Source organism: Ambystoma mexicanum, chromosome 9 (assembly GCF_040938575.1).
Source record: "Ambystoma mexicanum isolate Mex_15411 chromosome 9, UKY_AmexF1_1, whole genome shotgun sequence".
Lineage (NCBI taxonomy): Eukaryota > Metazoa > Chordata > Amphibia > Caudata > Ambystomatidae > Ambystoma > Ambystoma mexicanum.
Window position 1 is genome coordinate 1,520,279,386 of NC_090931.1, and position 72,089 is coordinate 1,520,351,474.

General features: G+C 44.9%; 1 protein-coding gene across 1 annotated transcript; it reads right to left on the reverse strand.

The window, feature by feature from the left end:
• Positions 1-27,269: 27,269 nt before the first annotated feature.
• Positions 27,270-53,123, reverse strand: LOC138489404 (zinc finger protein 22-like). Its single transcript, XM_069617129.1, has 2 exons — positions 52,817-53,123; positions 27,270-30,667 (listed from the first exon to the last, which is right to left on the reverse strand). Exons 1-2 carry the CDS (start codon positions 52,838-52,840, stop codon positions 30,287-30,289), a joined length of 405 nt encoding a protein of 134 aa, XP_069473230.1. The 5' UTR covers positions 52,841-53,123; the 3' UTR covers positions 27,270-30,286.
• Positions 53,124-72,089: the final 18,966 nt, after the last annotated feature.

The window sequence follows — 72,089 nt, forward strand, 5'->3', positions numbered from 1 at the left end:
TTCTAAGAGAGACTGTGAAACCCAGGAAAATTGATTTATCAAAAAAAGATGAAATCGACAAAGAGAGAAAGAGCGGAAAAGAGAGCAACCTAGAGTCAAAAAAAAGCTTGGAAATAATAGAAAATTAACCTAAAATAGATGAGTGTATTAAGGGGAGAAACACAACATTGGCAGAAGATTCGCTAAGAAGAAGTAATGGCCAAAGAAAAGAAATCACTCAAGTAGAAAACAGAGAATCTACGAAAGAAATACAAAGTATAACCATTGATCCCCAAACAGCACATATATTAGAAAGGGTCATTTCCAATCAAACCAAGGAGCTGTTTGCAATATTCGACCAAGAAAATGAAAAAAGGAGAATGGGAAAGAGGAGAAACGGAAAACCTTGGAAAAACAAAAAAAAAGACAAAAAATCAGGCAAAACAGAAAGTGACGACTAATGGTGGAACAAGAAATGTTATAAGAAATGTAAAGCCATTTGAAGATCCACTCACGAATAAGACACAAAAAAACGGTTTAGAAGCGAAAAAGCCGAATGAAGATCTGGCACAAATACCACAAAAAGAGAAACTGACCTTTCTAGCCATCCAACCGGAGCTAGAGTCTGAACAGACAGATGTGGAGCAAGGAGATGAAGCTGCACTCCTGCTATTATCAGTCTATGATGATGAAAGCGAACAAGAACAGGAAATTGATCATGAAAGTGAAGAGATTGCGTTGGAATTGCAAGTAACTGTAAATAAAATAACTCAAAAAATTAAAAAACGACGGCTTTCTAACATTGGAAGAAAAAAGACGGGCAATTGAAAAACATAATAAACAATCAAATTCAAAAAAGAATTATTTAAAACAATGATCGACCAATCAAAAAAATAAAGTTCCATACAGAAAAAAAAACAAAATAAGAATCAAGAGGAACTGCGACAAAGGCAACAAGAAGGAGCACAGAAAGAACAAAAAATGTTGAAACGGTCTGAATCCACAAACAAAAAAAACAACAGTTCATAAATTAATACTGGAAAGAGTCATTAAGACCAAAGATGGCCTAATTCTAAATCGGGCAAACCTCATGAGACTCTTACACAGTGTAGCACAACTACGGGTAATTGATCCAAGAGATATAAAGATCGTAGCCTTTCCAAAAGAAGAGGAAACAGATAATATCTGTATCCACTTAACTTCTAAGTCAGCAATGCAGCTAATATTAGCTGCGACGGATGAATTGAGATGCCTGGGATTTGACCTATCACAGCACCGAGGCAAATCCATGGATCAAATGCAAAGAGAAAAGGGACCAAATACACAGAAGTCCTTTAAAACATCCAGGGTAGAGTACAAGGAAGATGATGAGATAAACAGCAAGCCTATTCGATTCTCGCTGACGGTCCTAAAAGGCCCCAAAGCGTTACGCATGAAGATAGAGGGCCAAATGTCCAAATTCAACAGTGGAAGCGACAGAAATAACGAGCAAATGGTGACCAAGATCTCGATCATGAAAAATCATGGTCATGGCTTGCAGAAACACTAGGAGTACGGGATCAGTCCTAGACCGGAAGCCAGGGAGAAAAGTGTGGACTCTGCATGTCCTCATGGAAGACTCGAGGATTTAAACACCTGTTTCAAAACATCAACGCAGAGGTGATCAATGCGGATATTATATGTCTACAGGAATGTTGGTTAATGGAGGCGCCGGTTCTAGATGGCTTCACGAGTTACTTAAACAAAGGCCACAAAGGACAAAAAGGGAGACCGTCGGCGGGTCTATTGACCCTAATCAAAAATGATTGGAGGGGAACAATTGTGAGTGTGCTAACACCGTCGCCACTAATACAAATAATTATACTCCAAGATGATCCCCAAGAAACGGAAATCAACAAAACCCGAAGAATCTTTAACTTATATTGGAATATTAAAGCTAAAGACGGGGAAACATTTCTGGACCTAGTGACAACAAACATTGACCAATTAAGAGCAAAATACTCTATGCCGCAGATGATATTATGCGGGGACCTAAATATAGATTGTTGCACTAAGGTAGGAAGAGATGATATGCCACAACATAAGAAACAACAAATGAACAGAGCTAAAAGTTGGTTGACAGTGATGAGATCTAGAGATCTACATATGGTAAATGGAGCTGTTACAGGCGATTTGGAAGGAGCCAAAACATGGGCTTCTCACAATGCCACAGCAACGCTAGATTATTATTTTGTGGATATGGAAACATTTAGGACAATTGTGTCACTAAAGATAGTGCCATCAGTAAAGAGCGACCACAGCATCCTACTTCTTAAATGCAGAGAACTGAATATGAAAAAACAAGGACCCAATAATGCAACAAAATGGGCTCACCAAGTCACCACTAATAAAGGATTGAATCGGCTCAAACTGACGGTGCATAAATCATCAGCCAAATTGGAAAGCGAGATAATTAAATGGCAGCTGACTTCGAACAATCAAGTAAATTACGAAAGCTGCCTGGCAGCCTTCAGAGTATCAGGCCAACAGACGGTCTTAAATAAAGTGACAAGACTGCACAATTACAATGAAGAGCTGGCCAAAAGAAAATGAAAACTTGCAAAAGAACTAAGGACAATTAGGCGGCTGAAATCACCAGACGCAGTAAATCAGAGAAAAGAATTGAAAAGAAATTACCAACATTGGGTAAAATCACATCGGGCAATCCTTTACCAGAAGGACTCGGAATATATGCTTATGGCACTTATGGCACTGAATAACAAAAATTCAAAGTTCTTCTGGTCAATAAAAAACAAGAAAACAAATCCACAAGGAGTGGAACAAATAAATCGTATACATGAAGCACAGTGGCTGGAGCACTTTAATATGATATATGGACAGACAAAAAATGAAACAGAAGAGGTTGAAAGAGAAAGGAAAAGAGCATTGTGGAAGATCCACTTTGAAAAACAAGAAATCTTGGACCTGATTAATAAGGCGAGTACATCCAGAGCCCCGGGCCCTGATGGCCTAACAAAATCAATGTTAAAGCAAACACCTAAATTGTGGGCCGAAATGTGCTTCTCATTATTCATGAGAATGAATAACACCATGCAGGTCCCAGACTCCTGGAAAAGGGCGATAACAATTCCAATTTTCAAGAGAGGCGACAGAACGAACCCAGAAAATGATCGCCCTATTTCACTGTTGGATGTCCTGGGCAAACTCTATGCAGGTATATTACTAAGGAGACTTAAAGAGTGGTTAAAAGAGACCAGAAATTTTGACTGCAGACAAGCAGGTTTCGTCGAGAAAGTAGATTGTGGATTGAACTTGTTAATAATAAATCTACTAAAACTAAAGACCGTGAGCAGAAACGATAAGCTCTATCTAGCGTGTATAGATATGGCAGCAGCATTCGATCGAGTTGATGGAAACATCCTATGGTCTAAAATGCAGGACAAGGGATGTCCATCAGATCTGATAGCAGCCATAAAAGCACTGTATACGGGAACGAGTATGCAGGTGCGTTTAGACCAAAGTGGCACCCTTACAGAATCATTGAACATGCTTAAAGGTTTGAAACAAGGGTGTCCCTTAGCAGCTACACTATACAATTTTTACATACTAGATATGAGAGACAACTTGGAGCCAGCAAGATCATGTTCACCAAGATTAGCAGGAAATACCATCGGACACTTGCTCTATGCGGATGACCTAATCCTGCTGGACCTGACGGCAATAGGTCTACAGAAAAAACTCGACGAACTAGAAAAATATGTTAATGTCAACAAACAAAAAATCAATGCTGAAAAATCTGAAATCCTGGGCATGAAAAAACCACAAACAAAGATAAAAAACCTTTCAAATGGTGCCTTGGAAACATCGCAATCCAAACTACGGAAAGCACCAAATACCTGGGAGCAATAATCAGATTGGGGTTATAAACCCTGGATAGAGCATCTCCAAGGAGAAATGTACCAATTGATTGCCCAAGCTCTTCTAATGAAGAGGAACTACTGTAAATTTACAGTAAAACCATTGGAGGAATTCTATAAGGCCAAAGTAACGCCATCAATAACGTATGCGGGAGAAACTGGTCTAAGAATTCCATGGGTAACCTGGGACCGGCTTGAGGCAAGATTCTGGCGGAGAACCTTGAATTTACCGAATTCGTTGCCAATAAGTACAATCAGGCATGAGCTGGGTCTTTTCTCGCTACAGGTCCATGTGACATGGAAAGCCTTATCAACGTTCGGGAAAATAGAACGTTCTGATTGCCCACCGCAATACAACATTTTGAAGACGGAGATGGGGAAAACAACCTGCTGGCCTTTAGAAGAATGGCGTAACAAATGTCAGGAAATCCTGCTTAATATAGGGACCACCAAAAATAACCTCTGTGAAAACCCAAAGAGAGTTAAAAATCTGTTATTCTCAGTGGACTGGTCAAAGACGGAAGCGACCAGTGCATCATCTCAAAGCCACAATCCGGCAAATAAATTAATAAATTGTCCTGGAATCCTGCCAACGTACCTGAATAAAAATGTCAATCCGCGTCACATAGATCTGATCTTGCGCTTTAAATTGAACATTGTACGCACAAAGGAAGTCCTGGTAAGATACGGGATGATCAAGGATAACATCTGTTGCCTATGCCAGAGAGAAGTTGAAACCCTGTGTCTCAACTAGAACTACTAGTTGAAAGAACACAGTTACTTCATGAAGTGTTAGAACCAGACAGTGGCCTAGATGCCAAAGCTTGGTGGGAAGCTCTCCACAATAACCCAAATCAGAGGATATCCCGAAGAATGGGCACCTTTTTGGAACAAATGTTAAAAAAATTGGAAGCCTCCTAGAGACACATCAAAAGAAATGTGAACTATGATATAACAGCCAGGCTAAAGAACCAAAAAGGAAGGGAATAACCATTGGAGGAAGTTGGCCTGGCTGTTAATGGTTGTGTTTTTATAGCAAAGGTTAGTATGTTTTATACACTGTAGGCTAAATAAAAAAAAAACTGACTTCCCTGGTGTGAGGAAATTCAGTCCTCAGCCAGGAAGGTGTCTGCTCCAGCCGCACTGCCCATTCACCAGACCAGACACTGAATCACCTACAACTTGGAGCCATCAGACCGTGTACAGTGCTGGATAACAGGTACGAAGGAGCAGTGAGGGGCGTCATTTAGCAAGTATACAAGGCTATAAGTGGTCTTGCTTCTTAGTACCTATTTCATTGCCTCTCTGTTTAATCACCATCTCGTTCCCCCCACCTCTCCTCTGAACTTGAGCTCACTGTCCCATACCCTCCTTGTGCCTCCTCTCATTTCCGTTCTTTCTGCCTATTCGTCCCTCCACTGGAATCCACTGCCCTGTACAATCAAAGCCAGCCCAATTGCGGATCTCAGCTTAAACCTCAATTTCTTGCTAAACAGGGAGCTCCCCCTGGCCTCCCCCATCCTCTCTCCCTGACCCCCACACCACTCCCTCCAGTGATGCTTAATGTAATTTTGTATATTTATTTAGGTTAATTAATGTTTCTGTTGAAAGTCACCTGTTTTGTAAATATGTCTTTTTTTATATTGTTTCCTCCCTGGTGTATGCCGCACACTCTTTTTGTCCACTCTTAAATTGGCTCAGTAATTGTTCTCCTCTTTGTGCCATTGTCAGGTACCTTTCACTGTAATGCCTGCACCATCCATAAATGTGTTAAGTCATTTCTGATGGAAATTTACATCTATGTTCTTCAAATAAATACAAATACGATGAAGATTGCCACAAGAGGTCGAATGGCCTGAAGGTCAGGTTGCAGAGTTTGATATCTATCCACCGACGGGAGACGGGAAACTGCTGCAACAGGAGCTGGCAACGTTGAGCCATTCCCCCTCAATGCGAGCAGAATCCTCCATGTGGCTAGCCTGGAAGGTATTGGAGGAGCAGAGTTTGGAGGAGGTGGTCGACCCGAGCCTGGTGGTGACAGCATGGAGAAATGCCATTTCTTGGATGTGAATGCACAATCTTCCTCTCTACCCACAGACGTGTGCTAGGCTATGGAGTCAGATGGTCCAATACCCAAACCAAACCTAAAATCAAATGGCCATGGAAGTAATCCGTTTGCAACCGAATACATGTGACACCCAGGGAGATACACCATGTCAAAATGCATGTGATGATAGACGTGTACTACGGCATCAATGCAGTTGTGCCCTCATGCTAGCCGGTGATGCCTTTATCAGGACAGCTTATGGCCACAGGGGTAACAGACACCCCCTGTGGCCACATGCAGTGCATAACCTTCCACCACAATGAAACCCACAGTGAAAGCACTCTAGCCAATATCTAACAAGATCCATGTAAGTGACACACGAGCCATGAATCTGCCATTGAGTTGCACCACAAAGGACAGGCCAATCAATCATGCCTCCATGCTCTGCTGCAAACATGCCTGGCTCATGAAAACATACTCCTGCCCGGATAGTACAGTAGCATGCTGACTTCTCAGAGCTAACCGCAAGATGTACCTGTCAACTATAATCCAGTGATGCCAAACTCCCTTGTGACAACTGTGAGACAACTGAAGATATTCTGACTCCTGAGCTCCTTGGATTCTCTATGCGGGTGGCCAGGTAAAAGCCATCCCTATTGGACAACCACCCTCGGGGTGAAGAGCGAGGGAGGATCACCTGGGTGGAGGGTCCTTGGAAACTAGGAGTGGGGTGCCCTTGGGCGAGATATGGTATCCCCCTTTTCCTATTGCCAGCCAACCCAATCTTTCCCCAAATTTCATAGGCTGTTATAAACCAGTTCCCCTCATTTTCCCATCATTGACATTTGACAGTACTGGGACGAAGAAGAGGCGACTAAGAACAATGAAGAACAGGCTCTTTTACCACTCTGGTACTGGGATGAAGAAAATTCCTGCTAAGAGCTGTCAGGGTCAGGTATGTCCCATTAATTGTGGTCAGGCAGGGCTCATTGACTGCTCACACCTACAGTCTGTCAATGGGCAGCAGGTGTATAAAAGGAGCTCAAAGAGACATCAGGGGGTGAGACAGGAAAAGGAGCAAGGAGATTGAGACAAGCGGCAGAGAACAATCCAGGAACGAGACGCTGGGCACCGTGGAGGAAACGGGTCTATGGAACCATGGTGGAGGAGCTGGGACTCCGTAGAGCAGAGGGAGCAAAGAGAGGGAAACTGTGAGGAAAGGCTATCCCTTGACCGTTGCTTATTCCACTGTGTGGAGAGGCCCACACGGGAGTGCCTGAGGAGCAGATGGAGGAAACCAGGCCTTGAAAATCAGAGACTGTGTGCTCCTGGCTGCAACAAGACCTGTCAGAGTGACCAATGATTTTCTGGTTACTGGGAAACCCAATGCACCAATGAATCAACTTCATTGTCAAGAGAGTTTTTGTAGTGGAGTGGTCGGGTGGCTCTCATGAGCACGTTTTCAAAAGTCTCTTGTCTTTCACAACTTCAATCAATGAACTAGCAGGATTACTTTGTATCAGAGTGGTTTACGTGCAGTATAAAACACGTTTTTGAACGTCTCTGGATATTGGGTAATCCACTTAAAAAAAAACAAACTAACTTTAAATACTTAACACAGAACGAAAAAATATCAGACAATTAAAGAAGCATTTAAAGCGGAACGAACAACACATCTTGAACAATAGACAATGTAAAACTAAGTTACAAGTAAAAAATCATCATTATTGAATACCGAACTAAACTAAAGCTTTGCGAACAGCCAGAATCAATACCCTATTGAAGCCAGAGAGGGAACGGGAACCTAAATTTAAGATAACCATTAGCCGTTAAGTTTCACAGTGAATTTAACTCTAACGAACAAGCAATTTACCACATGAAGTCTTTCAAATTGAACTTAACTGAAGAATACACAAAAAGACCCAAAAGTAAAATTTATATGGGAACTTTAAACTTAAACCACAGCCAGCAATATTATTTTCAACATTTATGAAAGCTACAAGCTGCCAAAATGAATCTTTGAAAATTTGAAACAACACAACTGTGAGAGTTAAAGGAAACCAAACAGCTTTCCTTTTGAACTGTGTTGTTTAACCAAATTACCGAGACCTTTGCTGAAGGGAAGACAGAGTCTCAAGGTTCCCTTTATGTTTTGTGTCTTGGAACCTGGAGAAGGGAACCCTTGAAATCCGAGACATTTGCTTAAGGGAAGACGGAGCCTCAAGGTTCCCTTTATCTTTTGTGTCTTGGAACCTGGATAAGGGAACCCTTGAGATCCGAGACATTTGCTGAATGGAAAATGGAGTCTCCAGGTTCCCTTTATCTTTTGTGTCTTGGAACCTGGGGAAGGGAACCCTTGAGATCCGAGACATTTGCTGAAGGGAAGACAGAGTCTCAAGGGTCCCTTTATGTTTTGTGTCTTGGAACCTGGAGAAGGGAACCCTTGAGATCTGAGACATTTGCTGAAGGGAAGACGGAGTCTCAAGGTTTCCTTTGGCCCTCATTACGACCTCGGCGGTAGCCATGCCGCTATTGGCGGCATGGCTGCCGCCAAAATCGCGTCTGGGTCCGCAGAATGAGGAATTACCGGGCCATTCTGAGTTCGGAAGGCCCGGTAATTCCTCCCTCCAAGAACCCGGACCCGGTCCTTCCCCATTCCCATTTCAGCCCCCATAGGGCTGAATGGGAATGGGAGAGGGAGCAAACAACGGACCATTACGAGTTGGCCTGTTGTTTGCTCCCTCTTCCCCTCACGGGACCCGGTAAGCACGCCTGGTTTGACCAGGCGTTACTTTCCAGGTCCCGCGAGGGGACCTCGTAATGAGGCGGTACGGGGTTAACGGCGCCGGCACCTTTTACGGCGCCGTTAACCCCGTACTGCCAGGGTCGTAATGGGGCCCTTTATGTTTTGTGTCTTGGAACCTGGAGAAGGGAACCCTTGAGATCTGAGACATTTGCTGAAGGGAAGACGGAGTCTCAAGGTTCCCTTTATGTTTTGTGTCTTGGAACCTGGGGAAGGGAACCCTTGAGATCTGAGACATTTGCTGAAGGAAAGACAGAGTCTCAAGGGTCCCTTTATGTTTTGTGTCTTGGAACCTGGAGAAGGGAACCCTTGAGATCCGAGACATTTGCTGAAGGGAAGATGGAGTCCCAAGGTTCCCTTTATGTTTTGTGTCTTGGAACCTGGGGAAGGGAACCCTTGAGCTCCGAGACCTTTGCTGAAGGGAAGATGGATTCTCAAGGTTCCCTTTATGTTTTGTGTCTTGGAACTTGGGGAAGGGAATCTAAGTATTGGTTAAAATCATATCTTCTTGAATTCAAGGAAGGTAACTTTAAAGACTTTTTTTTTTAGGAACTGCTTTACACTTGGGGAAGGGAACCATGAGCCTTGGTTAGAACTATATTTTCTTGAATCCAAAGAAGGTGATTTGAAGACGTTTTGTGGAAGTGCTTTACACTTGGGAAGGGGGGCTGAAAGGAAGCTTAGAGCTGGAAGAAGCTCAGACTCTTGTATTGAACTCTGTTTTCATTTGGTTACTGACACCCCTACACATTGTACAGAATTAGCATTGAGGGCAAGTATAGGTTTCGGACTCAGACAGATGCCTAAATTGAACTCTTTGACTCAGACTTTCATTAGTTTTATTTCGGTAGGGCAAGTTAGGCCATTCTTCATCATGACATTTAAGTTAATAAACCATTTGTTTTGAACCTGGAATCTGTTGTCTGTGTCTTCCTTCATGATGACTTCACACACCTACCAAGGCATGTGCACATCAAAGGGCACACGTACCAATGTTTGAATAGTGTTCCAGCTGCACGTCAACCCGCCCCTTTCTAATCAGCCTTTGGTACCCATCCTCCAGAATACATAAGAGTCATGCTCAAAACATGCCAGTCCTCATGGTGGCTGACTGCACGCCATTCATCCCTAACCAGGTCATCACACTATACAGACAGAGGAAGCAGGGCCTAGCATGAGTGGTCACCAGAGCCTGTCACTGCTACCACCAAGAGGCGTTCAGACCAACCACCACCAGGCCTATTGCTACCACTCCTGCTCCCTGTATTCAGGGTCACTGCTGGAAGACTCTGTTGAGGATGAACTCCCAGGTAGGTTGAAGGGCTACTAGGAGTCCGCAGACCCAGACTCGTGGAAGGCACAACTCCTTCCTTTCCCAAAAGTAACGCAGGCCCAGACAGACCGCAAGTTCAAGCTGTGGTTTATTACAGCCAAAAGCAACAGGGATCAGTACAAGGATAGGCAATAATCCTGGAACGTCTCAGTGTGCTCGGGCTCGCAGGCCAGTTTTGATAGAGTATTGTGTCATGAGTATGTCACAACCAGGGCGCCCTTTGGGATTGGGTATTGAGTGGTAGTCCCCTTATAGCAGACCCTGTATGTGTTTGTTCACTGGTCCTCCAATGTCAGATGTCAGGTCTGGCACGTCCCAATATTGCTGTTACTAAACAATGTTTCAGTGTGAGGGTCCGATCATTGGTTCTTGCCCTTTGCTACCCACCCCTGGGGCCTTGAACTGCGATTGCCTAGAGCTGATGTTCCCCAGGCCTGGGATCTGAATGATTCTCATTTCGTGCTGTACCTCTTCAAGGTAATAAGAACAACTGTTTGTCTGCATTGTAACATGTGTGCACCACCAAAGCCTAGGCGACTGCCCTTTCATATTATGCAAATCTTGTCTCTTGCTGTAACGACTTTGTTGCAAGCTTCTGTCTGGAGGCGTGAGACCATTCCCCTTTCCCAGTGCTGGTTTCAATTCATCATTCACGCTGCCAAGTCACGTGTTCAGAGACTGTGTTTTGGGCTTCTGGAGCTCTGAATTACGCCAATTTATGCAGATTTATTCATCTTTATTGCAGCTGGTGTTACTGCCGTTCAGGGAATTGAACGTCACTCGCATCTTGGTGGCCTTGACAGTTGGCCCTGTCCCACATGGTTGCTCTTTTGTTCAGTCTGAATTCACCTTAGCTCAGCTCTTCCAAAGACAGTTGTGGCCTACTGTAATTTTCCTAAGCCATAGCATGGCTTCTACGTGTTTCGACTTATTCTATAGTTCGCCATACGTTAGTGGTACATTGGTTCTGTCAGGTCCCACAGCTGCTCCTGCAGCTGCATAGGTTAGTTTGCATGTAAGCATCTGCAAGCTTGTTAGGTAAGATTTCCACAGAGCTGGTAAATCTTCCTTTCCTGGTTCAACTCCAGAACTTTTTTGATTTTCTAGTGGGATATTTTTCATTAATACCTCAGTGAGTGGGAACCTTTTTCCACACTCACCTAATCTTTAACTCTTTTTATGGTTGTCATTTTTAAGACTCTCCATAGTGTCTTTTTAAAGTTATCATGTCTAACAACTTATTGGCAATAAGTGCCTGTTCTTGCTGGGTTGCCCTAGGGGCTCCCCATTTAACTTTCTTGTGCTAACCTTGAGTGAACTACAGTTCCCAAGGGTATAAAGGATCTTTGGATCCCTTTTACATTTGATTCTGTGAAACCGGCACACCCCACCTTATGTGGAGTGCTGGGGAGATACAATGTATCCCCTTTCACATTTAAACTGCAACAATTCTGTTATAGTGACAAGCTTACCTTTAATGGCTGGTGGCAGTGATACCTTTTACTAATTTGGTGCACCTTTACCACGGCTGTAATCACAGCTGCAGCAAAGGCACCTAAGGGTGCTCATTTTACCAAAATGGCCCCTGTCTTCTTTTTCTGACATTTTAGTGTTTCTTGTCATTTCTTGTTCCTTCCCCTGACATCCAGGGTAGGAAATTCCTTTGTTTGTGTTTTGTCTTTGGCGGGAGTCCCCTGGACACCCCGCCCAGGCTCTAGTCAAGTTGTAAGCACAGGAAGTGGGGGAGGAGCCAAAACTTCCCCCTCCTTTGTCTTAGGCCTTCCTTCAACTGGGCCAAATCCCAGTGGGGGGCTATCTGTCCTGATTGGACAGCCAGACACCCCTTTCTTGTAAAATGCAGGGAGAGAATGCAGAGGTTGTGTTGCAGTTCCTGATAAATACAGGAAACCTGGAAGCTGAAGTCATGTCGACCACTGGAACAGAAAACCGAAGAGGATGACGAAGGAAAAGCGGCGGGAATGATTTCCAGCGACCGGAGAGCCTGCTGTGTAACCCGAGCCTGCTGAAGCCCTTCCTTCTGATCGACCTGGGGTCTCTGGAAACGACGACCTGAACCCAGAGCCTAGTGAGACCCACTAGACTCGAGACGACCTGCATTTTGAGCCATCCCACGGGTTTCTGCGACCTTGCGTTCTTGCAATACCCCAATACCCTGGGACCTCCAGCCACTGTGCAGTGCACAGTCTTCTGAATTCTGAATCTTGCTGAAACTTCGTGGACATCCTGGTGTATCTTCAGAGACACGAATCAAGTGCAAAAAGTCCCCTCACAAGAGTGCTGGACCTTTTAAACGACGAGAATTCAACTGCGATTTTCTGTCTTCTTCTGTGCTCCTTGAAAAGGCGCCAAACCCTCAGAACTGCATTCAGCCACAAGAGAAATCTTGCCTAGAGCCTTCGTCATCGATCCCTGCTGCAAAGTCCCTTCTGAGGTCTTGTGTTCAGTCTCCAGGACAAGGAATCCAGTGACTGGGTATTTGGCTGCAGTCCCTGAGGTTCTCCTGCTGCAATCTCTTCTTCATTGCTGAGGTACTGTGTTGGCTTGGGTATATACTTACCTTAAGCCTGTTGGGATTTCTGTGTAGTCCTGGGGTGTTTTCTGTGATTGGGAGGTCCCTCATCCAGTGCACCCAGTCCCACTGCTAGAATCCTGCTGGGGTGTCTTCTGTGAAGCCCCTGGACCCTCTTCTAACCCTAGAAGTAAAATACTCACCTGTTTGCCCAGTTTTCCTGAGGAACTCTGACTTTTGCTACTGAAGAACTTATTCTAACACTGCCTGTTGGTCACTGGTCCTAGTGACCCCCCTTCTGCTACTGAGAACACTCATGCTCTAAGGGAAAGACTTTGAAGGGATTGGGACTTCTGTCTAGAAAAGAAATCAAGTGTTTTTACTTACTTGTAAAGAGTTGGTGGGTAACTGTAATTCTAAGAGTGACCAGTTACCAAAGTTCTTACTGATCTTGAATGTGTGAAGCACTATTCTTAAAAGTATGGTTAACATCTTTTCTTCCGTAGACACTGTTTTACCAGTCTAAAAGAAAGTAGAGGTAAAGGTATTTTATTCTCCTGGGATTAGGTTGTGCCTCTTTACAAAAGTAATGTGTTGGTTTCACCAGATTATTCCTGTAGGGTAATTGTATGAGTGTCCTCCAACTGTTGGTATCACCAGGTTAGACCTGTTAGGATAACTGTATGAGTGTCCCCCAACTGGGTCTTGCTTCCCCTGACTTGCTGCTAGCCTGTCCTTAATAAGTCTACATTAGGTTGTTGCCTACCTAGAATAACTATTCAGTAAAGTGTGACATTGGGTTTTACTTTCGCCTTCATTGTGAAGTTAAAGTAAGTGGGTTTTACTTACCTTGTGTTAGCTGTGTGCCATCCAAAACAAGTTACCAGAGTTATTGCTTACCTCAATGTGGGGTTCCCTGATTTCCAAAGCATCTGTAATTGTATATTACATCCATAGGTTTTTACTACACCTAGAATAAGTGTTTCACTATTCACCAAAAAGGTATATTGTCCAGTTGACTGTTTATGTGATTTGTTCCAAGAGTCACTGTACAACTGGAAGGGCCTACTGTCCTTGCATTACCAAAAGTAATCTAAAAGTAACCATTGGTCTTTTACTCCCAAAGAATAGGCTTGACCTATACTAAATGTGTATAACAAGGTTTTGAATTCCCTAGAACTACTGTTAGGTGTTCCAAATAAGGTCTATACTTGGGTCTGTGTACTTTCAAGTATAGTGTGGTGTTTTATATTGTGATTTCATATAATGTGTTAGTACTTACTTAACCCCTAGATTTATCTGGGCCTACCTGTATTTAAATAAATCCTTTAGTTTTACAATACATAGTGTTTCAGTGTTTCTTTGGATCAATTGTATGACAATTCCATTTGTACCTTATCTACTGCCCTCCTAAGATAAGCCTGGCTGCTCTGTCTGCGCTACCCCGAACTCAGATGGTACAGCCTTATACTAAGAGAGGAGTCTTGTACTGCCTCAGTAGAATGGTTTTGCAAGGCCCTTCACTGGACTTCAGAAAAACTGTCCTAACACTGTTGGCATGCGCTGGGATAAAGGTGGATTGCATTACATTGATTATTGATATACTTTGTGTCCAAAGGAAACCATCCAGTAGGTTTGGTTTAGCCAAGGTAAAGTGTACTTATTGTATTTAACACAAGAACCAACACCATGGCCTGCTTTAGGCCGGAGGACTCCTCTTATGCTGCAATAGAACATTTGGTCATAATGTGTATAGAGAAGGGCCTCAATTGTGAAGGAAGTAAGCTTGAATTATTACAAAGGTTATGGGACCATATGCATGGTTCCAGTGAACCTGTGTCCACTTCTTACAATATTGCTGGGAGTGAGGATGATGAGGGTTCAGACAGCTGTCCAAACTCCTCAGAGGAGGAATATGAGGGTTCTGATGAGGAGGATGTTAGTTCACCCCCCTCTCCTTCTCTTGCCTCTACCTTACTGCCTACCATGTGCTCTGAGATATCTAATGAACTGGATATAAGAAAATTCCTGTGGAAAAACAATTTTGAAATGTGGGAATATGGGAAAGAGTATAACAGGTCTGTAGAAGACAGTTTTCTGCACCCCTCTTCTTTTTCCAGGTCTTCTGTGTCTACAGCTTCCAGGTTCCCAGAATTGGTGAGTCAGTATGATATGAAGTATTACATTGTTGTATGGCTGAACACTTTTGACCTCACTTGTAAAAGGTTTGGTCTGTGTGAGAGTGATAGAATACCCTGGGTTCCTTTTAGACTTCCAAAGAGAGACTACCAAGTGCTCTTGGATTTACATGTAGTAGAAATAGGTAACTGGGATAGGGTAAAAACAGCTCTCATAGATAGATATAAGAAAACATCTTCTACATATCTACACTCCTTAAGGGACTCTGAGAATAGATGTAGGTCAGAAAGTGCTGTCTCCTCATCCCTTAAGAAATCTGCCAATACTGAATATAGCAGAAAAGCTGTGGTCTTAGACTCAGCTGAGCCCCCTTGTAAAAAGGCTGTGGCTCTTAAACTTGAAGTAAGAGAGGTCCCCTTAGGAGACCCCTCCTTAGAGATAAAAGGCATTAACTGCCACTCTGAAGGGCACTTGGGTGTAGCACCCATAGATTCAAATAGGGACAAAGCCCCTAGGCCCACAAAGCTAGAGGTCACTCCTGTGACCCCACCTTTAGCTGCTGCTAAGGTGATAGAGCCTCTTGAAAAACCACATGTAGTGGAAGTGGTTCAACTAGTTCCCAGAAACCTAAAAACGTCTGTCCTAGTGCCAATATGGTGTAATACCATTAACCAGGTCACTGTTGTGACCCCACCTTCAGTTAACACTGAGGGGAAAGAACCTCTTGAAAACCCACCTAGAGTGGAAGTGGTTCGCCCTGTGGATAGAAACTTATATATTCCTGTCCAATCTATAACACTGTGTAAAAACTTTGTTGAACCTGACAAGAACCTTAGTGTTCATGTCACACACCCTGTGTGGTGTATGTCCTTTAGAATAAAAGCCCCTTCAGTTAAACCTGTAGTGGCTGAACCAGTTGAAAACCCACTTACAGTGGAAATGGTTCCTAAAACTCTAAACATGGATACACCTGAAAACCCACTTACAGTGGAGGTGATCCAGATGGATGTACAAAGCTTAGGTGTTTTTAACAACCCTAAGAGGGCAATGAGCTTCCTTGACCCCAAGGTAGGAATTGAGATTTCTCCTTTAGTTCAGAGTGCCCAGAATGTAACTTCTAGGCCTGAAAAACTAAAAACAAAAAGAGTTATAAGAAACCTAAGAATAGCTTTCTTACTAGGCCTTCTAATAAAAAGCCTGTGACTCCAACTACTCCTACAGGAGAGATGGATAGGTGTTCTGACAAGGCCAGGGTCTCTGTCTCAAGAGACCACTCTAAACCGGTGGGATCCTCTATAGACAATCCTACTGTAAGTCCTAATGTTAGCAGGGCAACCTCTAACAAAGGCAAATCAAAATCTAGAATATTAGGGAAATGGGAGCACAAACCATGCTCTACCATTTCAGTTCCAATTCTAATGTCTTTGGCCCACACTGGTTCTGAGGAAGGGGTGGATAGACAAGATGGAAACCTAACTAGGCCTTTGAGGACTGGTAAACCTCAAAGCTGGTGGAAATCCAGAAAAGATATGTCTAAGGCTAAACCCCTTGACATTGTGGGCTCTTCTACTGAAGACCCCCTTGTAAATCCTAGTGTTAGAAGGGAAAGCCCTAACCAAGGTAAAAACAGATCTAAGACGAAGTGGAAGGATGTACAATGCTTTGCTACAACCCCTCCAACTAGGACACCTGAGACCCAACCTGCTCACGTGAGAGCGGTGGTGAGGAATCATGGAGACCCATCTAGGTCTAAGGGATTTCTTTATAAGAACCCTTTTAAAAAGCCTATTGTAGGTTCAGAGGTTGTCACAACTTCTGAGGGACTGTTTAATAAGATCCCCTATACCTTAGACAAGAGTAAAGTGCCCAACACTACTTGTAGGTCATATAGTTTGCAAATGATAACTAATATAAGAAAAGGTACTACAGCAAGGGTTACAAAAAGATTGCTAGTTGACTCAGCAAACAGTTTAACCGACTTGAAACAAGAGATCCATCCAGGTGAGGATTAGCTTCTCATGTTCCTTATTCTGGGGGGGACGAGTGTTAGGTAAGATTTCCACAGAGCTGGTAAATCTTCCTTTCCTGGTTCAACTCCAGAACTTTTTGATTTTCTAGTGGGATATTTTTCATTAATACCTCAGTGAGTGGGAACCTTTTTCCACACTCACCTATTCTTTAACTCTTTTTATGGGTGTCATTTTTAAGACTCTCCATAGTGTCTTTTTAAAGTTATCATGTCTAACAACTTATTGGCAATAAGTGCCTGTTGTTGCTGGGTTGCCCTAGGGGCTCCCCATTTAACTTTCTTGTGCTAACCTTGAGTGAACTACAGTTCCCAAGGGGAGAAAGGATCTTTGGATCCCTTTTACATTTGATTCTGTGAAACCAGCACACCCCACCTTATGTGGAGTGCTGGGGAAATACAATGTATCCCCTTTCACATTTAAACTGTAACAATTCTGTTACAGTGACAAGCTTACCTTTAATGGCTGGTGGCAGTGATACCTTTTACTAATTTGGTGCACCTTTACCGCGGGCTGTAATCCTAGCTGCAGTAAAGGCACCTAAGGGTGCTCATTTTAACAAAATGGCCCCTGTCTTCTTTTTCTGCCATTTTAGTGTTTCGTGTCGTTTCTTGTTCCTTCCCCTGACATACAGGGTGGGAAATTTCTTTGTTTGAGTTTTATCTTTGGCGGGAGTCCCCTGGACACCCCGCCCAGGCTCCAGTCAAGTTGTAAGCACAGGAAGTGGGGGAGGAGTCCAAAACTTCCCCCTCCTTTGTCTTAGGCCTTCCTTCAACTGGGCCAAATCCCAGTGGGGTGCTGGCTGTCCTGATTGGACAGCCAGACGCCCCTTTCTTGTAAAATGCAGGGAGAGAATGCAGGGGTTGTGTTGCAGTTCCTGATAAATACTGGAAACCTGGAAGCTGAAGTCATGTCGACCACTGGAACAGAAAACCGAAGAGGATGATGAAGGAAAAGCAGTTGGAATGATTTCCAGCGACCGGAGAGCCTGCTGTGTAATCCGAGCCTGCTGCAGCCCTTCCTTCCGATCGACCTGGGGTCTCCAAAAACGACGACCCGAACCCAGAGCCTGGTGAGACCCACTAGAATCGAGGCGACCTGCATTTTGAGCCATCCCACGGGTTGCTGCGACCGATTATTCTTGCAATACCCCAATACCCTGGGACCTCCAGCCACTGTGCGGTGCACTGTCTTCCAAATTCCAAATCTGGCTGAAACTTTGTGGGAATCCTGGTGTTTCTTCAGAGACACGAATCTAGTCCAAAAAGTCCCCTCACAAGAGTGCTGGACCTTTTAAACAATGAGAATTCAACTGCGAATTTCTGTCTTCTTCTCTGCTCTTTGAAAAGGCGCCAAACCCGCAGAACCGCATTCAGCCACAAGAGAAATCTTGCCTAGAGCCTTCGTCATCAATCCCTGCTGCAAAGTCCCTTCTGAGGTCTTGTGTTCAGTCTCCAGGACAAGGAATCCAGTGACCGGGTATGTGGCTGCAGTCCCTGAAGTTCTCCTGCTGCAATCTCTTCTTCATTGCTGAGGTACTGTGTTGGATTGGGCATATACTTACCTTAAGCCTGTTGGGATTTCTGTGTAGTCCCGGGGTGTTTTCTGTGATTGGGTTGTCCCTCATCCAGTGCACCCAGTCCCACTGCTAGAATCCTGCTGGGGTGTCTTCTGTGAAGCCCCTGGATCCTCTTCTAACCCTAGAAGTAAAGTACTCACCTGTTTGCCCAGTTTTCCTAAGGAACTCTGACTTTTGCTACTGAAGAACTTATTCTAACACTGCCTGTTGGTCACTAGTCCTAGTGATCCCCCTTCTGCTACTGAGAACACTCATGCTCTAAGGGAAAGACTTTGAAGGGATTAGGACTTCTGCCTAGAAAAGAAATCAAGTGTTTTTACTTACTTGTAAAGAGTTGGTGGGTAACTGTAATTCTAAGAGTGACCAGTTACCAAAGTTCTTACTGATCTTGAATGTGTGATGCACTATTCTTAAAAGTATTGTTAACATCTTTTCTTCCGTAGACACTGTTTTACCAGTCTAAAAGAAAGTAGAGATAAAGGTATTTTACTCTCCTGTGATTAGGTTGTGCCTCTTTACAAAGGTAATGTGTTGGTTTCACCAGATTATTCCTGTAGGGTAATTGTATGAGTGTCCTCCAACTGTTGGTATCACCAGGTTAGTCCTGTTAGAATAACCGTATGAGTGTCCCCCAACTGGGTCTAGCTTCCCCTGACTTGCTGCTAGCCTGTCCTTAATAAGTCTACATTAGGTTGTTGCCTACCTAGAATAACTATTCAGTAAAGTGTGACATTGGGTTTTACTTTCGCCTTCATTGTGAAGTTAAAGTAAGTGGATTTTACTTACCTTGTGTTAGCTGTGTGCCATCCAAAACAAGTTACCAGAGTTATTGCTTACCTCAATCTGGGGTTCCCTGATTTCCAAAGCATCTGTAATTGTATATTACATCCATAGGTTTTTACTACACCTAGAATAAGTGTTTCTCTATTCACCAAAAAGGTATATTGTCCAGTTGACTGTTTATGTGATTTGTTCCAAGAGTCACTGTACAACTGGAAGGGCCTACTGTCCTTGCATTACCAAAAGTTATCTAAAAGTAACCATTGGTCTTTTACTCCCAAAGAACAGGCTTGACCTATACTAAATGTGTATAACAAGGTTTTGACTTCCCTAGAACTACTGTTAGGTGTTCCAAATAAGGTATATACTTGGGTCTGTGTACTTTCAAGTATAGTGTGGTGTTTTATATTGTGATTTCATATAATGTGTTAGTACTTACTTAACCCCTAGATTTATCTGGGCCTACCTGTATTTAAATAAATCCTTTATTTTTACAATATATAGTGTTTCAGTGTTTCTTTGGATCAATTGTATGACAATTTCATTTGTACTGTATCTACTGCTCTCTCTCCCTCCTAAGATAAGCCTCGCTGCTCTGTCTACGCTACCCCGAGCTCATGTAGGACAGCCTTATACTAAGAGTGGAGTCTTGTACTGCCTCAGTAGAATGGTTTTGCTAGGCCCTTAACTGGACTTCAGAAAAACTGTCCTAACAAAGCTTTCTCGGGATCTCTTGCTTCTTGCGCTTTCTGCGTTGCTGCGGTTCAGCTAATGACAAAATAATAAAAGCGAAGACAGCATGTATATGTATCTGTCCTCTATCTTATAGTACTGTTCTGCGTATGTTGTTCTTGTATTTGGGTACGTGTTTTGTCTCCTGATGTGCCGATTGCACGTGTGCTTCATGTCTAATGCTGCTATGTCTTGGTGTCTCTAACAACTTCATGCATGGCTTCCTGGCGCTTTAGTTGGGGCTGTCAATTGTGGGCTCCTGGGTAGTGGTTGCACTGCTCCTGGTGTAACGCTCACCTGATTCCCGTAGAGGCGCCGGTCTTGACTGGGCGTATACCGTATCTTCAAAGGTGATGTGTAACACACGGCTGGCTCTTTGGGCTGGACCTCTGTGCACTGTATGTCTGACTCGAAGGGTAAGATGTCTGCAGATAGAAAATATGGGATTAAGGAACTGGGTTATTGAATGTCTCTCTCTTCTTCCCTTTCTCTTCTCCTGTAGAACCCCAAAGGTTAACGCTCTCACCTTAGGTAAGTGAACGCCGTGCTCTCCCTCTGCCTCGGGGCAGGGTGCTGTAACCAGTTTCTTCACTGGATAAGGGGAGCAGGCCTCTTGACTTCAGAGGGCTGCTGTCCGTCGTTTACTGCACGAACGGTAAGTTTCGAGTAATTCTAATGTCTTTAAAGTCTTTAGTAATGATGTTTCTTGTTTTGCAGGGTTCCGGCGATGGCGGATGACGGGCTGAAGTGAGTTGAAGATGGAGCCTGTGTGATGAATAGAAGCGCATGGAAGCACGTAAGTAAGCGCTTGTTGCCTGCTTCACGATGCGCTCTAACTGTCTTTTTATTTTGCAGGTACAAGTTCGGAGCGGCTGCAGGGTGCCGGAATACCCCCTGGGTTAGATGTGGAAAGGAGTAATGGCACGTGAGTATTAAAGTTCCCCAATGTCTTTAAACGCACCTTGTTTTGTCTGTCAGATGCGGGATGCAGCGCCGAAGGCCTCCGGAGCGTGCAAAGAGTTGGTAAGCTTTTGTCTTTCAGATGCCGGAATGCAGTGTGAAGACCTCCGGAGCGCACGAAGAGTAGGTAAGCCTTTGTCTTTCAGATGCCGGAATGCAGCGCGAGGCGTTGGTGACAGCCGATGGACCAGGTAAGTGAAGAGCTGTCACTGAAGACCGTAATGCTAACCTGTTTTTTCTTGTCTTTATAGGTGTTGCTGAAGACTGGATTCAGGATGGTAAGCCTTTTTCCTTAGGCCCAGGATCAGATGCAGAAGACACGATGAGCGTTCTGCTGCAGAGGATGCAGAATAACGCAAAGCAAGATTCATCCATCGGGTGTGGTTTAAATAGCCTCCTGTAGTGCTTAGGTATCTCCTTCCACAGCCACGCCTAGGTAAGAAAAGAGTTCCTGCTTTCCAGAAGAGTTCCAGTGTTCTGAATCTAGGGAGTGGTTCCTGCCCCACCCAACAGGAAAAGTAGTTCCAAACAGAAGAGGATCAGAGGCTCCACTGGCAGGCAAGTAAGCAGCATGGTCTGCTGCAGGTAAGTCCACCCAAGCATTATGAGCCCGGCGCTTCCAGCGCTGGGACTGGGCATATTTATGAGCCTGGTGCCACTGGCGCCAGCACTGGGTCCAAAAGGTCCCAATTGGGACTGGTTGGCACTCGGAACCTGGGTTATGGATCTGCTTCCAAGGGAGTTGGGAAAACCCTGACCTTTTGGAAGCAGAGATCATGACAGTACCCCCCCTCAAGGCCCCTCCCAAACCGGGCTTCTCCGGGGGTTTTGGCTTGTCAGGAAATGTTCGGTGAAATCTTTTGATTAGGCGAGGAGCGTGGACATATTCAGCAGGTTCCCAGGATCTCTCTTGGGGGCCGTAGCCTTTCCAGTCAATTAGGTAAAATAGTTTAGATTTGGAGATCTTTGAGTCCAGATTGCTTTTGACTTCAAACTCGAGTTCTCCATCAACTAGGATAGGTTTTGGAGATTTAGTTAGTCGGGTTTGAGGTTGCACGGGTTTTAATAGAGAGACGTGGAAGACCGGATGTATCTTCATGTGCGGGGGCAAGTCCAATTTGACCGCTACTGGGTTTACTATGGTAGTGATGGAATAGGGACCAAGGTTGAATGTGCGTGGCCCTTTTAGAGGTAGATATTTGGTGGATAACCAGACTTGATCCCCTACTTGATATTGAGGGGCTTCCTTCCGATGTTGATCTGCTCCTTTCTTGTATTGTTCTTTAGCCCTTTGAAGGTGAGAAACAGCTTCCTTAAAGGCTTGGGTGATTGTAGAATGCAGGTAGTCTACTGCTGGTGTTTCAAGATCTTGGAGGGGATCCAACTCCGAGGTTCGAGGGTGACTGCCGTACAAAAGAAAAAACGGGGTTTTCCCAGTTCCCGAATAGACAGAGTTATTGTAGGCATATTTGGCTATCCAAAGGATGTCTTTCCAAGTTTTTTCAGTTTGTTGCAGCATGCAGCGTAAATACTGTTCCAGAGTTTGATTGGTCCTCTCGGTTTGTCCGTCGGTCTGAGGGTGGTGACTGGTCGATAGTCTCACATCAATTTGAGCCGACCGACAGCAACTTCGCCAAAAATGAGAAATAAATTGACTACCTCGATCCGAAATTAGAACCGAAGGAAAACCGTGCAGTCGGACGATGTTTTCGAGAAATTCTCGGGCCAGAGTTGCTGCTGTTGGCAAGCCTTTGAGCGGAATGAAATGCGCCATCTTGGAGAATAAGTCCACGATTACTAGAATCGTATTGTATCCGGAGCATGGAGGTAGATCGGTGATGAAGTCCATAGAAAGCGTATGCCAAGGGCGAAAGAGGCCTGCTGGTCTTTCCTTTTGACTCTTGTTTTGGGCGCATACTCCACAGGACATTATAAAGTCTCTGATATCTTTTTTCCAAGACGGCCACCAGAAGTAGCGCTTGATCTTTTCTGAGGTCTTGGCCATACCGGGATGTCCTTCCATTAAAGAATTGTGATAACAAGAGATTACTTTTTACTGTAAATCTGTGCTGGGTAGGTATAATCGTTCTTGGAAATACAATAAGTTGTCCTTTACTGCAAAGTCCTTTCCCTGCAGATGCCAATTCTGTATGTCTGCTGGAGTTACAAGTTGCCTGGCTTTATCCTTAACTTCCTCTATGGATTCTGTGGCGATTACACCCAGAATTCTTTGTTCGGGAATGATTGGTACAGGTTTAGGGTTGATCAAGTGTTCTTCCACTCCCATCCGAGAAAGGGCATCAGCTTTACCGTTCTTTGTACCAGGTCGATAGGTAATTATGCAGTCAAACTCGGCAAAGAATAATGCCCAACAGAGTTGTCTAGAGGATTGGGCTTTTGTGGTTTTCAAATATTGCAGGTTTCGGTGATCCGTAATCACAGTAACGGTGTGTCGGGCCCCCAGCAGATAATGCCGCCAAGCCTTAAAGGCAGACTTGATAGCCAGAAGTTCCTTGTCAGTAATCGTGTAATTGATTTCAGGAGGCGAGAATTTGCGGGACCAAAATGCCACGGGATGCAACTGATTGGTTACCGGGTCCTTTTGTGATAGAACTGCCCCCATGGCAAGGCTTGAAGCATCAGTTTCCACGATGTAGGGGAGTTCGGGGCGAGGGTGTTTTAAGATTGGTGCAGAGATAAATTTAGTCTTCAAATCCTGGAAAGCTTCTTCCGCCTCGGTAGACCATTCAAAACGTTTGTTTTTCTTTAACAAGGCAGTGATGGGCTGGACTATTCGAGAGAATTCGGGGATAAACCTGCGGTAAAAGTTAATAATGAATATAAGTTCTGTCATCACTGTTGCAATGATGATTTATATATTATTCTTAGGAATCAATTCCTAGTGCACTACTCAAGTACATAGACATTTTTAAGGAAACCAACAATTCTCATTTTCATGACCATAGAACCTCCATGCAATATTTCATTCCACAGTGTTTCGCAGTTTACTTCAGAAGTATTCGTAACAAATTGTTTGAAATAATTAATTCTTCTTGACATTAGACTTGGACATTTCAATAACAGATGATATAGTGTTTCTTTTTCATCATCATTGCAACAGTGATGACAGAACCTATATTCATCAAGTGTAGAGTAACGAATATTTCTAATTTCCTGTATATTTAAGACATTGGGCCTCATTCCGAGTATGGCGGTAAGGGATACCGGTCACCGTTAACGGGACCGGTGCCGGTAATCCCTTACCGCCACATTCCGAGTTCCCTTTGCGCCCTCGTCCTTAACGCCTGCTTTTAGCAGGCGTTAAGGACGAGGGCGAAAATGGGCTTTTTAGCCAATAACGGTGACCGTAAAGTACAGTCACCGTTATTTGCAATTTCCCCATTCCCATTGAGCCCTATGGGGGCTCATTTGGGAATGGGGAAGAGCCCTGAGGAATGGGAAATTACCGCCCTGGTCAACTCGGAGGCCCATTTAGTCTAAATCTCATGAAATAATTTCTAATTATACGATCAGGATATTTCAAAATATAGCTTTCAGTATCGGGGAACCACTTCCAATAGGAAACTGCCTGTGAATATGAGCTTGAGTCTAGCAAGATGGCATTGTTCCTCACCCAATCAAAGGCTTTAACCATGGTTTTAACTTTTAAGGGTTTATCCAACAGAATTTGTAGTGACAGTCCCATTCGAGATAGAGCACATTCTACACTTTCGTTCAGGGTTTTCATAAAGTGTCAATTTTTATCTTCTGCTAGGTGGCTATATAACTGTTTTCTATTCCCATCATACATTTTCTTAATAAGGTAGCCTTTTTCCAAATCATACAACTTTCCAAAGAGGCAAGCCCTAGCTCACATCTGACACTTTTATTGGAATACATTTGGGGAGAAAGTGCAGAACATTTCTCCACATGATACCTTCAATGATCTTTAGATAAGGAGTTATAGAGTCCGGAAGAAGTTCCAATCCATAACTGATTCTAGGGATTATTTTTTTTCTATACAACTCAATGCATGCATACAATGAATACTTTCCATATTTCCTTTCGATAATCTTTAGCTGTTTAGCAGCATCAAGTGCTTTCAGCTTCAAACAGTTTTTAGCACAATTTAACGATGATGTACTTGAGAACACATAGCTTAGACATTTCATTGATGTCTCTATTCTAATTCTAGAGCCATTACAATTCCATGTGAAACCCAGGGATTTCTTATTTCCTTGTCCCAAATTTATTATTACAGTTTCTGTCACATTTATTTTCAATTTCAAGTCCTGTATAGTATTATCAAAAGCAGAAAGTCGTCTGCATAGGCACACCATTGTACAGACAGGTTACCGAATTTCGGGGATACAATACCTTTCCCATGCAGAAATTGACCAACTGAAGCAACATAAAGGTCAAATAATATTGCAGCCACGGCACAGCCCTGCTTTAATCCATTACTTGCTTCGAATGGCTTGGTCATTAGCCGATCTCCATTTAGCCTCACACTTATCATAGTGTTCGTATATATAGCCCAACTATTATCATACGCAGATCATAATCTATACCAAGATTTTTCAATCTTCGCCATAACATGTGCCTATCCAGCATATCAAAGGCTGCAGATAAGTCCATTGCTACCACATATAAAGGCCCTTTCTTGTTAATTTTTGCATTATTTTGTAACTGTGTTAGTAGCATCCCTCCAGCATCAGTACCTATATTTTTTCAGAATGCGAATTGTCTGATGTCTAGCAGATCATTGGTCTCTATCCACAAAAGTAATATATCTAGTACTATGGAAGAGAACATCTTCGCCTCAATGTTCATTAATGATATTGGTCGATAATTAGTAGGACTCAGTCTATTTCCCTTTTTAAATATAGGCAATGTGTATGAGAGTAGCCAGTCCTTGGGAATCTCCTCCTTCTCTATTACATCATTGTATAGAATTTGTAGTATCTTTGCCCATACATTTTGATTATTTTTTACGGTCATAAAGGAAAGACTATTCGGACCTGGAGTTTTGGACGTTTTAGCCTTAATTATATATCGCTTTACATTCTCGATAGTTACATCCAGTTTCCATTTTTCTAAAGTATTTCTTTCCATTATAAAAGGAATCGAGGAGGATACCGCATGTATCTTCATAAAATGATTCAACCATACATCAGCACCAATAGGGTTAAGAGCCAATTTTATTTGCTTTTTTTCAGTACTGTTTATAAGAGTCCAAAAAGATCTCGACTTCGTACTTTTCATGGATTGAAATAATGATTCAGCATCACTTTGTTGGATACTTAGACAATGGTATATCGACCAATTTTTGTATTTCTGTCTGCATTTTTGTATTTCAAACTTCAGTGAATCATTATCCCCGATTGAAATCTTAAGTTGACAAATTTCTTTATTCAAAATTGCCTTTCTTTGTTTAGTTGCCAGATCAAATTTGTGCCTGTGATTGCTTATCTTACGCCCCCCCACAGTGTTTTTCAAACCTTTCATCTCCATGATTTTATTTAAATGCTCGGAGAATTGGTCTATCGAGTATATCCTTCTTTTCTCCTCCAGTGGGAATGACTCATATTGAATCAAAATTTGCTCATTAAATTTGTCAAATTTCATTGGATTCCATTTAATCCTCGAGCCTCTAACATTAATCTCAACATTTTCACACTTTCCATAGTTTTTCTTTTTTTTTTTGTCCAAGGTAAATAGCAAGTTAGCATAGCATGGTCACTAGCATCAGTTTGTATAACTTCCATGTTACCTATTCTTAAGTATATTTCAGTGCTTACAACCAAGTAGTCAATTGTCGAGGACTGTCCTCTTGCATGCCATGTAGGTTTCTCATTATGCAAACGATTCAGGCCCTAGCTTACTCTGATTAATTTAAATGCGCAGCTCCAGTATTAAACTCCCTTAACATGACGCCAGTCTCTCCTTTGGAAACCCCTGACACAGCACTCCCAAATTCTTAAGGGCTGCTGATCCTGTCTGATAATACCAGGGGCATCCTTCTCACATGGCCCACTTCCAGTTTCTTATTTCCACAACACTGCACTCCCAAGAACTATGGGCTGCTGATTCAATCTCTTATGGGATCCAGATATCCTCGTCGCCAATGTAATATAGTACTGTCCAGGCTTGCTTTGGTTACTTCTTTGTAAGTTTACTTCAGTTCTTAGGTTACAAGTTACAGATATCCGGAAAAAGACATATAAACACCGGCAACCATCACCCAGGCAGGGAGGGACCAACTGACCTAACGCGGAACACTCAACACAGCATTCTCCCACTCATACATCAACATTCCACAGGCACTCACATGACATCATCAAGCACATGACAAGCTACATCAGACTCAAACAAGTACTTCACAACACATCTCCCTCCTTACCGAATACATTCACAAACAAATACTTCACAACACTATCGCATTAGGTAATGGTGAACGGTCAGTATATTTATTTGTCATGAGAAAGGAAACCATGAGTTAGATTTTGTGCAATGTAGAGCAAGAAGAGAGGCTATATAAACAATACAGAGACAAAGAATGTAAGCGAAGGAAAGAACAAAGAAAATATGAGGTGAAAAGGGAGAAGGAGAGGTAAGAAGAAGAGAAACAAGAAGAAAAAGAAGCCCAAAGATTGAAAGCACGAAGGCCTGATTTCGAGTGGCCAAACAACATGTTAGAATTATGCTCATTGTTGCAATTTTCCGCTTTAAAAAGTTATAGCCCAGGAGTATAATGTTGAGAAAGGCTTTCAAGTTCAGTTTCTGTTTGCTGCTTGTACACTCCATGTTTGAATCCATTTGGATCATTTCGATGATTACTTGGGGACCACACCTTTACAGTATTACAAGTTAGAAGTCAGATGTGATTGATGGAGCAGGTCTCAGATCACACTATACATCTGTAGCCAGGTAAAGACACCAAGAAAAATAGCTTTAACAAATAAATGGACTTCTGAGTACTTTTAATGTTATTGGTCCAAAGAACCTGTATCGATATAGGGCCTCATCAGGTGTTGGGCAGTATCCTTTCACTAATTGGAGCTATCACTGGATCCCAAGTAGCGGTTCAGCAGTAAGCTCCCATTCCCCAATGGGGTTGGTGGGCACTATTAACACAGGCGGTAATAGTGGTGGCAGTAACAGTGCCAAATACGGCTGAGAAATGGGCAGAAAGCAGGATTTTTACCTCCAGCAAAAAGCGGGAGGTGAAACTCCAAACTTTCAGCCAACTCAAAATAGGGCCATCCCTTAAATGCTGCAGTATTAGCGTTACTGCTGCATTTAAGGGCTACCACCTAGCTCGTGATGAGGCCTATAGTAAGGTGGCATAGCAAGGGTTGTTTAGAATACATACAGCCTCACAGCCCTTCACAGAATGCCACAAACTGCTGCCTCACCCTTGTCCTTCGGCTTCATCAAGGACTCGATAGCCAGCGTCTTTTGGAGCAGGGTGTGCAGGGCAAACAGAATAGGAAAGCAGCCGTACAGGATGCTGTTGAGGTGGTGCACAGCTGCAGACTGCCTTGCCCTTATCCTCAGGCTTTGCAGAGGGCTCAATATCTGGCCTTTTAATTTCTGCAGCAGTTGCTCAACATGCTAAGCTATCATGCTGGGAATGGTGCATGACATGAAGGCTGTAAGTAGATATTCACTGTGTGTGCTTACCTAATGAGCGGTTTCTATTTAACATATTTATAACATGCAACATGCAACATTCACCCAAAGGGTATTCTGGTGACCAAATGCTTGGACCACAGGAGAACGCAGCAGGGCTGCTTATGCAGGACTTCCAAGATTCCCAAAAGATCTGATTATCATCAGGAAATGGAACAGCGGTTGGAATAGAATTCCACTCTTTGGCCCCCATATCACCTCCATCCTCAGATGGAGCACTCGTGGAACTGTTAGGAATATACATGTTTCTTTTTGCAAAATATCTCTTGTTTTTATTTACAATATATATTCCACTGTTGTCATGGAAGCCCTTGTCCAACATAAACATGGCTTTTAACTATATGAATGAAGACTCTCTCGCTCTGTACACTAGTATGGTCACTCTCCAGTATGGCACCTCTGATGCCTGTAAAGACATGTTCTAAGAGTGAAGCTCTTCTCACACGTTGTACAGTGGTAGGGTTTCAATCCAATGTAGGATCTCTTATGAGTGATCATGTTTAATGTACGCTTAAAGTTCTTACCACATTCTGGGCACTCATAGGGCTTCTGCCCTGTATGGATCCTTTGATGGCTGCTGATGCTTTTCTTGAGTTCTGTACACCCATAGGGTTTCCCCCCCAGTATGGATCCTTTGATGGCGCCTCAGAGTTGATTGGTCACTGAAGCTTTGCTTGCATTCTGTGCATTGATAGGGCTTCTTCTCAGTATGGGTCCTCTGATGGCTCCTCAGGACTGAGGGGAGACTGAAGCATTTCTTGGGCTCGGTGCATTAATAGGGCTTCCCCCCCAATATGGATCCTTAGATGGATCTTCAGAATTGAAAGGTCACTGAAGCTTTTCTTGCACTCCGAGCAGTTCTAGGGCTTAACCCCTGTATGAATACTCTGATGCGCGGATAGACTTGATTTACAGGTGACGCTCTTCTCACACTCTGTACACTAGTAGGGTTTCAATCCAGTGTGGGATCTCTTATGAGTCATCAGGTTTGGTAAACGATTAAAGCACTTACCACATGCTGTACACCCATAGGGCTTCTCCCCAGTATGGATCCTTTGATGGCGCCTCAGAGTTGATCGGCCACTGAAGCTTTTCTTGCATTCTGTGCACTCATAGGGTTTCTCCCCAGTATGGGTCCTTTGATGGTTGCTACGGTCTATGAGGAAATGGAAGCTTTTCTGGCACTCTGTGCACCAATATGGCTTCTTTCCAGTATGGATCAGTTGATGGCGCCTCAGAGTTGATCGGTAACTGAAGCTTTTCTTGTATTCAGTGCACTCATAGGGCTTCCCCCAGTATGTGTCCTTTGATGGTTGCTCAGGGCCGAGGGGTTACTGAAGCTTTTCTTGCATTCTGTACATTGATAGGGCTTCTGATCATTATGTGTTCTTTGATGGTAACTCGGGGATGATGGGAAACAAAACCTTGCCTTGCACTCTGTGCATTGATAGGGTTCAGCCCTGTATGGATCCACTGATGCTTGACCAGATCTGAAGTATAAGTGAAGCATTTCACACACTCTGTACACTGGTATGATCACCCCCCAGTATGGATCTACTGATGCTGGTGCAGATGTGAGCTCAGAGTGAAGCTTTTATCACACTCTGAACAATGGTATAGTCGCCCCCCAGTATGGATCTTCTGATGGTTGACCAGATCCGAGCTGTAAGTGAAGCTTTTCACAAACTCTGTGCACTGGTATGGTCGCCCCCCAGTATGGATCTTCTGATGCCTCTGCAGATCTGAGCTCAGAGTGAAGCTTTTATCACACTCTGTGCACTGGTATGGATCCTCTGATGCTGCTGCAGATGTGAGCTCTGAGTGAAGCTTTTCTCACACTCTGAGCACTGGTACGGTCGCCCCCAATATGGATCCTCTGATGCTGCTGTAGATGTGAGCTCTGAGTGAAGCCTTTCTCACACTCTGAGCACTGGTATGGTCGCTCCCCAGTATGGCTCTGCAAATGCTGGGTTATATGTGAGCTCTGAGTGATGCTTTTCTCACACTCCGAGCACTTGAAAGGTCTTTCCACTCTGTGGGATCTCTTATGCCTTCTCAGCTTAGAGGTGTGATTAATGTGCTTATCACATTCTGTGAACTCGTAGGACTTCTCCCTAGCATGGATCCTCTGATGGCTGCTCATTCTCTGTTGAAAGAAGCAGAGGAACACATTATTTTGTATGTCATAGTACAGCCCAAAAAACAATAGATCTATCACAGAGCTGTTAATCCTCGTTTTACACCCCGCTCACAAACTTAATGGGTCATCCTGTGAGAAGTAATGTAAGTCTTGACTCAGATCAATTTCATGAGTTTAAATCAGGAGCTTGAAGTTGCTGCACAGTTCAATCCTTAATCAGTATATTATAAACCCCTATGAGCCTTCACCATCCTTAATCAGTATATTATAAACCCGTGTGAGCCTTCACCATCCTTAATCTTAATAAAACAGGAAATTGATTAGGGAAAAATAGAATTATCAGTGAGTAGCTATCGACTATGGGACTATATTCCATCGAATCCAGAGGTTCTGAGGAAAAGTGGAGCTTGAGTTTATGATGCCATTAGTTACCCCGAGGTGGAATATACCCCATTACTGATAGCTGCCCAATCATAATGTTATGATGTCTATGGCCCCCATGTCAAACGCAGTGTGGCCTGTGGCAGCACTAGAGTCAAAGCTTTCACAAACACCCAGAATCACGGCCCCTGCACTGTCAGGGAAGCTATTCATGTATGTGGGCAGGGTGTTGGGCTTTTCCTGGGGCTTCCCTCAGTTCTTATATGACACGGGGAGGCAGAGAAAACGCTGGCACCACAGCCCATGATATAACAGGTATTGATTATGAATTCCATAATCCTCTGCTGTGATGTTACAGTGGGATGATATGGCATTGGAAGAAGAGAAAAATGGCCATTGATAAACAAAACAACGCTATTAATAATTATGTCTTGGGAAGACGGTGTGCTGAATGCGTGTTCTCTCCCCTCTGCTACGACTCATGTTACACTGTGTACCTCCTGCTAAATTCTTTAAACCACAAGTAGATATTACACAAGTGCTGGTTCATGTGTTATCTCAGCAGGCACAAACGGGTGGATACAGGGGACTGTGTGCCTCTAAGGTGAGGTGGGTGCAGTTCATGGAACATGAGAGTGGCAGCAGCGAACGGAAGCTCATTTATTACTTTATAATAAGCTAAATTGCGGTAGCATACTATAGCTCATCTAACAATACAGACAATCCTTCTCTTGGCCCTAGATTTGACCATTGATGGATGTGCATGTTGCAGGTATTAGATAAGATCATTTTGGGTATTCCATATTTCCGTTCCCCCCCTTTACCTCTTCTCTGTCATCAGCACATGAAAAACTGTTCTCCCAACTCACCAAAATCATTTGGCAGTTGTCCAATGCTCGCTGCCACTAATTAGAGGTCACTGCCTCGTTTCGCTCAAAATGTATCTAACACATAGTTTTTTTATTTGGAACTTTTAAAGTACTATAATTAGTGCAATGAAGGATCAAAATATAAAAGACACACTACCTAGTCTTATATAATAAGAGTCCAATAAAACTTAATTCTTGAGTACTTTATCTCATACATTATATAAACATGGACATGTTGCCATTAGTATTATTCACCATATACTGCAACAGCAGCTATACACTAAAACAAAGACAACTAAGACCAATACGTGTTTGGCACAGTGGTCTCGGATAAGGAACTATAACATGCATTACCAAGGCGAAAGAAGAGCAAATGGAACAGACAAGTAAAAAAAAAATGATAAAGTACAGAAATCATTTTAAGAAGATGCTTGGAACTCACTACATATTCACATATTGCATGAGAGAAATGTAGATTAACTCTCTGACCTGGGTCTTGTTAGTGGTGCTGCTCTGATGGTACCCCTGATCTGTGTGGGTGGAAGCAGGGAGCAGGCTCCTGTGTGTTGGGACTACTTGGAAGGAATAATATTACAGCATCTTCCTGTGGTGCTGCTCTGCTGGTACCCCTGGTCGGTGTGGGTGGAAGCAGGGAGCAGGCTCCTGTGTGTTGGGAGTATTTGGAAGGAATAATATTACAGCATCTTCCTGTGGTGCTGCTCTGCTGGTCCCCTTGATCTAAGTGGGTGGAAGCAGGGACCAGGCTCCTGTGTGTTGGGAGTATTTGGAAGGAATAATATTACAGCATTTTCCTGTGGTGCTGCTCTGCTGGTACCCATGGTCTGTGTGGGTGGAAGCAGGGAGTAGGCCCCTGTGTGTTGGGAGTATTTGGAAGGAAGGAATAATATTACACCATCTTCCTGCGGTGCTGCTCTGCTGGTACCCCTGGTCTGTGTGAGTGGAAGCAGGGAGCAAGCTCCTATGTGTTGGGAGTATTTGGAAGGAATAATATTACAGCAACTTCCTGTGGTGCTGCTCTGCTGGTACCCCTGGTCTGTGTGAGTGGAAGCAGGGAGCAAGCTCCTATGTGTTGGGAGTATTTGGAAGGAACAATATTACAGCAACTTCCTGTGGTGCTGCTCTGCTGGTACCCCTGGTCGGTGTGGGTGGAAGCAGGGACCAGGCTCCTGTGTGTTGGGAGTATTTGGAAGGAATAATATTACAGCAACTTCCTGTGGTGCTGCTCTGCTGGTACTCCTGGTCGGTGTGGGTGGAAGCAGGGACCAGGCTCCTGTGTGTTGGGAGTATTTGGAAGGAATAATATTACAGCATCTTCCTGTGGTGCTGCTCTGCTGGTCCCCTTGATCTAAGTGGGTGGAAGCAGGGACCAGGCTCCTGTGTGTTGGGAGTATTTGGAAGGAATAATATTACAGCATTTTCCTGTGGTGCTGCTCTGCTGGTACCCATGGTCTGTGTGTGTGGAAGCAGGGAGTAGGCCCCTGTGTGTTGGGAGTATTTGGAAGGAAGGAATAATATTACACCATCTTCCTGTGGTGCTGCTCTGCTGGTACCCCTGGTCTGTGTGAGTGGAAGCAGGGAGCAAGCTCCTATGTGTTGGGAGTATTTGGAAGGAATAATATTACAGCAACTTCCTGTGGTGCTGCTCTGCTGGTACCCCTGGTCGGTGTGGGTGGAAGCAGGGACCAGGCTCCTGTGTGTTGGGAGTATTTGGAAGGAATAATATTACAGCAACTTCCTGTGGTGCTGCTCTGCTGGTACCCCTGGTCGGTGTGGGTGGAAGCAGGGACCAGGCTCCTGTGTGTTGGGAGTATTTGGAAGGAATAATATTACAGCATCTTCCTGTGGTGCTGCTCTGCTGGTAGCCCTGATGTGTGTGGGTGGAAGCAGGGAGTAGGCCCCTGTGTGTTGGGAGTATTTGGAAGGAATAATATTACAGCATCTTCCTGCGGTGCTGCTCTGCTGGTACCCCTGGTCTGTGTGAGTGGAAGCAGGGAGCAGGCTGCTATGTGTTGGGAGTATTTGGAAGGAATAATATTACAGCATCTTCTTGTGGTGCTGCTCTGATGGTACCCCTGATCTGTGTGGGTGGAAGCAGGGAGTAGGCTCCTGTGTGTTGGGAGTATTTGGAAGGAATAATATTACAGAATTTTCCTGTGGTGCTGCTCTACTGGTACCCATGGTCTGTGTGGGTGGAAGCAGGGAGTAGGCCCCTGTGTGTTGGGAGTATTTGGAAGGAAGGAATAATATTACACCATCTTCCTGCGGTGCTGCTCTGCTGGTACCCCTGGTCTGTGTGAGTGGAAGCAGGGAGCAAGCTCCTATGTGTTGGGAGTATTTGGAAGGAATAATATTACAGCAACTTCCTGTGGTGCTGCTCTGCTGGTACCCCTGGTCGGTGTGGGTGGAAGCAGGGACCAGGCTCCTGTGTGTTGGGAGTATTTGGAAGGAATAATATTACAGCAACTTCCTGTGGTGCTGCTCTGCTGGTACCCCTGGTCGGTGTGGGTGGAAGCAGGGACCAGGCTCCTGTGTGTTGGGAGTATTTGGAAGGAATAATATTACAGCATCTTCCTGTGGTGCTGCTCTGCTGGTAGCCCTGATCTGTGTGGGTGGAAGCAGGGAGTAGGCCCCTGTGTGTTGGGAGTATTTGGAAGGAATAATATTACAGCATCTTCCTGCGGTGCTGCTCTGCTGGTACCCCTGGTCTGTGTGAGTGGAAGCACGGAGCAGGCTGCTATGTGTTGGGAGTATTTGGAAGGAATAATATTACAGCATCTTCTTGTGGTGCTGCTCTGATGGTACCCCTGATCTGTGTGGGTTGAAGCAGGGACCAGGCTCCTGTGTGTTGGGAGTATTTGGAAGGAATAATATTACAGCATCTTCCTGTGGTGCTGCTCTGCTGGTGCCCCTGATCTGTGTGGGTGGAAGCAGGGACCAGGCTCCTGTGTGTTGGGAGTATTTGGAAGGAATAATATTACAGCATCTTCCTGTGGCGCTGCTCTGCTGATACCCCTGGTCTGTGTGAGTGGAAGCAGGGAGCAGGCTCCTGTGTGTTGGGAGTATTTGGAAGGAATAATATTACAGCATCTTCCTGCAATACTGCTCTGCTGGTACCCCTGGTCTGTGTGGGTGGAAGCAGGGAGCAGGCTCCTGTGTGTTGGGAGTATTTGGAAGAATTAATATTACACCATCTTCCTGTGGTGCTGCTCTGCTGGTGCCCCTGGTCTGTATGGGTGGAAGCAGGGAGCATGCTCCTGTATGTTGGGAGTATTTGGAAGGAATAATATTACAGCATCTTCCTGTGGTGCTGCTCCGCTGGTCCCCCTGATCTGTGTGGGTGGAAGCAGGGAGCAGGCTCCTGTGTGGTGGGAGTATTTGGAAGGAATAATATTTCAGCATCTTCCTGTGGTGCTGCTCTGCTGGTACCCTTGATCTATGTGGGTAGAATCAGGGAGCAGGCTCCTATGTGTTGGGAGTATTTGGAAGGAATAATATTACAGCATCTTCCTGTGGTGCTGCTCTGCTGGTCCCCCTGATCTGTGTGGGTGGAAGCAGGGAGCAGGCTCCTGTGTGGTGGGAGTATTTGGAAGGAATAATATTACAGCATCTTCTTGTGGTGCTGCTCTGATGGTACCCCTGATCTGTGTGGGTTGAAGCAGGGACCAGGCTCCTGTGTGTTGGGAATATTTGGAAGGAATAATATTACAGCATCTTCCTGTGGTGCTGCTCTGCTGGTGCCCCTGATCTGTGTGGGTGGAAGCAGGGAGCAGGCTCCTGTGTGTTGGGAGTATTTGGAAGGAATAATATTACAGCATCTTCCTGTGGTGCTGCTCTGCTGGTACCCCTGGTCTGTGTGGATGGAAGCAGGGACCAGGCTCCTGTGTGTTGGGAGTATTTGGAAGGAATAATATTACAGCATCTTCCTGTGGTGCTGCTCTGCTGATACCCCTGGTCTGTGTGAGTGGAAGCAGGGAGCAGGCTCCTGTGTGTTGGGAGTATTTGGAAGGAATAATATTACAGCATCTTCCTGCAATGCTGCTCTGCTGGTACCCCTGGTCTGTGTGGGTGGAAGCAGGGAGCAGGCTCCTGTGTGTTGGGACTATTTGGAAGGAATAATATTACACCATCTTCCTGTGGTGCTGCTCTGCTGGTGCCCCTGGTCTGTATGGGTGGAAGCAGGGAGCATGCTCCTGTGTGTTGGGAGTATTTGGAAGGAATAATATTACAGCATCTTCCTGTGGTGCTGCTCCGCTGGTCCCCCTGATCTGTGTGGGTGGAAGCAGGGAGCAGGCTCCTGTGTGGTGGGAGTATTTGGAAGGAATAATATTTCAGCATCTTCCTGTGGTGCTGCTCTGCTGGTACCCTTGATCTATGTGGGTAGAATCAGGGAGCAGGCTCCTATGTGTTGGGAGTATTTGGAAGGAATAATATTACAGCATCTTCCTGTGGTGCTGCTCTGCTGGTCCCCCTGATCTGTGTGGGTGGAAGCAGGGAGCAGGCTCCTGTGTGGTGGGAGTATTTGGAAGGAATAATATTACAGCATCTTCTTGTGGTGCTGCTCTGATGGTACCCCTGATCTGTGTGGGTTGAAGCAGGGACCAGGCTCCTGTGTGTTGGGAATATTTGGAAGGAATAATATTACAGCATCTTCCTGTGGTGCTGCTCTGCTGGTGCCCCTGATCTGTGTGGGTGGAAGCAGGGAGCAGGCTCCTGTGTGTTGGGAGTATTTGGAAGGAATAATATTACAGCATCTTCCTGTGGTGCTGCTCTGCTGGTACCCCTGGTCTGTGTGGGTGGAAGCAGGGACCAGGCTCCTGTGTGTTGGGAGTATTTGGAAGGAATAATATTACAGCATCTTCCTGTGGTGCTGCTCTGCTGATACCCCTGGTCTGTGTGAGTGGAAGCAGGGAGCAGGCTCCTGTGTGTTGGGAGTATTTGGAAGGAATAATATTACAGCATCTTCCTGCAATGCTGCTCTGCTGGTACCCCTGGTCTGTGTGGGTGGAAGCAGGGAGCAGGCTCCTGTGTGTTGGGACTATTTGGAAGGAATAATATTACACCATCTTCCTGTGGTGCTGCTCTGCTGGTGCCCCTGGTCTGTATGGGTGGAAGCAGGGAGCATGCTCCTGTGTGTTGGGAGTATTTGGAAGGAATACTATTACAGCATCTTCCTGTGGTGCTGCTCCGCTGGTCCCCCTGATCTGTGTGGGTGGAAGCAGGGAGCAGGCTCCTGTGTGGTGGGAGTATTTGGAAGGAATAATATTTCTGCATCTTCCTGTGGTGCTGCTCTGCTGGTACCCTTGATCTATGTGGGTAGAATCAGGGAGCAGGCTCCTATGTGTTGGGAGTATTTGGAAGGAATAATATTACAGCATCTTCCTGTGGTGCTGCTCTGCTGGTACCCCTGATCCGTGTGGGTGGAAGCAGGGAGCAGGCTCCTGTGTGTTGGGAGTATTTGGAAGGAGTAATATTACAGCATCGTCCTGTGGTGCTGCTCTGCTGGTACCCCTGATCTGTGTGGGTGGAAGCAGGGAGCATGCTCCTCTGTGTTGGGAGTATTTGGAAGGAATAATATTACAGCATCTTCCTGTGGTGCTGCTCTGCTGGTACCCTGAGTCTGTGTGGGTGTAAGCAGGGAGCAGGCTCCTGTAAGTTGGGAGTATTTGGAAGGAATAATATTACAGCATCTTCCTGTGGGGCTGATCTGCTGGTACCCCTGATCTGTGTGGGCGGAAGCAGGGAGCAGGCTCCTATGTGTTGGGAGTATTTGGAAGGAATAATATTACAGCAGTACTGTGTTGCCACCGGAGCTAATTTTAAGCCAAGTGCATGCTTACAATAATCACGGCTTTTGATATAATAAATACATGTATATGTCTTTTGTGCCCAGTCCATAACCAGCAGCTGTAAGGTTACATTCAACTTCAAATGTGAAATGGAAAACAGAATCTGTGTTTCGTGTAAACTCCATTTAAAAAACCTACAAGCCTTAAGGAGACAGGCCTATACTACACAGATGTCCATTGGCATCTCCAACTGTATCCCTGGAATATGATAGAGTTGGGACAGACTACATAAAAATGACAGAAGAACATCTCAAGAACATAGAGACTTGTGAAAAACTTACAACAAATCCATTACCAGACATAATCAAAGAATGGAATACTTTTAATACACATTGGTTTGAGGAAGATCTAATCACAGAAGAAGAATTTCATGAAAAACACTCATCCAATTATTGCAAGTATTTACTTCCTACCTAAAACTCACAAAAAATGTGATCTGCTGCCATCCAGTAGACCAATAATAAATAGCATTGGCTCTCTGACAGAACCTATTTCTGCATATATAGACCAACATCTTCAACCTTTATCCACAAACCTAGTGTCATTTATAAAAGATTCAAAATAGGTGATCAACCGACTGGAACTGATTGAATGGGAACCAGAATACAGATTAGTCACATTTGATGTTACTAGTTTGTATACTATTATTTTACACCTAAAAGTTCGAGAAACAACAGAAGAATTCTTACGTACAAGATCCATCTCATATCAAAAACAAAACTAAATGATCATCGAAATGCTGAACTTCACATTAAATAATAACCTCTTTCTATTCAACGAAATATTCTACAAACAAAAACAAGGCACTGCAATGGGGGCAAAATGTGCCCCCGCATATGCAAATCTTCATATGAGTTCATATGAATTACGCCATGCATGGCAACATCCATCATTCTCAGAGAACAATCAAATAATCTATTGGAGCAGATTTATCGATGACATTTTGATAATATGAAAAGTCAGCAGAGAATCTCTTCTTGAATACCATCAATACTTGAACACTAACCAGTACAACCTAAAACTGACCATGGAGGAAAGTACAGAGAGAATCAATTTCATAGATTTAGAACTTTTTTAACAACCAAATTCATTCAACACTATTCATCAAACCCACCTCAGGAAATAGTATTTTACTTGCTGCAAGCAACCACCCGTTTCACATCAAACACAATATTACCTATGGGGAGTTCTTACGGATCAAAAGAAATTGCACTCAAGACGAAGAAATGACCAAACATTTGAACGTAGCAAAAGAAAAATTCCTGATGCGAGGTTACTAACGGCAACATTTAAACCAAGCTCAAAACAAAAGCAAGGAACGAATGAGAAAAGACCTTTTGAAAAGCAAACCGAAAGAATCAGACAATACCTCCTTATCAAAAATCAGATTAGTAACTACATACAATAATGAAGCTAAACACCTAAGATCAATTTAAAAAAAAACATTGGAATCTGCTAAAAATGGATACAGATCTTACTCCGTACCTTACTAATACTTCATATATTAAATATCGGAATGCACCTAATATTAAAAACAGTTGGTGTCCTTCCCATTTCATTAAACAGAAAACAACTAGGGGCCTGGATAAATTATGGGAAATTGGAAAACTGACTGGACATTACAAATGTGGTAATTGCAGCATGTGTGCATACTCAGAAAATGGATTCAAACAAATAATGAAACCCAATGGGAGGCTTTATATCATTGAAGACTTCCTAAATTACAATACCAAATGTGTCATTTATGCAATCAAATGTGTATGCCACAAAATCTACATAGGAAGTACAATAAGATGTCTGAAAATCAGGATAGCAGAACACCTTCGAGCCATCAAACAAAAAGATGAACACTATCCAATGAGCAAACATTTTGGGGAAATACATACAGAGGAACAAATTATTAACATAACATTTTTTGGACTAGAACCTGTAACAAATCCTAAGAGAGGTGATAGCAGAGAAAAACTGTTGAGACAAAAAGAGGCTAATTGGATTTACACTAGGGACAGTTGTGTAACAGGTCTTAACTCAGACCATGAACTTAGACATTTTCTTTGAAGAATATTCAACAACAAAGGAAATATCAGACTGAATGATGTACTGGGGGTAATATTGCAATTCAGGTAAACCTTTATCATAATTGTCAAGTATTAATATGTTTTTCAGAGACATTACCGCAAAAACCTATATGCCATGAAATAGATAAGTCCTGAAACTAGATGTATCAGGTCAAATACCTGAAGTTGGCAAAATAATTTGCAAAGTATTTTAAGTAATTTGGCATCCATAGTTGAAACTAAATTAGTATAAGGGAAACTCTTTTTTTAATTAAATTTTGCTTAGAAAAAGCTGTAATTAATTACTTTTGAAAAAGCTATGATTTGAAAAACTTAAATTTGCGGCAACCAGAACCTGACAATTACTTCCCGATCTAAAACCCAATAATTACTTCCCGATTTAAAATGGCACCTGTCACGTGAAGGCGCGTACGTGCTGATCACGTGCCTTCACATAACGACGTAATACAAATAGGTGGACATTTTTGTACCTCACGGTTCACTTGTACGATCGTGGGTAAATGCAAAACAGGAACAATAAGGTTTTCATTTGATATGATGAAGAAATTCAGGTAAGAATAAGAATCTCATGGATCCCATACTACTAGCACACTTTATACTATTTTCATTTGAAATCAACTATTATTTTTTAGGAATTAAAGACCCCTAGAGGATAAAAAGGAAGAAATGAAAATTTCGCCACACTTATGAAATTTGATTTGAAATCGAATGTGAATTTGAAATCACAGACTGATTATCCTGAGTGAAAGTCCAAAACAAGTAAGCTAATGAAGGTGTCATTTAGTCATTTAATCGTTTTTTCGCACCTGAAAGTAACAATTATCAATTCTGACATGACTTTTGTTCTGTTATGACATTTCTGAATAGCAACATACATCATAGGATTGTTTCAAACTAACACAAGGTTTCTTGTTGACTTTATTTTGCAGTGAATTAAATGTTAAAGATACACATTCTTTTTAATCTCCTGATGAACCATTGTAAAATCAATGGAAAAACACGCGTCGAGGTTTGCAATCAGTGGTATTAACACAGACAACTAATATAGCATAATTAAAACTTGTAGAGAAACTACCAAGAAATAAATCAACTTGGAGAGCATATCAACAGTGTTTGTTATCATTTGGAAGAGTTGGGGAAAGGTTTGACATTATTTAATACAGTCTGCTAAAGCCTAAATGTACTTAGCAGATATGTGGCTATATTCCACTTCCATATAGCCTCACATTAGGTTTCATTAGCTGCCACAAAGTCTAGTCATCTTACAAACTGGATTGTGGGCTGAGATAAACTCAACACAATAGTCTTGCAATGGAGAATATTATGATATGACTAGATTTATAGTTAGAGCAAGCACACATGTCACTGCAAGAATGACCATCCGATTGCATTCCTCTCTTCTCTGGCAGATGCCATGTGGTGCAGATCCATCCAGGAACCTCTTCTATGAACGCAAGGCAGATTCTAACCCCTCACCTGCATGTGAGAGAGTTGAGTTCCGAGGGCAGGTGTGATGTGCCAACTGAACTCCTCATCTTGGCATGTGGAGGAAGTGAGCCAACAGGGACTGAGCTGGTCCAGCGGCTACGTCATTTGATCCACCCCCAGAGAGTGGATGGGGTGGAAACGCGCTGGTTCGCTGTTCCTCCAGATACGCGGAAAGACAGCCCAAGTGGCAAACCTTTGGGATTATGGCCTGGAGGATTTCAACTCCCAGAAAGATTTGCCACCTTTTGCTGCAATCCGGGGTTTTAATGAACAAACATGTAACAATTAGAGAAATACTGTTTGCAAACCTGTGATATTCTCAAATTGCCAGGAAAGAATACTGAGAGCCTACCTGAGCGAGAGCAAGGGAAGGAAGGGTTGTGTTCCTTGGGTGTAACTGCTTATATTGCAGCAAAGTTTTCAGGATGCAGGAGAGCCTGGGGAACACTTCAGAGTCCTCTACCATGCTACCAGTAATTCAAAGAGGAATCGTACCATAATGTCACCACGATTGTGGTGACATTACTACAACTGCGCCGGAGCTTCGTACGAACATCCCGACCCACATTACTGTGCCCAAGCAGAGAAGGGGTTGCAGGGGTGTCCTTCACTTACCATTACGCTAAGTGGGGGAGAAAAGATATATCAAAAAAGGACCCTGCGGCATCAGCACCACCCCACGTAAGTGGAAGGGGCTGATGCCACAGGGGTACAAGGAAGTCAGCGCAGTGTCGGCACAGGTTGTCAGCACAAGAGTGTGTCACAGTAAAGTTAAGTGGGGGGTAAGAGATTGCAGCAATAGAGGTAATCTGGTCATCACTCAATACCATGCCTTAATTAAATACAATAATGTGAGGAACTAAGGAAAAAAGAGTTCTAACACGCATGGGAGTAACCCATCAGAAACAGCCTTAAACATGAAAGACTATAAAAGGAATGGTCTGGGAATGTGCAGAAGGAGAGAGAATCCCAGAGGAAGCAGCTGTTCCTTTTAATGCTTCCTTAACACAAGGGGAGATTCCTGGAGCGAGAAACAGTGGAAGGAGTGCTGCTTGAAAAAATGGGAGAGCATACACAGACAAGATGAGCGAGACCAGGTCAGGAGCTGTTCAGACCTGGAAGCTGATTGCAGAACACCACTCAAGCCCCTGGGGAAACTGGAAGGCCAGAGCCTAAGGCTTTACACCAGCACGTGTTAACTGTACCTGTCTTGGCACTGAAAGCAAGTTAAATCCTGTAATGGCATCACTTAGGGGCTTTGAACAAAGATATAGGACATGTTTGTTATCCCCAGATATAATATCTTATTTAAACAGCATGTACTCTGTAATTGTATATGATGTTGAAGTGACAGTGGGGCATACAGATAATTGGCATAGAGAGATGAAGGGGCATATTGGCAGCCAATCCTTGTCTTGCCAAACGAACCCCCTATACAATCATTACAAATTTGGCAAATCTATATCTGCCAGGGTGCATATTAGAGAAGGATCTTTTATATTCAAATAATGAAAGCCATGGATAATTCAGTAAATATTATATAGACACTGCAGGAGATGTGAGATATTGATATATCTTTATGCATAAAAAGGTGTCTTTTTTATGAGATCTGAATTATCCAAAGATCCATAGGAAACTGGGTACATTTCCTCAAGTAGGTTTTATTCATAAAAGGAGGCCCTCCTGTCCAGGCTGTGAACTAACAGCTGGACACTCACACAGCCTCCTATGCATCCAGTTTGGCAACTTGATAGGTTCTATGGTGTCCTGGAAACCTAACAACATGTTATGCTTGTGTTGTACTTAAACATGGCAACAAGATAGACAAATAGATATATGAAGTGCTGCACCTCACCAAAAATGTTTATGTTGACGGTTAGCCCCAATATAACATGTTTACCCCAACTTATACTTGTAACCGTTGACCATTAGTCACAACCATAACATATTTACCTCACCTTATGCTTGCTACCGTTGACCATTAGTCACAACCATAACATGTTTACCTCAACTTATACGCGTTGACCATTAGTCACAACCATCACATGTTTACCTCACCTTACACTTGTTCCGTTCACCGTTAGTCACACCCATCACATGTTTACCTCAGCTTATATTTGTTACTGTTGACTGTTAATCACAACCATAACATGTTTACCTCAACTGAAACTTGTTACATATTGAAAATGCTACTTCTATCCCAACAGATATTTACAAGAGTTTAGATACACAACTTACATCTTCTACTGTTTAGTACATGAATTATGCAAATGCGATTATATAACACACCTCTCCCCCTTTATACTGGAAGGAAGAAAACAGCCTTTTCTCTTTTTTTTAACCTCCTTTCTTCTTTATATTTGTTTTATCTTTGACCACTTGTCCTGGGTCTGAATGCTGTTCTGCATTTGGTTCCATGTGCTGTCCACTAACACAACAGCATTATCTAACACCTTGTCCACTCTCAAGGGCCCAACAAATTTGCTCTCAACGTTAAGAATACACCAACACGGTCTATGTACCCATACTTGATCACATTAATTGGTACACGGGGCAAGCCTACGCCGATAAGCAGGAACAAGGGAGGCTCAGTGACTGTGGTACTGGCCTTGACTCCAGTAAAGAGGAAAGCCAAGCGATTCATCACAGCCAATGAGTCGAGGGGAGAATCGATAAGAACCAGGCTGTGTTGAATGAAGGTAGTAAAGTGATAAGTTGAAGGAAGTTCAACGAACTGTTAATTGTAAAAGGGAAAACCAGCTGCAGAGGGAACAGGCATCACGTGGGTGCTAACTCGAGAGACTCTGGCTAATCTCATGTTGTGGAAAACTACAGATACCAGAAGGCCGTAGGAGAGCTGCACGAACAGGTCAACATGGTCATACAGGAGGTCAAGCAAAATTCCCCATACAATCAAACGAATTTGTTACGCAAACTGGTAAAAAGCAAGGGAAGTGAATCCCATATTAAGAGAAAGCAAGGGAAGTGAATCCCGTACTGAGAGAAAGCAAGGGAATTGAATCCCACCATAATTGTGAAAGAAACAAAGGGTCAGCATCCAGAAGAGGAGGACCCAGGGTTAAAGCCAACACCCGAAAGGTATCGCAAAGGGTTGGCACCCAGAACAGAGGGATCCAGGGGTGAAACCATCACCCAAAAGTATTCTGAGGGGTCAGCAACCAGAAGAGAGGGATCCAGGGGTGAAACAGTCACCTAAAATTATTCTGATGGGCCAGCGCCCAGAAGAGGGGGACACAGGGGTGAAACCATCAAACAACAGTATTCTGAGGGGTCAGCATCCAGAAGAGAGGTACCCAGCGGTGAAATCCTCACCCAAGGTGTTCATAGAACAGAACTTTATGTTTGTTGTTGGAACTATCAGTCCCTCAAGGGCAAGAGCCAACAGACCCACCAGATCTCACCTGACCAACCAGATCTACGTGCCAGCCTTCAAAAGAACCAAAGCGGGAGGGCCCAGCTTTCAACACCTGGCTCCCAAAAACTGAAATGCATTACCCACAACCCTCAGAAACGAAAGTTCTTACACTGTCTTCTGCAAAAAACTGAAAAACATACTGTTCGGCTAGAACTAACCATTATGTATAGACACGCTGCTCAACTGTAACCTTAGTGACAGCCTATTATGCCATTCAATGTACTTCTGTGCCTGTTTATATGTCTGCCTGCCAAGTGAATAAGCTGTAACAGCGCCAAGATGCCCCAGGGCCGATGTGTGCTTTATAAATGTAGATAAATAAATAAATAAGAGACTTGTTATTGGAAAGATACTTTTTGCCCATAAGAGAGTCCGATAGCTGGAGCAGAACTGTCGGCTCCTGCTGGGGAAAGTTCGAGAGTGTACTGTGCTCTGGAGACCCACCTTGTCCCGTGCCAGAAAACGTGGGGAAGGGAGACCCCTGCCAATCACATCCTGACTTGCGATTTGAGAACACTTCTTTCTTTATTGAAAACCCTATCCCACACTCTTTTGTATTTAGCATAAGGAACTGGTAATAGGTTTTGCTAGTATAGGCCTTTTATTTTGACAACGCCACAAGGACTGCCTAATATTTTCATTTGATGGTCGATGCTTGCTCCAATCTTAGATTTAGGTTTAGATTAGGCATTTTTCCACCCTGCATTCATTGTTCAATAAACACCCTTGAACTGTAATTACTTGTGTCTGTCTTTGCTGTCGTCACCATGAGTTCCTTACACATCCCACTCCACAAAAAGCATCCTCCCCAACCATTGGGGACACACTGAATGTGCAGCTTTCCTTCTTCTTAGAACTTCAAATGGAATGAGATCTGTAGTTGAGTGTGGCGCAAATCTATAGGCAACTACCAGTTTCTTTATATCCTCCTTCCACACCCTAACAGAACTCATTAACAAGCGTACTCCATGCATAAGGGTTCTATTGAATCTTTCCTCTATGCCAATCGAGGCATAATGGACAAGAGCAGTTTTATGGTATTCCACCACCATGTCCTTGAGAAATTCTTTCCTAAATCTTGATGTGAATTGAACACCATTCATTATCAGTTAAAGGTTTGAGTTGAATACCTTCTCTTTGAAAAATGTCATCCATAAATTGAACTACTGCCCTGGAATCTGTGTCGCACACACGCTTCACTTCCATCCATTTAGAGTATAAGTCAACCAATACTGTTACATATTTCTCAATAACTTTTGACCATACTGTCTATGGAGACATATTCCCAGGGAAGTCTGGGAAGATGAAATGGTTTGAGGGGCTGTTCTTATGTTTTTAATACTTTATCTGAGGACGCACACAATGTACATTCCTACATATGTACATTCCTACATAATCTCCGTTCAATCAGATTACTTCTTCTTGGTTCACTTCAGCAATGTCTTTGGATCACACAATTGAAGGTTCCCCATTCTAGGCGCAGTTGTCAGGCAACACAGCCCACCCATTACAGGTCACGCAACCAGGAACCCTAGGTTTCTAGCCCACACAGGTTCTTCTGTATCTGCCTGTATGTGAATGTTCACACACACTTGGCTTCTCCTTGTCAGCCTCTTGGCTTTGCCACAATATGTAATATATCTGTTGCTAGTCTTTGGCTTTGCCACACAGTGTTCATGCATATAGTTCACTTTGTGGTGGTTCTCTTCCTTCACCACCATGCTGTCATGCTCTCTCGCAATCTTCCCTACTTGCTTTCTTGTTTCGTACTTTGCTTTCAGTTAGGCACTCTCTGAATTTCACAATGATTTTTCATTAGGTTGTAACAGTTCTCATTCAGTTTGGGATTCAATATGTGTGATTGTTTGCTTTGCCACTTGCACATTATATTGTTCTTAATTTTCTTCCAATAGGTGGCTTGGGGTTTGTTTCATGTGCGCATGCTGTTTCATTCACTCGGCATTCGCATCGCTTCACCACAGCCCCCTGGAGCGCCCCAATCCATTAACTTTCCTTCTTTACTCACCAGTCCTGGAATTCCCTCCAGACAGGTGTACTTTTGTTTTTTGGCTCCGCCAGCTGGCTTTCCTTCACCCGCGCTCACACTTCTGATCGGCAGCTCTGCTTCCTCTCCGCAGATGCTGATGGTCACTTTGCTTCCTGTTCTTCGCCCGCAGCTCTAGCTGCATATCTCCGACCATGGAGGCTTCCACATCTGTGGTCGTCTTGTGGCCCGCCTGGCCCTGGGCTCCAGAGTTCCATGAGGTCACCTGCTGGTGTCCTGGCTCTCCTGCAGGACCCGCCACAGCTGCCTCCTCACACACAGCATTCCCTGCTGGTCTCTGTGCTGCTGGTCTCCTCCCTTCTAATTCGCCTGCAACCACTTGACAGGTTGCAGGTGTGAGTTCCAAATTGTAATAGCCTGGTTGCAATTAGAGGAGATCATGGGACATGCCTGACCTTCACAATACTCTGCCGGCCTCTTCTTCATCCCAGTACTAGAGTGGTTAAATGGCTTACTGGTGTTCACTATCCCTAGTCGCCTCTTCCTTGTCCCAGTACTAGAGCGGTGAAATGACTCACAAGTGTTCACTACTCTTAGTCGCATCTTCCTCGTCCCAGCACTATACAAAACGATACTAGGTGGAGCATGAGAGCACAATACGAGCAAGGCAGACTGCACAACGACACAGCTACCCAAGCACGGCAATTCAAGAGGCAGAGAAAACCAGTGAGAACTGAAGGGGTGACAAGGAGAGAAGCGACCTTGCCCTTTCCAAGCCAGACCCACAAAACCTCCCTGCAAAGAATCGTAAGACTGCAAAGAATAGCCTGAGTGTGTTGCAGCAGATGTCAACGGTACACGCAGCATGCCTATGCTGATAAGCAGGACTGAGAGAGACACCTGATACTGTGGTCCCGTCCTTGACTCCAGATACAAGAATAGCCAGGTGGTTCATCCCAGCCAGTGAGTCAAGGGGAGAGCCGATAAGAAACCGAACTGTGTTGAAAGAAAGCTGCAAGTAGCAAACTAACGGAAGTTCAAAGAACTATTGATATTAAGGGAAAACCAGCTGTGAACCTGATGGAGGGAGGCTGAACTTTGAGAGGGGTCTGAGCCCAGCAGAGGGGGACCCAGGGGTAAAGAAACATCACCCAAGTGCAATCGAAACAGAATTTTTGTTTATATTTGTTTACGCATCACCGCCTCTGAGCCAAAGAAACTTTTCTCCCGAAAAGAGACTTAACCATCAAAGGTCCTGATATGTGAAAAAGGAACTATCGTCTTGTGCTTGGAACGCTTGAGAGAGTGCTGTGCTCAGGAGTCCCACTTTATCCTCTGCTCATAATGTGGGGAAGGAAGACCACGGCCACCACATTCTGATTTAGTATTTGTAAACACTTTTTTCTTTCTTGTGAACCCTATCCCACACTCTTTCTATATTTAGTTGTAAGGATTAGCAATAGTTTTTTTTTAGTATAGGCCCTTTTATTTTGACAAGACACCACAAGGACTGCCTTATTTTTCATTTGATGGGCGAAGCTTGCTTCCATCTTCGTGTTAGGTTTAGAATAGGCATTTTTCCAACCTGCATACAGCTAATAAAAACCCTTGAACTGTGATCACTTGTGTCTGTTTTTACTGTTGCCAACCTGAGTACCTTACAGTAGCTAAAACTTTCTGAGATTTTTCAAGGCATGTTTTAATAAACATTTCTGAGTAGAATTAAATGGTTTAACATCCAAGGAGAAATGCTCAAACACGTTGTGAGAGAGCAATCTTTTTCCGGTTTTCAATCCAGTCACTTTACAATAACATCTTTTTTACCTTAGCTGGATTACGCTCTAATTCTTCAAGCAAAACTGTTCTCTCTTTCACCATGGCCAACACAGAACTCACCCAAGCCTTAAGTGGCACACAATTGCCAAGAGGATAGAGTGCATTCATTTGCATAAGTAAGGTAGAGGCCGGCGGAAACATTATGGATTGCAGAAGCAAAATTCTTAGCCTAAGGACCTTAGTTTCTAATGATGTGAGTCACAAAATGTGCATAACTGCTGCAAACGGAGTGCTCGTTGGAAGGGACATTTCCAAATAAGGGACTCCGTCTTGTCCAATTCCAAGTCGAACTTGTATACCTCGGACCTGTAGGTCAGCCTTGGAATAAGTACCTGATTATACATTCTGAGTGTCAGCAATAGTGAAAAACTGCCATATTTTCTGTTGAGTATGTGGAGCTGAGAGTCTGCGGAGATTGCATCAAGCTTCAAGGCCTGATTAGCCAAAGACACAGACCGACCAGTTGGCTTTAATCACAACCCCAAGATACCTAAACTCCCAGACCACCTCCAATATCTTACCATCAATATACCAACCGAAGTTAGGCCTACCCGACAAAATCTTTCTGCGATTAATCACCAAGACCTTAGACTTGGTCACACTAATGTCCAGGCCGAGCTCCTGAAGAAATCATACGAGCGTACCAAAGATTTATGTAGGCCTATTGCAGTATAATCGAGAAACCCAAGGTCGTTGGCATACAGATGATAGTGGATTTTCACAAGACCCAACCCCGGAGGATTGACACCAATGCCTGCTAGTGCTTCCCTTATTCCAAAAATGTGTAAGTTGAACAAAAAGGGTGCCAATACACACCCCTGGCGTAAGCCCCGGTCCACAGAGATCCACCCCAGGTAAGTACCCTTTTGGACCAGCCTCACTTTTAGTCTAATATCTTTGTTCAAGAGCTCCAGCATCAGAACCAGGGTCTCCGAACAACCTGAGGATCTAAGCATCCCCCATAACCTCGAGTGATCAACGCAGTCAAACACCTAAGAGATGTCGAGAAATTGGAGAAACAAAGTTTGCTTGGACTTAAATGCCTGATTCTTCAAGAGTTGCATAGCTCTCAACCATTTGTGCTGCAGAGGCGAGTGAAATCACCCGATTTTGTTTTTGGCGGGTGAGATGCCCATTGGAATGAATGGGCGTGTAGGAGGCTTGGCGGGTGATACAGCCCTTTACAAGGCGGGTGACACCCGCCAAATGCGTGTGAGTTGAGAGCTATGAGAGTTGTATCAAGAGGCAGTTCAAAGCTGTACTTGTTCCTTTACGAAAGCTTGACTGATTGTGGTCAGCTTATCAGCATCAACATCCCATCATGCAATAAAAAGCCTGAAATTAACTTGTAGGAGGCATTCAACAAGGAGATGGGGCGGTAATTCCCTGGATCCGCCCTGCCACCCTTTTTGAAAATAACCACTACAATAGCCTCCTTCCAAGTCAAAGGGCACCTAGCCCGCCCAACAACGTTGCCAAACAGTTCAAGCAAGACCTCAGCCCTTAATAGCGCTGCTAATTTTAATTTGGAAAGGCCATGGGGTCAAGGGGCATTCGAAGACTTAGCCTCCTAATGGCCAGCTGAATCCCCACAAGATCAATATCCAACAACTCACAAGCCACTGCACCCAAAAAGGCTCCCGTACTCCCACACGCACAAAACCCTGGGAGAATCACAGGAGCATACAAGTAGCTAAAATAGGTCTCCCACAAATGGCCAGAAATCAGCTGATGCTGCAACGAGGATTGCACTTTACCCCATCGTATCATTCACCAAAAATTGTCCGAATCTCTTGAGGCCAGGACTGCTAACATGTCCTCTGCATCTTTTTGTAGTAATAAGGCACGATGGCCCTTTGCCCAATTTCTGCTACCCACTGCCTTCATGCAGGATCGCTCCACTACCCACAGCCTTCATGCAGGATGGCTCCCTCCCACTCGGTGGGAGATATTTGCGTTGTTAGGTGCATGTTTGCTAGACCCACCCCCGCTGCTGCTGACAGGGCGACAGCCAGAGCACAAGTGCTGTCTTGGAGGATTGAGGGTTATTTGCTACGGTTAATGCGAACAGCAGCAACAACAGCACTCCCATGGGAGGGGAGCAGCCTAGTATTTGGAGACATACGTGGTAATTCTGGTTGCGCGGCAGGAAAGCTGGCATCACACTTGGGTGCATTGTATGTATGGAGGATTTGAGGGGGGTGCGGATAGGCTCCGCCGCAGGGGATGTGCTGCGGTTCTACCAGATCTTGTAAGTCGACAGAGAACCAGGCTGCAGGCTCTGCAAATGTGCTTGTATGTTCCATTCTTTGTTAATTATTAGTGCCTTTCAAACTGTAATAAATGTGCTAGTTTTGCAACAGTAGCAACCAGTGGCCCGCACGCAAACTTAAGCATTGCCTTGGAGCTCACAGAAGAAGCAGATCATTGGTTTTAATCGGATCACATCCCAATATAAGTTTTATAATATTTTGAAAGACAAAGGTGATACTAAAAAAAATGAAATTATTTCATTGTACTGTCATTATTACAATTCCAGTAAATATTGTAGCCAACGGTGCATTATTAAAACCTAGTACAACCATATCTATTCTTTTCTGATATTAGATGTATGAAACATAGTCTGATGATTGTTCCTAATTATAATGCTAGCTACTTTACGTATTTTAATATTATATAGACCATTTCTCTTTCTAAATCAAAAGTAAACATGTCTGTTTGCAATGTATTATGTATATATTTTGTCATATTTCTTTTTGTAATCTGTCTAAGGTTTGATGATATGAGAATGTCACTCTAAGATGCACAGTCCTGTACACTCCCATTGTATTGTAAATACCCATCTTAGAATGGGCAATGGCACAAATAGCACTAATGGGGGCTCCTTGCTGCTTTACATAACAATAAAGGGCATTTTGAGAACATACGAATGACTACAGAGTGTTAACTTTGACAAGTATCTCTGTGATATAATGGTTGTATTCTTGAACCGTTAAGTACATGAAGCACAATGGACTTGATGCCCATTTTATTTTTCGCAACGCCCACCCATACCTTTAGGTGTCTGTAACCATGAGCCATATACTCTCATTCAGACAGCCAAAGTTTGGCTTTGATGATAACTGACTGTGACATCTGCTACTCCTCATGTTTATTCTCCCATAAAAGAGGGCCTCACTACGTTTGGGAGACCTGCAGAACTTTAGAAGAGGGTAGGCCGGGTCTGAGGCAATTAATGTCTGTGCATTTGGGGATCTGTACATGCACAGAAATCCTCAGAAAATGATACACTTAAGGTGATAGAGAATACACAACTAGTGAATACACTACAATGTTGCTGGACAATAGAGGCTTAGATTTAGGTATTATTGGGAATGTTAAACCTACTTTTGTAGACCCCTAGGCAAGTACCAGGTACAAGAGGGCTCCTGGAGCGACATATGTGAGGGTCACAGCCCGTAGAGAAACGTGGCATGTGCAGTGCTCAGCGCAACACCACACCCATCTCCTTGAAGCTGCCCCGCAGAATGCCCGAGGGCGTGGTTGGCAGACAGTGCACTTATTGTCATCATTAAAGCCATTATTAAAGGCAATAGCAGAGGCCGGGAGACAGCGCTCTTTTCCTGGAGACTCACCTGAGTTGCAGGAGACTATAGTGTCATCAGCCCTCCCCATTAATCCCCAACGCCACCTTCATTTTCAGGCGATTATAGGTATAAATAATGTACATGGTGTACTGGCAATCTATAATGCCCCTCGCCCAGGTTTTCCACTTGTATTTTCCTCCTCTGCCACCTCCATCATTTCCTGATCACTATTCACTACCATTGTAAAGTGCCCTGTTAGGCCATTGGTCCACTCACCAACCTTATAACTTATGCACAGTGTTTCTGATAGAAGCACTCAGCTTTCTCTTCAATAAACACAAGTATACGTGCTGCACACCTGGAAAAGGCTCCATGTCATAAAGGACCCCTTCAGCCAGTCCTTTTTTTTCAGGCAATAGCACGCTGCATGCTGGGAATTCTAACACTTAAAGGGGCATTTTTGGTGGGATACGTGACACTACAACTCCAAGAATCCAAAGGATTGTTGGCTAAAATACCAGGGAGGGCAAAAGATGAGCCCCGTGACATGGGCCCAGTTGGCAGCAATGGCCCCTGTCCCCAAAGAAAAAGCCCAGGAGGCCCCTCACCTCATCTGGCTCTTTCCCAGCCATTGCTCTCCAGTAGTCTTGGGTGGATTTCCCTCACGTGATCTTGGGTGGATTTCCCTCACGTGATCTTGGGTGGATTTCTCTCCAGTGATCTGGGGTGGATTTCTCTCTAGTGATCCGGGGTGGAGTCCTCTCCAGTGATCCGGGGTGGAGTCCTCCCCAGTGATCTTGGGTGGATTTCTCCCTAGAGATCATGAATGGATTATTCTGCACTGACCTCTTGCAGGATTCAGAGCAAACCCACTAAGGAAGAGAGGAAGGTCCCAGGAGACTGGGTGATGTGGAGGATCCCAGGACTAGACTGAGGCTGCGCAGAACAGGAGACACTAATCACCAAGCACAAGAGACACTAATCACAGGACCAGGAAACACTACTCTCCAGAGCATGCGCAGATACTATCACTACTGAAGTGTGAGAGTAATCTCATTGCCAGATATCAGTTAAATGCCACTTTTACAGGCCGGCTATTGGTCAGCTCATCCTGGGCACATGTGTCTACCTTCCCTCCTTACATGCCATGTTTAATACACTGCAACATCTGGGGAGGCACTTGGTATTACCCCTCCCCACCCCCCCCCACTTACCAAGAACTTCCCATGCAGTTGGAATGTTTAAATAACAGTCCCCAAGCAGTTTGTAAAGCTTGGGTTCCATAGCTCTCAACCATTTGTCTCGCAAAGGCGGGTGTGATCACCCAATTTGATTTTTGGCGGGTGAGACGCCCATTGGGATGAATGGGCGTGCAGACGGCTTGGCGGGTGAATCAGCCCTTCACACGGCGGGTGACACCCGCCAAAAGCGGGTGAGTTGAGAGCTATGGGGTTCTCCAAATGATGACCCGACTTCTCCTGATGTACTGGTTAATAATTGGTAACATGCACCGGCATCCTCTCAGGTAAGCTACATCTCTCCATCTGACTCACTCAGAACACTCAACCATACATCAACATTCTCACAGGCTGCATTCCATGTCACTCACCCAAGGTTCCATGAATATTTAAAGGGATACAGGGGAATCCAGGTCTCTACATATCTTCCCCCTTTAATGAACAACAAATAAGACCTACCAGGAAAGAATACACTCAAACAACACACACACCATCCCATGCGCGTGCATCGCTACCAAAACTGCAACCACCACATCTACACACCCTGAAACTCTACACAACCTGAAACCCGTCCACAACATAGTGTTAGCAAACACACACCAACAATGCCCTTCCCCTTTTCTACAAAGTGGAGGAAGGACACCAAATACTGGAAGTGCACCACTACAAATCCTCACTACCTCAGGCACTCCAACACCTCTCCACAACTGCACAACTTGCACCGCCACACTAACTACAATTACCAACCCAACTATCTCCCTCACAGCCACACCAAACACACAACTCCAAGCTGTGCACTCACACGTTCCCAGGAACCAGGCTGGGTGTTCCAAACACCTGGGTGGACAAGCCCAAAACATCATAAACACCCACGGTGTTGTGTCGCCACCCCCAACAGTTACCTGTGTCCCATGGACCACCATAATAGCCAACACACACTAGTGTGAGCACACTCAAAATAAAACCCTCACAACACCCACCACACCCATAGGCAATCTCACACCATGTCCACACTCTAAGACAAATGTTATTACAAATAAATACTTAAAATGCCCACTTAAAAACTCTTTCAATAACTTCTAAAGTTCTCTAAATCGAATAAACCCCCACGGCCCCCTGCAAAACAAAAATCATTAGCGTGGCAGTTTTTCATAAATCACATTTCTGCTCCATTTACTGTAACCTAACCAGTCCACACTAGCTATTACACTTAAAATTCCATACTTAAAAGTCAACATACAATTACCATCAACATATCATTGCACAACAGCTACTGCACAGTGCCTACTCCTTTCCAAAGTCCATCTGTGGAAAGAAAACTGTTAAACACTAATGTTACTATTAAAACTAGCCCTGTTCTCAAATCAGCCATGCATTTACTAACAGAGGCCACGACTCATATACTCATTCCGTGCACACATCAGTTTCACCCAGCCTCACATCACCACTGCCGTAACCTCACTCTTGAACTCATTCTGTGCACACCATCAGCCGCACCCAGTCCTCACATCACACCCCTACAGCAACTTTGATATGACAAAATATTACAATCTGAACAACATAATAAATCATCTTGGTTTGCTGCCCCATCTCCCAGCTCCATTTTGACCCCAAAAGGTACCTTTGGGGACATGGCCCCACACCAGCAACCTTCCAAATATTAACCATGGGTATTTATGCCAGCTTCAAAAGAAAAGTACCTCAGGGCACTAAGCCCAATCTCCCCACCGGACCTAGATGAACGATGGAATCCACTGTCAGTCTGAAGCGTAGAGCCCCAGATGATCGCCGGCATGCTTACTACACCAGCCATGATGCAGCCCTCTGCTGCCTCAGCTACTTCCATCACTGCATTGGCCTTGTCTCCTTCTGCTACACCGGCCATTACGCAGCTTTACTCCACCGCCTTGATCTCAACATCAGCCAGTCCTTTTCCTTCCTTCTTGGCACCAAAGCATATTTCGAAATCCGACACCCATAGGAACTTCCTTTCACTGGGCGCCATCCTCGCTACGAGCACTCTAGTTTCCTGAGACAGCAACCGTCCCTCGCTGAAGTTTGAAGAAAGAACCCTGCAATTATGACGCTACCTGGTATTAACAGCAACCTTCTGGGGTCCTTTTCTTTCTGCGCACCCATGATCCAGCAGCAAACATCAGAATGGTGACCCACTGAACACTCTACACGGTCGCCAACTTCTCAGCTCCCTTGCATGACATCACCACTCCTACTTCGCTGTCAGGGAGAGCAGATCTCCCTGCGCTCCAAATCTTGCTGCACCAAACGTTGTGGCCGGCTTCACTAAACTTCACTGCGAGCCATCATGCCACCGAATGGCCCCTTGCGCTGCCTTCGCTTGAACCTCAAGGCCGTCTCCCCAAATGCCTGGACCGCAGCAGACTACACTCACGCCTAGGTAAGACCGCATATGCCAATAAGTTATCCACGCATGGATAGGCTCCTCCAGACCTGTCAGCCCTCTGCATGCTTCTGCCCAAGTCACTGCTCTTCAAACCCCTCCAGGTTTTCAGTTAAGGAGCTACAAAGCTCACTCCAAAACTCACTTACTAGACACCAAGTCCAGCTATGGGCTCCAAATCCCTTATGGTTTTGCTGCAAATGGGCTCCAAGCCCCCTTTTAAGTGCCTCCATGCCGCAGCCTGGGTTCCAAACCCCTTCATTACAGTCAATGAGCCCTTAGCCCGGCCAAAGTTTCTCTGCCAGGCTCCAAGCCCTCACTGTCCTTGGCTGGCCCACAAGCCCCAGGCCCTTGCGCTGCTCTCTACTTCATGCACCTCTGGATCCAATGCTGGGCCCCTCTGCGCCTTCTGGCAATAGGCGCTGCTGCCCCTACCTGAGAGGATCTTCTTCCTTGGTTGGGGGGCGGTGCATGTCCCATCCTTTGTGCTGTCCCCCCATCACAGCTATCATCCTCGTCGCCAATGTAAAGCTTGGGTTCCCCAAATGATGACCCGACTTCTCCTGATGTGCTGGTTAATAATGTTTTAAAGCTCTTGTAGATAACATCACGTACCTTGAGTCAGGTACATTCAAGCTCAAGGTAACATGCACCGGCCTCCTCTCAGGTAAGCTACATCTCTCCATCTGACTCACTCAGAACACTCAACCATACGTCAACATTCTCACAGGCTGCATTCCATGTCACTCACCCAAGGTTCCATGCATACTAAAAGGGATACTGGGGAAACCAGGTCTCTACACAGTTCTAAGCATTTCCCTCCTACAAGCAGTTAATGTATTCTGTAAGCACGAGGACGCTGCTTATACAATGTTTCCTGACTGTTTGTTCATACACAATGTTTATTAAATTCTAAAATCATACGGTTAGGACTTGCTAACATGCAGTTGATAAGCAGCTTGACGTTTTCAGATCAGCACATAAGCGTTAGCTAATTTACTTTGTTTTGTGCCCTATACTTGTCTGGGTAGGGCTTAGAAAATGCTAATATTGGACATTGTGTAAAAAGTTTACTTACTCAGCCTTGGCTCAAGAAAGGTCTTTCAGTTTGACCAGGGATCTCTCCATCCCTGTGCCTCTCTCTGGCACGGCAGGTGAAGGAGAGTGAGGCCGAAGCAAAAGCAGAAGAACAAGGATACTCCAGTTCCATGCAGAGTAACAAGTCCACTCCAGGCGTTCCAGTGATCCAGTGGGACCGGGGGAGCATGAACATTTAAGGTGGGGGTATTGGGAGTGGGTCATGCACCAGTGGCATGGAGAGTCCTGTGTGGAGACTCCGTATCGCAAGATCACGCCCCGTGATCTCCCGAGACTTCACAGCTGCGAGTGCGCCGAAAGCAGAAGGCGGGCAGAATTCAGCGGGAGCCTGTAAGAGACAGTCAGCCCCGGCGGCCCTCCTGCCCAAGGAGCAAAGATTACCACAAGGGCCTAGTGCAAAGGTCCCAGACAGCCAGAGCATAATTTCAAGGCTGAGGGCAGCCTCCTGGGTGCTCTGGCTGTTGAAGTGTGTGGGCCCCAACACACACACAGTCTGCATTGAAGCCAACTGTATGAACTTTACAACTCCAACTGTGAGTACTTCTAATGCCCCTGCCATGGACTTTACTGAACCCCAGTTATCAAGTTACTTGAGGTGTATCAATAAACACCGCATCAAGCTTCCATCTTGTCCTGTCATTTGTCAAGGCCACCACAGCAGCCATAAGCAGACACTACTAGGAGGCAAGCCTCTGCGGTAACAGAATCAGAGAAGTACTTATCCAGAAGAAAGATCCTAACCTGGATGAAAACATGACATTGCACATGGAGCAGAAGAAAAGGGACAGCGCAAGAAGACAGAGAGGGAAGACAATCAAGAACACACACCATTGACAATTAGACAATTAGTGAAGTGCACAGCAGGATAATGGAGACGACTCTCACTGTATCATGTAATGTGACACAGCCATAATGTTGACAGATACACCAGTGTTAATGAAAACAGGTGTACTCTTGTCCGTGATGTGCACTACACATCTGGGCTGATGTTTGCATTTTTGTCCTGCACCCACAACATTGGATATTAAAAAAACATCGCCATCTTCATCCGTACACTTCCTGCCACCTTCCTGTAATGATGATTACACCTGCATAACCTTTCGCTTCCTTCTTCTGCAAGGCTGTCATTGTTTTCCATTCCCTCGTGAGGAAAGCGGTGGCAGCTGAGCTCTGCATGCTTTAGCAAAATGATTGATGCGTCCACATCAGACACATGTGTGTTCCATCACCTGGGCACTCCTCAGTATGTGGCAGGTTATAGCTGCAATAAGGATATGTAGCACCTGAATCCGGTGACTTGCTGGATTCCCTTCAGGGAATGCTTTTGGTGGACCTTTAGTGACTGCATATGTTTCCTCAATGTTAATGCTCTCACCTCTGCCAATTCATGGGATCTGCCCAGCTCACGTATTCTCATGAGACTGATGCCTGGTTCACGTAAGATTGGGTTGCGTTATTTTATTGAGAATCAGCCTTGAATTATTTGGGCACGTATTTCATCCTCTTTGTTCAGAGGAACACAAGTGAAGGCAAGTTGTCTCAAGTGTGCATGAAACACATCCAACATCTCTTCTTATTTCTGCTTGGCATCTCACAAAGTAAAAATGTTCCTAGTCCAGATTAACCATTCGACTGAATGAGTTACTCGGCCCCACTTTCACAGCTTGATATGAATTGTCGCGGGGTTCAATGTCTTGAAGATCATGTGCACTGCAGGACATGCTGAATACAGAAGGGTGGATCACATAGCGCTATCATTCATCCCTTCCATGGCATCAAAATACATCTCTAGGCACTCCACCCATACAGGCCATCCTGGCCCTTAGCTGGATAGTGCACCCAGAACGTCAAACTCCATGAAAGGGGCCAAAAAGTCCTGTTGTTTGGGAGCCATAGTTTGTCCAGCAGCACGCCCAGCGTCATCATTCATCTCGACATACTATGTTCTTGTAATTCTGCACAATCATCCCAAGCTTTGTTGACACACAACATCCAGTGGCCGCTGCATTTCCTAGTGCTTTTTCGTCATTGTTATTTGTGTGGGATTGGCATTTTGCCAGCGCTACCTCGAAAGGCTCGGCGAGGGCTTTAATTAATTTGTGCAGTAACTCTGCATGTTGCACCGGGGATCCATCCGCCCTCCTGAACCCTCTCCTTCTCCATCATGACAATCCATCATGCACAATAGGGGTTACATATGCTGAATCAGAATATATGGTGACCGCACACCCTTTCGTTTGCTTGCAATGCTTCGATTAGTGCTACCAGTTTGGCTGCTTGGGCTGAATAGTGCATTGGTAAATGTTTCTGTACTAGAATCTCATACTCTCCCTCTTCCAGTGTTACTACAGCTGCACCGGCATATTTTTCACCAGTTTCTGGACAGATAGGTGCCAACCCATCTACAAATTACATAATCCCTCTGCTAAGGCATTCTCATTAGCCTTGGGTATGTCGTTCCCTTCTCCTTCATAGGTTGCACAATCATGATTTTGCAGTCCTCTACTGTGCATGGCTCTGTGAGGAACGTGGGTGGATTTACTGTTTTGCAATGTACAACATGCACGTTTGGGCTTGAAATTATTATTTCATAAGCTGATGCTCTTTGTGTGGGGTGAGTGGATTTGAATCGCTTGAGTATTGTGAACAGGGAATGCTCGACGAACAAAGTGATGGAACAACCATCACAAGCGGCAGCTGCAAGTGACTGTTCACAGACAAGTGGCCCTTGCATCACGGAATCAAGAGTGCCACTATATTAAGCTACTGTCTTGTGGCTAAAGGATGTTTTTTGTATCAGCACAACAGTCATCAGTGTTTCGTTTGCATGGGAGAACAGAGAAAATTCCCGTTCATAATCTGGTGTGGCTAGAACTGGGAATGTACATATGAACGCTTTTAGGGTTGTGAAGACAGTGTTCAATTCAGGAGTCCAAGTGATTGGTGCCTACTCTTTCTGGGCTTCTTTTAACCCTTGCAGCAGAGGCCGTGTGTAGGCAACGTGATCTAATATCCACGCTCTGCAGTAATTACAGAGGCTGAGGAAGTTCTGCATGTCCTTTACAGTATGGGGTCTGGCTGAGGCACGCACTGTCGCTGCTCTATCAGGTATTATTCATTTACCATCTTTTTCAAAATCAGCTGGCCCAGTACAGGACCTCAGTCAGGCAGTACTGCAGTTTGTTTTTGTCTACCTTGTACCCCTTCTGGGCAAATAGATTTAATAGGAACACAGAGTCTATCAGGCATGCTTACTCCTCCTCCCCACATAAAAGGAGGTCATCAACATATTTTATTATTGTGCTTTGGATACTAGTATTGCTGTGGTTTTCGTGCAATATTCTGTTGAAAATGATTACACTTTCACAGTATTCCTGGGGTAACCTGCGGTGCTCATATCTTTTGCTCCCCAGGGTAAATGCAGTGAGGTATTGGGAGTCTGGATCCAGTGGCACCGAGAAAAAGGCATTTTTCAGGTCCACTACCGTGAAGTGTGTGCCTTTCTTTGGGATGCTGCACAAGATGGATGCCGGGTTTGGCACAAGTGGGAACTCTTTTTGGACAATATCATTAAGTGGGCGGAGGTCCTGAATTATACGCCACGCCCCCTTTTGATTTTTTGATGGGGTACACTACAGTGTTACATGGGGAGTTAGATTGGACTATGATGCCTTATTATATTAGTGCACGTAATGTCTCTATTATTCCTTCCCCCGACTCCCTTTATAAGGGGTATTGTTTTACCCTGAGCAGCACTGCTCCTGGTTTGAGCTTTATTTTTATTGGGGTCACTTTCTTCAACAATCCTACATCATGGGGGTTTGTGGTCCATAGATATGGCGGCAACTGCTGCAAGTCCACATCACAGAAAGATGGCGGTGCACTGACAGCGGCCATGAGGGGATTTGTCACACTCCTGTTTTATACCATAATGTTGCAGGGTATGCATATTTCCATTATAATCTCCCTGGCACTGTCGCTGTCAGTGAACAATTCCTCATCAGTCAATTCACGTAGTGGTATGCTTGGGTTAATGCACAATACTGTCCGCCATTTGCACCCATGCATGTCTAGGCCAATTGCCACAATACATTTTGCTGATACTTGTACTCCTTGCAGATCGACGGAGAGAACTGTACCTGGCACTATTTCAGGGGTCTCCACATTACTGGAAGACAAAATAAGAGGGTACTCTCCAGTCTTTTTGTGTAATTTCTTGCACTACCCTGGCTAACACTTGTATACTGTACACAAACATGTCTGCATTGGTCGGTATTCCTTGGACTGCCGTTTCATTGGCTATAGTATGTATCAGTAGCATTCTCGGAGCATGCACATCCCCGGGGTGGAACATACCATCCCCCTGTCTGTGAACACTATGGTCATGTTTAATCTGCTGAGCAAATCTCGTGTTAGCAAATTTACAGGTGAGTTTTCATGGTAAAGCAGGGGTGCTTGCACTGTTTTCCCCCCTGTCTTAACATCCAAATCTTCTGTGTAAGGAACCATGACCACATCCCCAGAGAATCCCTGCATCTCGAGATTTTTGCCAGATAGGGGGCATTGCCTTCACATAAGCATGACTTCTCCACCCCGCATCCACCATAAAGATTAACTGCTTATTTCCTATCTCTGCTCCCACCAGTGGTTCCTCGCCTGGGTGTAAGGTAGTCCAGATAGAACTGGACACGCAAGGGCTCCCTGTGGGCTGTCCTAATCGGGGTAAGTGTTTGTCCTGGGGCAAGAGAAAACACTGTCACTAAGCACACATGTTCCGTGGTATGGCGTGGGAGCCCATTTGCGGTAGTGACAAATGGGTTTGTGTGCGTGTCTGTCATGTGATTTTGGCAGCTTGGGCGTGTCTGCATGCAGTGAGGGGGGTGACTGAGGGTATTGTGTCCTGGGATTGGCCGGCTATCTGGCTGTTCATCTGGTTTGTAATTTCCTATGGGTACGCAATATGGGCTGCCTGTGTGTGGATGTCCGTACTACTGTTCATTACTGTACCTCTGGTTATTTTGATAATTTGGTACAAGTCTAATGCAGGATTCTCTCGAAATGACCCCATCTCCCGCACGACCAACATGGCTCTGGTCCACCCCCTCATTGGCCTTGTCCTCTGTATCCCCCTCTTTGGCCCCGAAACCCACCTCGTCCCATGTGGGTCTGTTTTGCCTTAGGGGTCCCATGTATTGCTCTTCTCCATTCCACTGTCCCTGCCCATTGTCTGGACAGGCTGTAGCCATCCATGCCTGGATAGCCACTGCACCTCCTCCTTCTTCCCCTTGCTGCTCCGGGGGTGGTGCAGCGGCTACTGCTGCGACCTTCACTAGCTTACTGTGAACCAATTGTGCTTCTTCTGCTTATCGTCTCTGGGCTGTTTCTTTTTCTCTTTCTTAATAATGCTCTTAAATTCTGCCCACCCCATGGCTTCTGTCCCAGCTATTTTATCAAGGGCCTTCTGTACCTCCTTCGGGAGGCCTCGCTTGATGATAAAGTAAAATAGGGAGGTAGACTGGTCCCAGGCCGTGCACGTCTCCGCCTGCCAAATCTCCTGCACCCGGAGAATAAACTGCACAGCATCTTCCTCATCCCCCATAGTGCATTGCATTATAGAATGTAATTCGGGGGTATGCGGGAAGGTCCTCTGCAATGCATCCCACACTTGTGCTCTCACATTATTGAAGGATGCCCCATCATTCAGATCATTACCCATCGTCACTCCCAGGAACCCCACCATCACCTATACTGAGTCTGCTTGATCACCTACCTCTGACACCAAGAGACTTTTAATGTCTCCTATGGCCAAGGGGAACCCTTGCCGTGATCTTCTCAAATGTGTATATCCACTTTCCCGCCCCCGTTGGCAGTTGTGGGATGTTCTGGAGGGGATTATTCATATCCATTCGTGCCCTCTGCACATAATGGGGCCATCCCGCTCCTTTATAAATGAGGGGCATTTGAAATGTGACCTTTGTCTTTCCCCTACTCAACTTCGTTCCCTTCTTTTCTGCCAATGCCATCCTACCCATCCAGTTTCGCAACCTCCCCTCCCATCCTTCTTCTTCCCTTTGTCACTTGTGGGGTGGGCCACTGGCACTGTGAGATCCCTCCTACCACCCCTTTGTTGGACTCATCCAAATCACTCCAACATTCTTTCACATGATCTCAGGCTACTGTATCATATCCTACACTGTCTTTCTCCCCACACGTTCTACCCGGACGGTTTTTATGGGTGCGCTGTGTATCCTAAAGAGGATGTCTCGCGATTTCCATTCGTCGTCTGGTAACATGGACGAGCTCTTTAACAGTTGGGGTACCAGAGGTTGCCCTCCCGCAGATAATTGCAGTGTGCCCTTGCATAAGGATTGTAATAGAATCAATTCTATCTGGATGGATGTTAGTACCTTTTCCAAATCCCGAGTAGTGGGACCCGTGTGGCTGGGAGTAGTGGTTAGTTGAATGTAGGGATGGGGTGACCGTTGTGGTTGGTGTGCTTGAACCTGGTACATATACTGGGTCAGCGATCTCCCAACTTCCCCTTTTGTTTTCCCCTAGCAATCAATACTCACATGTCCGTGTTCTTCCCCGAGCCTCCGTGCGTCGTCTATCCACAAGGGCTGGGCCTCCCCGTCGTGGCCCCACCTGGCTCAAGTGAGCAGTTGGGTATTCGCAAAGCCGGGACCCACACAACCTTCTCTTCTTGCATACGTGTTTGGGAACTGTCAGCCGTAGGTGGGGGCAGCCCTTCCGGGGAAGGCCTGATCTCGCCCCAATTTACGGGGGTGTCTCGAGGAATATCACGCAAGAGGGGTCACCAAATGAAGGCTACCTTCCTTTCTTACACGTTCTACTCCATAGACCAAATAATGGACACACCCCGATAGGGAATGATACCAGGAGATGGATTGCAAGTAAAACAAAATGTATGTAAAGTAAGTTGTACATGCAGAGTACTCTTCTGCCCGGAGAGCGCGCTGCGAACAATAACAAGGGCAGCATCTTATAAGACAAAAACATATTACTAGTGATGTGTTGCTATAGGTACCACATTTCTACAATACAATTGGAAGAACAAACTGATACAGTATGGAAGTATACAGAGGGATTGTGTTGGATTGGCTGTTGCTCGGGTGTCAGTCTGGTGGCACGTGGGTCAGCTGGGCTCATCTCCGTGGTGAAGGTCAGGTCGTCGGCGCACTGTTTTCCCTGACTGACTAAGCTAAAACAATGAGACCTTATGACACAAGACAGATAGTAACAATAAAAAGTTGGGTATTACATTTTGGCAACTTCAAAGCCTCCAAGCAAATATACCATCATTTTAACCCTTGTTCTCTCGTGTCCATAAAATACAGAGCCCCTTGACTTAAGTGCCTGCCCTGTAGGTTTTGATTTACCTGATGCCTCATGGCACTGGGGGGCATGTGTTTAGATTTGGGGAGAATATATTGGCACATAGGTCTAGGGTTCTGGTGGGTGTTCCATCTGGTCACTACAAAGTGGTCAGATTCGTATCTATATGAATGAGTGGACGGGCATGGGCTCAATGGACTGTGGACTGGCAGGGTGGGGGTCAAGGGAGCACAGGCAGGTTAGTGAAGACGGATGGGCTTACAGGCTGAGGCTCATATGGTGGGAAAGGATACTGAAAATTCGCAACAATTCATGGCTGGACTTCCGTGAGAACAGGGCTGGTACAGAGCTGGCAGAGGGGTGTTAACCAATTAAGGATGATGACCCTTACACTAGCGAGTTCATGGTCTGTGTCAAGATAGGTGCTATCAGAAGCACACCTTTAGGAATTGCTTAGATATCCTGAGCTTTTCTTTTCCTTTTCTTTTCATACATCCCCTGCAAGGCACACAAGCACTCCCTTGAGGATCCACAACCTCAGGGCATTCACAGAGATCTGCCCTACCTGAGCGCACTACACAGAGTCTTATTGTATAATAGGTGTTCTTCACCTGCCAAGCCTTTACAAAAGAGGAAAGACCATATGCAAATCAGGCTTGGTCCCACCCCCGAAGGGGCAGTCCACCTCGGACTGCTTGATCACGTCCCTTCTGCACGAGACCACAAGCTTCCCCAGACATCCTTCGACCTCATTGGGACTCATCAGTTTGGGCAGCGCTGTTCCCACTGGTGGCAGTACCTCACTGATTTGCATATGGCTGGACCCCTTTTGCAATGGTGCAGGCGGGCTAAAAATCGGTGGTGTGGGAGGTTGCCCAGAGCCATGCCAGTGGTTCAGATTAATTCAAAAAACTTCCACCGATCAATTCTTTGGGTCCAGATTTCATTCAGGCACTGGTGGGCTTCGGGTTAGTCCTCTGTCCATCACCACACTTTGTAGGGGCACACGTTGCTGGGTTCTTTGGCTTCACTTTGGCTTCAATACTTAAGCAGGTGACAGAAGTCTTTCCCCTCATTGTCAATGTTGCATAAGCATGGGCGTCCGTGGTTCAAAGCCCCTCACCTGTCACTGTGCAATAATAAAAGGGGCCAACAAAGATACTGGAAACAAGTGCATTTCGGTATTGGTGTCCACTTGTGCTATAACTAGCATATGTCACATGATGCTCCTTTTGTATCATGAACACCATGATGTACAAGGACATTCCGTTAAAGCCATATATGGTATAACATTAATTTAAGGGACCTTTTACAGGCCAGTCGTTGGTCGGCTCACTTTGGGTATCGTTGGTTGCTTTCTCTTCTTAAGTACTATGGAGCTCATTTTCCAAAAGGTGTTACATAAATGTAACATAACTGTAATGCGCAAAAGTCATGTGTTAGACGTTTGTGCATTTAATTTCTGTTACACCTCATTTTCATTCATTTGTGTGGCGAAGAGGAGGTGCGGATCGTAATTCCATCTTCCCCTTCCTCTCCACCTACAAATACATAGATGCCAACTTTTCACATTGAGCCTGAGGGTCACTTGTGCATTACACCCCTCCCCTTACACCCTCACAAACACATCTGGATATTTGGGAAATGTGCATAGCTCTGCCCACCACCATAAAAGGGCATAACGTATCCTTTGCTTTCCACATCCCAAGTCCCTCAAGTTCCACATCAACAAACAGCTCTCCTTCAAGACACATGTAGCTAAAAAAAAAGATACACTGTTCAAGCACTGGTCCTATCCCACCTGGATGGGGGCAATGCCCTACTCAAAGAGCTCCCATCATCCTCCATTGTGCCCCTGAGAAGTGTCCTACACGTGCTGCACGCCTTATCAAAGGTCTACACAGATACAACCACATCACCCCGGCTCTCATTGAGCTTCAGTGGCTCCCACTACATGCACAAATCACCTTCAAGTCGTTCTGAATCATCGATAAAGCAGTCGCCCTCTAGTCACCCAGGTACCTCGCAGAGAAACTCAGCATCTCTAGAGGACAATGCACCACCAGAAGCCAGGACACGTGCCGACTTGAAATTTGCAGCTGCAAAAGTAAGGGACCAGAAAACAAGCCTTCTCTGCCTACGCCTCAAGACTATGGAACCTCCTCCCAGTCTGCATCAGACTCACCCCCACATTTCTACAATTCAGAAAATAACTCAAGACCCACCTCTTCAAGGAGTCTCTCCTCCTCAACACCGAGGCCATCATGTCACCTCCCCATGCCATCTAATGCTCTAGATGCCGTCCACCCCTCTCCTTCCTACCACCCTGTACAGCTGTCCCCCGCTGTATACTACCCCCGCAGTTTATCTGTTCCTTTGTTACCTCTGAGTATCTCTCTGTTATGCATATATAGGGTTGTGTACCTCAGCAAAGCTCTCTGTTGTGTATCTGTATTGTATATTACTGGAAATCGCTCTGTTGCTTCTCGACGCTAGATCCATGCTCAATAAGTATAATAATAATAAGTATAATAATAATAATAAGTATAATAATAATAATGTATATGTGTAAACATGGTGAATATAGTTGACTCACATATCCATGACCTCATCACCTCCCTTGATCTTGACCTTCCAGCCATCACTGAATCCTGCCTAAATGCAGCCGCTGGCCCAGCCCTGTCCCTTGCCATCCCCTATGGATGTTCTATCCCCAGAACTGATAGACTAGACACCAAAGGAGGGGGTGTTGCCCTTATCTACAAGGACTCACTCACAATCAGACAATGCACAGCCAAAATAAAGGGTAACTGTGACCTACTACCCGCAAAAATGACCTTCTCCCGTACCTGCATGATCCTACTCAACATTCTCTCTAGACCGCCTAGACCAATGACCACATTTGAGGAAGACCTATTATATATACTTAATGTTAACATCAAGCCCACATCTAAAATCCTCCTCCTGGGTGACTTGAACCTGGGCTTAAACAACCCCACTGACCACAAGGCCTCATCCCTAGCAAACTCTCTAAGTGCCTTAGGCTTCACTCACCATGTCAATGCCCCCACCCATGTCAAAGGCTGCACCGTCGAGTAGCTAACTGTCCTCAACTGAAAACTAGACGTCAGCGCCATCTCCCCATGCCCCTAGTCAGACCACCATGTTGTGACATTTTTCATCCCGTAGCCACTGGACAACTTGATAGGCAACCCCCACACCTGCCTCCCACGTGGCCTCAAAGCTCTTGTAAAATGACCAAGGACAGCATCACGCCACTGCTATCAGACCTCCAACCCAACCACTTCCTCCACCTGGCCAACAATCCAGTCGCACTGGCTGACATCTAAGTAAAAACACTGACCACAGTGGTAGACATTGTTGCCCCTTTAGCCATCTGTTCTCTATTGAGCTATATGAGCTAAGAGAAAAGAAACGCTAGGCAGAAGCCTCCTGAAAAATATCCCCCTCTGAAGCCCACAAAGTCCTTTTCAAATTGGCTGCTAAGATATACAAATCAGCCATCGTTCAAGCCAAAGCTACCGCATACAACCATAGAATATAATGCTAATTCTGACTTTTCTCCATCCTCAGGGAGCTAGAGTCACCAGCCCCTCGACCCCTGGCGTCACCAAGGATGAAACCTGGTGGGCCAACATCCAAAAGGCCCTTCTCAACAAAATCACTAGCCTACAGGACAAAATCCTCACAAAACTTTCTACAATCACCACCCTCCCGCAACCTCAACCACCACTCACCACACTCCACCCCCCAGTCCCTTTACAATTTCACCAAGTATTTGAAATTGAAGGGACTGCCATCTTCAAGAACCTCAAACCCTCCAAATGCAAAGGGGACACCTGCCTGCCCCCTTCATAAAGGACTGTGCCTAGGCCCTCATCCCCTTTATCAATGCCTACTTCACATCGAGCTTAGTCCCTGCCTCCTTCAAGGAAGCCTATGCTAGACACAGCAATCCCGAGCAATTACCACCCATTACCACAGATCCCTTCGTGTTAAAAATCCTAGACAGGGCCGCCTACACCCAAATCCAACACTATCTGGAAATCAACAGCATCCTAGGACTACGCCAATCAGGATTCCGATGAGGCCACGGAACAGAATCAGCCCTGTGAGACCTCAAGAATCACTCGATGAAATCGAAGACGATGGCAAAGCTGCCCTCCTCCTCCTAATAGACCTATCAGCTGCCTTCGACCTAGTGGACCACAACACTCTCTGCCATCACCTCAAATCAGCAGCCAGTTTCTCATTGGAACCACATGCTGGGTTGCCTCCTTCCTGGCTGGCAGATCAATCAGAATCTTCTACGAAGTTGCCTGTGCCCCACCACCCACCATATCTTGCGGGGTGCCCCAAGGTTCCTGCCTTTCCCTGACACTCTATAACATTTTCACCAAGCCCCTCTGCGATCTCCTGGATTCCATCGGCATCTCCTACACGAACTACGCTGATGACACCCAAATTCTCCTACCACTCACTGACAACCACACCAAAGAATCCCAAGCACAAAACAGAATCTAAGTTACAATCCAAGCCTGGATAGCAGCCAACGGCCTCTGTCTAAATGACAAGAAGACAGAGATCTTACTAGTTGGGCCCCCATCAATAATAAAAAATCTTGACCCCCAATGTACCAATTTCAGTATCGACGGACTGCAGATACCTGTCTCAACATCAGTGAAAACTCTAGGGGTGTACTTAGACTCATCACTCCCCCTGACACGTCAGGTCAACGCCATTGCCATATCAGAAGCTTACATTACAAAGTGAATCAATGCGGCTAGACCTTTCCTTAACCCAAACAGCTGCCTTACTGTTGCCAAAGCCACTATCGGGGCCAGACTAGATTACTGCAATGCCCTCTTTGCAGGAACATCAGCGCACAAAATCCACAAGCTCCAAGTGATATAAAACAATGCCACTGGAGCTGCTCTTAACATTCTCAAAGGAGAGCACATATCCAGCCCAGAAGGAGCATCCATTGGTTGCCAGTCAATGAAAGAATTAGCTTTAAAACCTTGTCTAGCACACACATGCATATCCAACGCTGCCCCACTATACCGTGCACAAAGATTCTGCAAATTCCAACCACTCTAGCCCCGTCAGAAGGGCATACACCCACAGACTGGTCCCACCCAAATACAAAAGGGTAACGAGTGGGGGCGCCAGCCTCCTATCTGTTGTAGCTAACCAATGGAACTCCCTCCCTCCACACCTAAGATAAGAACCCTCCTACTGGATCTTCAGGAAGCTCTGCAAACCTGGCTATTTGCCTAAACACCTGTCGTTCCAGCATCCGACTCTTACCATACTTGAGTTTAACTGGTTGTAACAGTGCCGCAATTCCTGAGGTTTTTGTGCTCTTTATAAATGTAAAAATAAATAAATACATATCCCATATGTACATCAGCTTTCAGAGACACCACACTACATTCTTCAATGGCATCCTGCATCTGGCAGACCTGATCCTGGGACGAGGCCACAACCTCTGCTGTGCCCCATGGTGACTGAAGCTGACCACCTATAGAGCATCCCAGACCAGGCCAAGATGACTACATGACTGCAGCAGCAGCAGCATGCGTTTAAATACAACGCCTGGCTCCGCCATCATTGTGGTCCAACAGACACAGTAATCTGCAGCCAAGCAGTGCACCTGCATCCATTGTGGGGAGACGACCAATCCTACATTTGCACAACTTGCATCGGTGAAGGGGAGAATATCCTTTGCCTTACGACAGTCATAGTCCAAAGCAGTGAGGAAACTACCTATCTTCCGGCTACATGTGGGAAACCCCCTGATTTGCAGCTGAAGAACAGATCATTCTTTGGCGCGCCTTGAAATACTTAGTTTAGTTTAGTTTGTTTATTTATAGAGCGCGGCCGAACCCTCGGGTAGCTGGGCGCTTAATCATGTGGACAACATAGTTACATATCGTTGCATGAAATCATAAGAAATAGGTACATACATTCAAAGTTGCATAGATAGGTACAATGAGAGTAGCAAATACAGTGGATCGTGCGGACCGGGTTACAATATGATCCGTTTCAGGATACGGTTAAATCATACGGTAGGAATTGGTGGAGACAGGCAAGTGCGTAGAGGAGTGGCAGCGTGTTAGGGAGAGAGCCAAGTTTCACCATGGCTTTGAATGGCCAGAAGGCCATTTTATATACTTGTGTATAGCCACGTTATAAATGCCATATCATATTATATCAAGTAAACAGGCAGCCGAGCCTCCCTAGGTTCAGAAGGACATTTGCTTGGGGCCTAGTATTTGTAGAATCCACATTGCTGCAACCTGCGAGGGAAAAATTCCACATTCTGGGCATCCAGCCTATCATTCCCCTCTGGTAAGTGCCGTCAACAGTCAAGTCTTTTCAACGTAGCAAAGAAGAATTGATCCTTGGTTTGAGGCCTACCTTTGAGACATATGTACAATCACAACCTCAAGAAGTATTGAAGTGTGTTTTGGAGTCTACACTGTGGATTGAGTAGCAGGGTATCAAGGCTACATTCACATCTTGTATTTGATTGATTTGCTAAAACACAGCAAGAAAGGTGATTACAAGGCCTACACAAGACCCGCTTGAAAACCATGGCTTCGGAACCTGGAATTGTCATAGGTTCATTTGATGGCACCATGGTCTGTACCCGTTGCCCCTACAAATTGACATTGTTGGCAAGCCTGCCAAACCATGCTTTTGCATCCAGGAAACATTGCATGCAAAAGAGCTGTGAGTGGAAAAGACCTGCTGGACCTTCATACCCAGCATAGTCATGGAGAGGAATTGCACATTGAGCAGAGACAGCATGGACCTTCATACCCAGCATAGTCATGGAGAGGAATTGCACATCGAGCAGAGACAGCATGGATCTTCGTACCCAGCACAGTCATGGAGAGGAATTGCACATCGGGCAGAGACATGCTGGACCTTCATACCCAGTATAGACATGGAGAGGAATTGCACATCGAGCAGAGACAGCATGGACCTTCATACACAGCATAGTCATGGATAGGAATAGCACATCGAGCAGAGAAAGCATGGATCTTCATACCCAGCATAGTCATGGAAAGGAATTGCACATTGAGCAGAGACAGCATGGACCTTCATACCCAGCATAGTCATGGAGAGCAATAGCACATAGAGCAGAGACATGCTGGACCTTCATACCCAGCATAGTCATGGAGAGGAATTGCACATCGGGCAGAGACAGCATGGACCTTCATACCCAGCATAGTCATGGAGAGGAATTGCACATCGAGCAGAGACAGCATGGACCTTCATACCCAGCATAGTCATGGAAAGGAATTGCACATCGAGCAGAGACATGCTGAACCTTCATACCCAGCATAGTCATGGAGAGGAATTGCACACCGAGCAGAGACAGCATGGACCTTCATACCCAGTATAGACATGGAGAGGAATTGCACATCGAGCAGAGACAGCATGGACCTTCATACACAGCATAGTCATGGATAGGAATAGCACATCGAGCAGAGAAAGCATGGACCTTCATACCCAGCATAGTCATGGAAAGGAATTGCACATCGAGCAGAGACATGCTGGACCTTCATACGCAGCATAGTCATGGAGAGGAATTGCACATTGAGCAGAGACAGCATGGACCTTCAACAAGAGATGCCAGAAGAACCAATGAGATTTCCAGAAATCCTCCGGCCGGCTAATGAACTGACTGATCAGGATAGAGATGATAATGGTCTCCTGGATCAGAATCAGTTAGTA

Coding starts and splice junctions, on each gene's coding strand:
- LOC138489404 (XM_069617129.1), bottom strand. CDS start 52,840: ATGGCTGGGAAAGAGCCAGATGAG. Junction 30,668..52,816: donor CTGGGAAAGAGCCAGATGAG/GTGAGGGGCCTC, acceptor TTCTTTCAACAG/AGAATGAGCAGCCATCAGAG.